Source organism: Malania oleifera, chromosome 2 (genome assembly GCF_029873635.1).
Source record: "Malania oleifera isolate guangnan ecotype guangnan chromosome 2, ASM2987363v1, whole genome shotgun sequence".
NCBI classification, from domain to species: Eukaryota; Viridiplantae; Streptophyta; class Magnoliopsida; order Santalales; family Ximeniaceae; genus Malania; species Malania oleifera.
Window position 1 is genome coordinate 134,117,979 of NC_080418.1, and position 72,089 is coordinate 134,190,067.

A 72,089-nucleotide genomic window follows, 5' to 3' on the forward strand; every position below is an offset into this window, starting at 1 on the left:
AATTTAAATTGCTTGAAGCAAAACCTAGAAATTTATATTCAATTAAACTCCAACGTTCTTCATATGGATTAAAGCAATCTGGACACACGTGGTACAATCGATTAAGTGAGTACCTTGTGGAAGAATGATTCATAAATGATCCAATTTTTCGATGCATTTTTATTAAAAGATCAGAATCTGGATTTGTTATAATTGTTGTTTACGTTGATGACTTGAATTTAGTTGGGACTTCTGAAGAGCTCACTAAAGTTGCTAATTATTTAATGGTAGAATTTGAGAAGAAAGATTTAGGAAATACAAAATATTGTCTTGGCCTATAGATTGAACATATAAATGGCAAAATTCTTGTTCATCAATCTGAATATACCAAAAAGATATTAAGACAATTCTATATGGACAAAGTTCGTCTTTTGGGATCTCTAATGATAGTGTGATCACTTGATGTTAATAAGAATCCATTTCGATCTCATAATGAGGGGAAGGAATTACTTGATCCTAAAGTACCATATTTAAGTGCTATTGGCTCTTTGATGTATTTAGAAAATTATACAAGACCTGACATTGCATTTACTGTAAATCTACTAGTAAGATATTGCTATGCTCCTACTCGAGGACACTAGAATGGAATTAAGCATATTCTATGTTATTTAAGAGATACATATGATTTGCGTCTATTTTACTCATTTGATTCCAAGTATCAACTAGTAGGATATGCAGATGTTGGATATCTATCTGATCCTCACAATGTTAAATCTCAAATTGGATATGTATTTTTTTTATTATGGAAAAATGGTTGTATCTTAGAAATCAATAAAGTAGATGGTTATAGCAACATCCTCTAATCATTCTGAAATACTAGCTATCCATGAAGCTAGTAGAAAATGTGTTTGTCTCAGATCAATAATTTCTCATATCCAAACAAATTGTGGTCTTCAATCAATCAAGGGTATTCCAACAATTTTATATGAAGACACCACTGCATGTATAGTTCAACTAAGAGGAGGATACATAAAGGGTGACAGAACAAAATATATCTCTCCAAAATTCTTCTATACACATGAACTCTAGAAAAATAGTGATATAGATGTTCAGCAAATTTGATCAAGTGATAATCTAGCTAATTTTTTCACCAAAATGTTGCCTACTACAACATTCAAGAAATTGGTTCATCTCATCGGAATAAGACATTTTAAAGATCTTAGTAAAATGAGTTCATATATAGGTGACATCCAAGGGGGAGTGTTATGAAAAGTATAAAAATTAATTGTTGTCGCCCCTTCATTTTCCACTACCATAAATTATGTGCTATCCTTATTACCCTATAAAAGGGTTCTCTCTCCCTCTCATTTTGATATGTGCACAAAAAGCTTAAAATATGCAGACAAATAAAAATGATGAGAGAAGAGGAGAGATATAAAAAAAAAAGATATTTTGTGCAAAAGTTGATTCGAAATCATCTTATAATTCCTCTTAAGATAGTGAAATTTTTTATCCCATTCGCCCATGGAGTAGGCAAGTTGAATCACGTAAAAATTATGTCTCATCTCTATTTATTTTTCGGTATCTTTTACAACATTTTTATTTTTTATGGAAGAAGTTTCATTAATCACATATACCCCATTAATGACCATTGTAGACATTGGTAACTGCAATTAATAATGTCACTAAATAATATTACACCTGTATATTTTCATGTGTGTGACTTTAATTGTATTACTCAACAAATATAATAAATGTATATGACTTTTTACATCATATTAAGTCACATTAAATCTCTATAGGAGGCCATTAAGTTTCCATTGAGAGAAGTGTCTATTTATAAAATTAAAAAAAAAAAAGCTTTAAGTAGAATGATTGCAGAGAATCCTACATAAGCAATGCATACATGTTTTTTTTTTTTTTTTCTCAAGAAACGAAACTCATAACACCATGTTTGGTTTTGTGAAATAAAATAAAAATTTGAATAAATTATATAATAATATCAAGTTATAAATTCAATTCCATTTCTCATGATCATGTGTGTTAAGTGTACGCCACATTGTAGCATACAAAGACTTTAAATTTCATCAACCTACTATACACACACACACACACACACATATATATATATATATGTTAGATTATTCAGGATTCCTTTGATATAAGTAATTATATGCAAAACTATATATCATCAAAGTTGCAAATAATTTTCTTTTTCGGAAATTAGTAAGTATCTTAATTTACATTAACATGGTTACACAAAAGTTTCAAATTTTAACTACAGAAATGTTTCATGAGAAACCTCTCATTGAAACCTTTACCAGGTATAAAATTTGAACCTTATTTAATTATGTAAAAAAAATTTAAATATTTTTTTGTATTTTTTATGGAATAAGTTTCATTAATGAGATATGTAGACATTGGTGAGTGCAATTAATTATATCACTAAATAATATTACACGTGTGACATTAATTGTACTATTGCTAAACAAATATCATAAATGTGTATGACTTTTTGCATATATTGAATCACATTAAGTCTTTATGGGAGGACATTACGTTTCCATTAAGAGAAGTATCTAATTCTGAAAAAAAAAAAAAAATATCTATAGGTAGAATGAATGCGTACAGTCCTGCATAACAAATGCACACATTTCATTCTTTTCTCTAAGGAAAAAAAGCTTATAATATCATGTTTGGTTTGTGAAATAAAATAAAAATTTGAATGAATTATATGATAACATCAAGTTAAAATTTGATTCCATTTCTCATGTTATCACCCAACACATGGCAACACGCGGCTCGCTCAAGGAGTTTGACACAGATTGCTGACGCGGCAGCGATCTAGCTGTCTAGAGAAAACACACATTGGATGACAAGGATTGCACCACACCGCTCCCTAAATGCGTGGTCCTAGACACACTACAGGCCACCGTCCGTATAGTGACACGTGTCCCATTTGCATATATATATATATAACCTCCCTTTTTTCCTCTCTCTTTTCTTTTCTTCATCGCACTACATGTCACCGTCTGTATAGTGACATGTGTCTCATATGTATATATATATATAACCTCCCTTTTTTTCCTCTTTGTTGGCCTTACAAGACTTAAAATCTTGTTATCTTGTTTTGATACTAACAAACAAGTGAAATTTAATGTATTTTTGTGAGTAATGATATTTCAGGGCTCATATATGAGAAAGCGAAGTCAAAGTGCTCACAAGGATCAAATGACGCTTAAATGAGTCAAAGCATGAATTTAAAGATGATATATGAAACCTTGAAGAATATAAGGGCATAAATGAGTTGTTGAAAGCCAAGGCATATTAAAGTCTAAAGAGCCAAAGAAAAGTAAAGTGAGAAAGCTCAAAGAATATGAAAGCTTGAAGAAAAGATGGAACTTAGAATGAGAAAAGTTTTAGAAGTTTTCATGTAAGTACTTTCAATGTTTAAAATATCGTTTGAAATATTTTTAAGCTCTTAGGCTAACTTAGACCTAGATACTTTTTAAAATACCTGGAAAATATTTTTATAAGGTCAAAAATTATTTTAAAAGGGTTAGAATCATTTTGGAATAAAAAGCACTAAAATTGTATTTCCAAATGCTGTTAGTTTTTATATAGCCATATTCAGGTGCATTTTTCACTATCAAAACCTCATTATTTTGAAAAGTTATCAACACAAAAGTTGTAGAATTTTATCTTAGCTTTCATTTGACACCAAGAAAACCTAATTTGGAGTTATACAGAAAAATTTATGTCCAAAACATTGAAGCAGGGTCACTATTGACAGAAGAACAAAACAGAATAGGCAGAGAGTTACAGCAGCAAGTTCAGACGACTAAACTTGCGACTTCAGTCGACTGAACTTGCAACATCAGATGACTGAACCCTGATTTCAATCAACTGGTCCTGTATCTAGTTCTATTTTTTTTAAGGGGTTAAGAAACTTCAGTCGACTGACCTCGACACTTCAGATGACTAAACACTGTTCAACGGGCAAAAATTTTAAAACTCTTATTTTTAAAATATAGCCGTTTGAGCTCTAAACTTTCTAAAATTTTGGAAAATTCTCAAAGGAAACTTTGCAACATGAAAACAAGTTTGAAAGCCTATAAATACATGTTTTTGCAAATCAAAATACATCCAAGAATTGAAAAATCTGCTTGTAAAGCTGAAAGTATTCTTGTTCTTCCAAAGCTCTCTTGTTCACTCATTGAAAAATTATTTTTCTGAGAATTCTGAAGTGCTGATCCTTCTTTCTCTAAGTTCTTACTGTTAATCCTCTTCTAAGAAGGATATTGGTGAATTCTACACTTGAATTTCATTGTATTTCATATTGATATTTTACATTCAAGTATATAGTGCTGAAATTGTACTAACTTGCTCTTTGAGGGAATATACTTATACGCAGATTATATCTTGTTTCTTATAGTTCTTTGATGTTTCAAGGTTTGTTTGAATCGTTGTCTAAGCAAGGGGACATTGCTTAGAGAGGCGGGCTCTAGCCTATGTAAGGAGTGATCGAACGAGGGGATATCGTTTGGAGAAGGCAGGCTTTAGCCTTAACCAAGGAGTGTTGTAATCAGTATTGTTCCACCCGTCAACGGAACTGAACTAGTGAATCCTTTGGTGGTTTGCCAAAGGCGAGGACGTAGGCTGGATATAAGCCGAACCTTGTAAAAATCTCCGTCTCATTCTCTCTTTCCCTTACTCTTTATTTTCAGCATATTTAAATTGCGTGGATGGTTTAAAATTTGAAAATCATATAAACTACATATATTTGGAAATCAAACAAACTTAAGGTTTAATTTTGATTTGGGTTGCGGAAACCGAAATGGAGTACGTTGGTTACACCATATCTTGTGGAAACCTTACGGGAGTACGTTACTTGGTTAACATCCCAAAAATAAATTTACCAAGAGTTTATTTAAGTTCTAAATATTTGGAAAGAGTGATTTGATTCATCTATACAAGGCTTTACATTAGTAAGCATAAATTCTCATTCACTACAGGGCTTGGTTCAAATTTGGCAAATATAAACAAACAACCATCTTGAGTTGTTATATTACCAAAGTGCTGAATACTTTATATCTTGGTTTGATTGTTTGTTATTTAACTTGTACTTGACAAATAAATTGATTGTTTGGCTTGAAAATATTGTTTAATTAATTAATTTTTTAATTGTGTTATTGATTGGATAAAAGAACTAAGTTCTCGATTGATTAAAGAATTAAACAAACAAGTCAAAAATTGGTTAAAAGAAATAAAGGAAGTTTAAGGTATCTCAAAAGGAATTAAAAGAAATTTTTAAAAGCCAATTCACCCCCCCCTCTTGGGAAGTTATTCCTAATTTCACTCTCTCTTTTCTTTTCTTTCTTCGCTCTCTCTCTCTCTCTCTCTCTCTCTCTTCCCTGCACTCTCTCTATTTTCTCTTCCTTTCTCTCTCCGATCTCTTCTTCTCCCTCTATTCCTTCTCTTTCTTTCTCTCTCTGATTTTTCCTCTCAAAAACGTGCTTTGTCTCTCTTTTTATTCCTTGTTCTCTCTCTTTGTTTGTGCTCCCCGATTCTTTCTCTCCTTTAATCCCTCTCAATTCTTTTCTCTCATCTCTTGAAGAATCTCACTCTCACATCTCTCTCTCTCTCTCTCTCTCTCTCTCCCTCCTCCCCCTCCTCTTCCTCCTCCTCCTCATCCTCCTCCTCCTTGTTCTCTTTCTTTCTCTGCTCTCTAATTTATTTTGATCTTTCTAACTCTTTTCTTTGATTTTTTTTCCAAGACTCAATTTAAGACAGGAGTGGAGAGTTTTTGTTGATTTTTTGAGTCCTATCTAGTTTTGATAATGACAAATACAAAGTATTTAATGTTTGCCAAGTTTGTGTGTAGGATCAATCTTGCATTTTTGGGAAAATCATATGGCGTCACATGAAGACTTGAAGGGAAATGAAGACACAAAATGTTTAAAACTTGTATTTTTTATTCATTTTTATTTGGGTCTATAATATCTATTTAAGCCTTGGTCTGTAATAATTAATGCATGGTATGCATAATAGGACTATAAGCTCAGTAAGGACCATAGAAAAAATCAATGACCATAGTTTGACCATAAAACCTTAGGGATCACCCTTTGGTTGGCCTTTGGTCGAGCGACACTAGGTTTTTGGGACTAATTGAAAAGCTCAAAAGACCATAGACTAACTTTAGGTCCCAAAATATTGCATGAAAAAGTCCCCATTTCCTTAGAATTAATTATCATATGAATAAAGACAATTTTATAAGGAGAATAGGAATGAAATGCACAAAGTCAGTGTGTTCAGTCAACTAAACCCTGATACACAGATATACTTTGGTCAACTGAACTCCCTTAGGGTTGACTGTTGACCACTTGGTTGATCGAACTAGAACACGCATAGACCTTTGGTAAACAGAACCTTCCCGAAGTCAAAAGTTTGACCACTTAGTCGACCATCTTTAAATTGAACATCAACGCCTTGGTTGACTGAATTGGCACGTGGGAAAATCCCAAAGCCCTGGTCGACTGAACTTACAGAAGGAAATTTACCTGGTCGACCAAACACCCAAGTTCGGTCAACTAAACTCAGTCTGGTCAACCGAACCTTAGAGTTTTGGAAATTTCCTTAAGATTGATCAACTATCTTTTCAGTTCAAAATTGTCCTGATCGACTGAACTGAGCGCCCCGGTCCTCCAAACCATAAAAATGGTTGACTGACCCTCTCGGGTTGCTCGGATTTTACCGAGGTTAAAATGCTGTTAATTTTATTAACTCTCATTAAACATTTTCCAAAATTCCTCCTATGTTCCTAACAGTAATATTTTTTAGTATATCTATATATAGCTCCTTCATTGGCTTGATTAGTGGGGGATTAGCATTTTGATTAAGAAAAAAATTCTCTGGAATTCTCAAACCGTATTTTTCCAAAAACAAAGCCTACACACTCCCCATTGTTATTCCTTTTCCTAATCTTGCTTAATGAGAGTGCCTTGAGTGATTATACATAGATTCATATTTACTTAAACTCTCATTGATTTATTGCTTGATTGATTTTGTATTGAGAGTTTTAGCCAAAGTTTTTCCCCCCGGTTTATTGAATAACTTCATTGTGTGGGGAGAACTTTGAAGCTTGTGAGTCTTGGTATTTGCATTACAAGACTCCGAGGCTTGTATTTTGATTATGTTGAAATTATTTTTGAGAGTCTTAGTTTACAAAATATCTCTTGAGCTTAAAGTTTTTGAAAATCATTTTGAGATATTTAATTACATTTACGAAATCTTTGAAACCCTATTTGTGATTGATATATTGATATATATTGTTTCAAAGATAGTTTAATAATACACTTTTGCACTAAATTGCTTATTGACAGTACATTGAGTGTTATATCACATAGTTGCACTGATCTTATAGTTCTCATCCATTTGAAGTGCATTAGTTATTGCATGTGCGTATCGGTACATAATATGCTTGTTGAGAAGCATTTGAGTTGTACACAAACTTTATATTTGATGTTGTATTCCAAGCGTGGCCTAAGAGGGTATTGATCTAGCTCGTAAGGATCAATAGGGCCTTCTCCGCCTCGCAAGGAGAGTCTGTAAATGTTAAGGTCAGCCCTGCTTTAATTTGACCTAGTTGTAACCGGTGCCGCTCCACTCGTTAAGTGTGCATTAATGGAATCCTTGGGCTTGCGAGCTGAGGTGGGAATGTAGGCACTGTTGGCTAAACTCTGATAAACATCATGTGTGTACTTTATATTTCTGCAATTTACATTCCTGCATATGTATGTTATTATGTGAATGTTGTGCATGATTTAATTTCTGCACATTTTATTTATCTGCGCATTTGAGATTCCATAAAGAAACCCTAGGCTATGTATTACTGTTTGTGAAATTGAAATCAACCTAGGAAGTTTTTAAATACCCAATTCCGTAAGAACTCGACCCAAGATATATAGATTGAATAAATAACAAAAGGGTAAAAAGGTAAATTTTGCAGGCTTCGTCGACGAAACCATTGTTCTCGTCGATGAAGGCCCTCATACTCTTTGTCGCCGAAGTTTAGAGCCTCGTCAACGAAGAGGTACCGAACGTGTTGTAAAATATCAGAGTAGGGTTCGTCGCCGAAGGAGCCGATTCGTCGACAAAACGTGTGGATGATTTGTCAACAAAGGCGCTGTTTCGTCGATGAGGTTGGCCGAGTCAAAGGGGCTATAAATATTTTTTGGCATTTCTTAAAGGTTAAGAAACCAAAATCTCTCTCTCTCTAGAACTCGGATACTCTCTCTGTAGGATTTTGGGCCATCTGCTGCCGATATCAAAGATCTGACATTACCATATGGATTAGAAGGAGAATCTCTACGTTTATAACAGAATTTCATTTCGAGGATTTTCGGGTTTTGACCTAAAACCAAGGTAAGGGTCCGATTTTAGTTTCGTTTCAAAATATATGTAGTAGTAAGAATTGTAGTGAAGTATAGTTCTTGGATGTTTAGGTTTTAGGGACTCGGTTCATAGTTTTGGAGTCATAGAGTTTGTATTTTGGTATTCAGGAAAAGGTAAGGGAATTCTACTTATAGAAGTTATTTTTAGGTATCATCTCTATTTCTATTTGAAAAATTGTATGTTGTATAAAACTGTAGTATTGAGATGATCGTACCTATATTTGTATTAAACTGTATTTCTCGAATTGAAAATGATATGATTTGTTGTATACTCAAATAAGTGTGGAATGAAATGCTCTATGTAAAATGTTCCAGGGTTTTGTAAAACAGTTAGAGGTAGCTAAATACCATACGTTGATGAGTATAGGGACATGAGTTCTAAAACTGTTTCAGGTTTTGTAAATCAGCCAGGGGCGGCTAATTATTGTACACTGAATTAGTTAGGGGCGGCTAATTACCGTGGGCAAGAGTGTTTGGCTCTATATCCGAGGGTGTGAAATATCGCCTGTTTATTCCGGCTAGTCACCGACTCACTGATGGGTGTGAGTAGACACTATATTAGCATGATATCGCTATGAGATTTCGGTTATTGTAGGGTATCGTTTGCTTGAGTGTAACAACATTGACCGTATGTTTGGTATCGTATATACTGGAACTGAGTTATGGAAATACTGGAACTGTATTGTGTTATGTTTTATGTTGAAATAACACTTGTATGCCACACACTGATATAACGTGCTTTCTTCCTTACTGAGAGGTGTCTCACCCTAACTATACAAATATTTTTTAGGTCCTTCAGGTAGTCGAAACTAGCATCCTAACATCTAGAAACGTGGGTGTCAGTTAGCTACGTTGAGTACTTGTGTAAGTGCGACTTTTGTAACTGGGTTATCATTGTTAGATTTTGTAGACACCTGGAGTATGTATTGTATTTTGGGAACGTATATTCTAGTTATGTATAGACTCTGGTATGGTATGATGTATGTATAGAAAGAACATTTTTGCTACGTATTTGATGAGTATGATATGTATGTGAATGTGTATAGGGTGTACGTGTACCCCACGGGGGTCAGACCCTCATTTAGTGTAGTATCATGTATGTTTTAAATGATACAGGGACGGGTTAGGTTACTAAATTCACACCTGGGGCCCATTTGCGGGTTCGGGGCTTGATAGCTTGGTATCAGAACAAAATCAGGTTGTTAGGTCTTGTAGACTTGGTTAGGCGGAGTTATGTGTACATACTAGAGTATAGGATGTAGGAAATAGGTAAAGTAGGTCGAGGGTTATTTTGTTGCTAGATGGGGATTCATTGGCGATGTTCTGTGTTTTTCCTAGAATGACTATTTTAGAAAAATCGCGGCAAACCATTGATGGTTTCATGTATACCTGGACTTGTGAGAGTTGTCGTTAACATGATTAGATTTCAATGATTGTGTTAACTATGTACGATATAGGAATTCTAACAAATTCCTATCCTATTTTTAGAATGGAGCCCAAGGATAACAACTTGGACAGTGGTTCCGAGGGGACTGCGAGTGATGAGTCTCATTCCATGCCTCGGGGGTTTGACGAGGTAGGTTATGCGGGAGATCAGGCAAAGTGTTAGGAGACGTGAGCACTCTCCTACTGCTATGGGTTGTACCATAGAGAGTTTCACTCGTATGCACCCTTTAACGTTCACGGGAGGACCCGATCCGATAGTAGTGGAGAACTAAGTGCAGAAGACCAAGAAGATATTGGAAGTTCTACACTGCGCTGACCAGCAGAAGGTTCTCTATTCTACCTTTCAGCTGGTAGGAGAAGTGGAAAGATGGAGGATGGCGGTGAGTCTGCTTGAGAAGTAGAGGGCTGGTCCATCTGGTATGACTTGGAGCCATTTCAAGAAGGTATTTTTCAAGAGATACTTCTTGGCTTTTACTCGCGATGCGAAGGCTAACGAGCTCTAGAGCCTGACTCAGGGAACCCTGAAGGTGCAGAGATATGCTGCTAAATATATTGAGCTATCTCGTTTCATGCCGAACTTGATCTCGAACGAGTATGAGAAGACTCGGAGGTTCGAGAAGGGTCTAAGAAAGGACATTCGCAGGCTTGTGGGGATGCTGTAGATTCAAGAGTTTTTTGTTCTGGTGGATAAAGCCACCATAGTTGAGGTTGACCTTTAGGGGGATGAAGTGGTTTAGGAACAGAGGAAGAGGCCAGTATCTTATGGTTCTCAGACTGGTCCTCGACAGGGACAGTGGAAAAAGAAGAAAAACTATAGTTCGGGTTATCGCCAGAATACCGAACAACAGAGTTCTTAGGGGGATCCATCCTCCGCACAATATGCCAAGTGCTGTAAATGGCACGATGGTGAATGCCAGGCGTTTTGGGGTAACTATTACAACTGTTGCAAACTGGGCCACATATCCCAAAACTGCTAGGCACAGAGGAGCAATATGCCTACACAGAGCCAGAACCGTGGAAGTAATCAAATGCCTTGGGGGAACTATCAAGCGAACGCGGCTCTGGAGAGGGCGTACTCCCTTACTCCAGCAAATTCGAAACACGCTAGGAAGGTGGTGACAAGTACCATGTTATTGCTTTCAAATAGAGCTGTTACTTTATTTGATTTGAGAGCAACCTATTCGTTTATAACTGCTAGTTTTGTGAAACCGTGTGGGGTTAAAACCCAAGTGATGGATGAATGGTTGTCTATGGCTACATCAATGGGGAGTATAACGATCTATAGTAAAATGTTAGGAAACTGCCTAGTGGTTATTTAAGGAAGACTGCTACCGAGGAACCTAGTAGTATATGACATATGTGGATTGACGTCATACTGGGGATGGATTGACTATTCTCTAGTTATGCGGTGATTGATTATTACAGGAAGGTAGTAGTGTTCAGACCTCCTGAGGAGCAGGAGTATAAGTTCGTGGGATCGTGTGTGCATTCGATGCTATAGATTCTGTCAGCTATTCAGGCAAGAGGGTTACTCTTGGAGGGTTGTCAGGGGTACCTAGCTTGCGTGAAGGAACCACCTCAAGATGATCTGAAACTTGAAGATATCTGAGTAGTTAATGAATTCTCGGATGTATTTCCGAAAGCCTTACCCGGTTTACCTCTTGATCGAGAGGTGGAGTTTGCTATCGAGTTGCTACTAAGTAAGGTGTCGATCTCTAAAGCTCCATACCGGATGGCTCCAGCTGAACTTAAAGAGTTAAAGGAGTAGTTGCAGGAACTACTAGACAAGGGCTTTATCAGACCTAGTGTTTCAGCATAGGGAGCTCCAGTATTGTTTGTGAAGAAGAAGGACAGGTCGATGCGAATGTGCATTGATTGCCGCAAGATCAACAAGGTAACAGTGAAGAACCGATACCCGTTGCCTTGTATAGATGATCTATTTGACCAGCTGCAGGGAACGCAGGTCTTTTCAAAGATTAATCTACGATCAGGGTATTGACAGGTGAGAGTTAGGACTGAAGATGTTGCGAAGACTGCTTTCCAAACCAAATATGGTCACTACGAGTTTCTAGTCATGCCTTTTGGGTTGACTAACACTCCGAAGGTGTTTATGGACCTAAAGAATAGGATTTTCCAAGAATACCTGGATTAGTTTATATTGGTATTCATCGATGGTATTCTGGTATACTCTAGGAGTTCGGAAGAGGATGAAAACCATTCGAGGTTGGTACTTTAGGTTCTATAGGAAAAGAAGTTGTATACTAAGCTGAAGAAATGCAAGTTCTAGCTGAATCAAGTCGTGTTTCTAGGCCATATCGTGTCGAATGGTGGTATCTCAGTTAATCCTGGTAAGATTGAAGTAGTGGTTGATTGGGTGACATCGAAGAGCGTATAGGATGTTTGGAGTTTCCTAGGACTGACTGGGTATTATCGGTGGTTCGTGAAAGGATTCTCTAAGTTATTTGGCCCTTTGACATGGTTAACGAGTAAGGGTTCGAGACTTGATTGGACAAACGAGTGCGAACAGATTTTCCAGGAGTTGAAACACTAACTGGTCACTGCTCCGGTTTTAACCATCCTATCTAGGGACGGTGGTTTTGTGATTCACAACGATGCATCGCTAAAGGGTTTGAGATGTGTGCTGATGTAATAGGGGGAAAGTAATTGTTTATGCTTCTCGGCAACTCAAGGAGTACGAGAAGAATTACCCTACGCATGATCTAGAATTGGCGGCAGTAGTATATGCGTTGAAGATATGGAGACCCTACTTGTACGGTGAACAATGTGAGATTTTCACAGACCACAAGAGCCCCAAATACTTTTTCACACAGAAGGACTTGAACATGAGGCAAAAGAGGTGACTTGAACTGATCAAGGACTATGATTGCACCATTAGTTATCATTTAGGGAGAGCTAATGTGGTAGTTGATGCGTTGAGTTGGAAGTCAGAGCACGCGTCAATATCTGCAGTAGTAGGTCAACATCATATCAAACGGGATCTGAAAAGTCTTGGCATGGAGTTGGTGGATGGTAACCATCAGGCTTTCATTGCTAGCTTGGTGATCCAGCCGACGTTATTTGAGAGGATTAAAACCGCGCAGGCTAGTGATGTGGAGTTAGTTGAGACTGTGGAGAAAGTGCAACAAGGGTTGGCTACAGATTTTAACACTTCCAAGGGAGGTGTGCTGAGGTTTGGAAACAGACTATGCATTCCAAATGATGAGGGTATAAAAAGGACGATCATGGAGGAAGCACATCGTTCTCTGTATACGGTACTTTCGAGTAGTACGGAGATGTATCGGGATTTGCATGAATCTTTTTGGTGGAGTGGCATAAAATGGGAGATTACTCGATTTGTAGAGCAATGTTTGACATGTCAGTAGGTAAAGGTTGAACATCAGAGGCTGGCAAGATCGTTGCAGCCATTGAGTATTCCAAAGTGGAAATGGGAGCATATTTCCATGGACTTTGTCACTAGATTGCCACCAGCACTACATGAGCAGAATGTCATCTGGGTAATCGTGGACAGGTTGACCAAATTTGCTCACTTTGTACTGATTAAGGTTAGCTACTATTTGAGTAGGCTAGCAGATTTGTATGTGCAGGAGATAGTCAGAATGCACGGAGTACCGGTGTTCATTGTTTCAGATCGAGACCCGAAGTTCACTTCTCGATTCTGGAAGAGCTTACAAGAAGTACTGTGGATGAAGCTTGCATTCAGTACAACGTTCCACCCCCAGACCAATCGACAGTTAAAGAGGACGATACAGATCTTGGAGGATATGTTATGGGCTTGTATATTAGACTTCAACGATAGTTGGATTCAGTTTCTACCATTAGTGGAGTTTGCCTATAACAATAGCTTCCAGGCTAGTATCGGGATGGCACCGTTCGATGCATTGTATGGTCAGAGGTGTCGGTCTCCTTTGTATTGGGATGAGGTCGGTGAATGGAAAATATTGAGTCCCGAACTCGTACAATAGGCTTCTGAGAAGGTTGATTTGAGTAGGGATAGGATTAAATCGGATTAGAGTTGGCAGAAGAGTTACGTGGATGTTCACCATCGTGAGTTGGAATTCGAGGTAGGGGGTAAGATATTTCTGAGAATCGCTCCAATGAAAGGGATGATGAGATTTGGGAAGAAGGGCAAGCTGAGTCTGAGGTATATCGGACCATTCGAGGTACTGGAACGAGTGGGTCCAATAGCCTACCGGATTGCACTACCCCCAGTGCTCTTAAGGATCCATGATGTATTTCATGTATCCATGTTGAGGAGGTACGTGCCAGATCCATTGCATGTGATTAGTTATGAGTCCTAAGAGATTAGGGATGCTTTGGCATATGAAGAGATACCCGTTCAAATTTTTGATCGTAAAGTTCAGAAGTTGTGTACTAAGGAGATACTGTTAGTGAAGGTACTATGGTGGAATTACGCGGTTGAGGAAGCTTCTTGGGAGTTAGAGATGGAAATACGCTAGAAATATCCGCAGTTGTTCTAAGTAGTAGTTTCGATAACAGGATCGTTATAGGTATGTATGTATGTATGTAATATTCTGCTATTGAAATAATGATGTGTGGTTAGTCTCAAGGAGAGAGTTTTGTAATATTGCGAGCTCCCGAGACAGTGTATATATATAACCACGGTATTCCTCCACCATAAGTGAGGGTATGTATGTATTTTAGATGGGGCTGCTATGTGGGTGGTCGTCAGCTCTTCTTAGAGTCGGGTATGCGTTTGGGTATCTAGGTGAGTTGGTAAATGGGAGATTAAAAATTTCGAGGATGAAATTTTTGTAAAGAGGGGAGGTTGTAAGAACCTGACCCGAGATATGTAGATTAAATAAATAACAAAAGGGAAAAAAGGTAAATTTTGCAGGCTTCATCGACGAGGCCATTGTTCTCGTCGACAAAGGCCCTCATACTCTTCGTTATCGAAATTCAGAGCCTCGTCGATGAAGAGATACTGAACGTGTTATAAAATATCAGAATAGGGTTCATCGCCAAAGAAGCCAGTTCATCGACAAAACGTGTGGATGCGTTGACGAATGCATCGTTTCATCAATAAGGTTGGCCGAGTCAAAGGGGCTATAAATATCCTTGGCTTTGCTTAAAGGTTAAGAAACCAAAATCTCTCTCTCTCTCTCTCTCTCTCTCTCTCTCTCTCTCTCTCTCTATTGGATTTCGGGCCGAAATCAATGATCCGACTTTACCACGTGGATCAGGAGGAGAATCTCTACATTTATAGTGGATTAGAAATTAGTTTCGAGGATTTTTGGATTTTGACCCAAAATCGAGGTAAGGGTCTGATTTCAGTTTCGTTTCTAAATATATGTAGTAGTAGAAATTGTAGTGAAGTATAGTTCTTGGATGTTTAGCTTTCGGGGACTCAATTTGTAGTTTTGGATTCGTAGAGTTCGTATTTTGGTATTTGAGAAAAGGTAAGAGGATTTTGTTTATATCAGTTATTTTTTGGAAATCAGAATGTATAAACATGTAGTTTACGATTGTATGTATGTTTTGGTTATTTATTTGTGAAAATCTATCGGGTAAAAATGCGGGATTTTTAAGTTACAGTTTTTGGGAAAATTGGGGGTTCAGGCATCATCTCTATTTTTGTTGGAAAAACTTTATCTTGTATAAAACTATAGTATTGAGATGATCGTACCTGTATTTGTATTAAACTGTATTTCTCGAATTGAAAACAATATGATTTGTTGTATACTCAAATAAGTGTGGAATTAAATGTTGTATGTAAAATGTTCCAAGGTTTTGTAAAACAGCTAGGGGCGGCTAATTACCGTATGCTGATAAGTATGGGGACATGAGTTCCAAAATTGTTCCAGGTTTTTTAAATCAGCTATGAGCGGCTAATTATTGTACGTTGAATCAGTTAGGGGTGGCTAATTACCGTACGCTAACGCCACGTCTCGGCTAATTACCATAGGCGATAGTGTCCGGCTCTATACTCGAGGGTGAAATATCGCCTGTTTGTTTTAGTTGGTCACCGATGGGTGTGAGTGGACACTGTATTAGCATGATATCGCTGTGAGACTTTGGTTATTGCAGGGTCTCATTTGCTTGAGTGTGACGACACTGACTATATGTTTGGTATCGTATGTACTGGAATTGAATTGAGAAAAATACTAGAATTGTATTGTGTTATGTTTTATGTTGAAATAACACTTGTATGTCACACACTGATATAACTTGCTTTCTTCCTTACTGAGAGATGTCTCACCCCGAATATACAAATGTTTTTCAGGTCCTTTAGATAGTCAAAACTAGCATCCTAGCGTCCGGAAACATGGGTGTTGGTTAGCTACGTTGAGTACTTGTGTAAGTGCGGATTTTGTAACTGGGTTGTCATTATTAGATTTTGTAGACACCCGGAGTATGTATTGTATTTTGGGAATGTATATTCTAATTATGTATAGACTCTGGTATGGTATGATGTATGTATAGAAAGAACATTTCCGCTGCGTATTTGATGAGTATGGATATGTATGTGAATGTGTATAGGGTGTACATGTACCCCACGGGGGTCGGACCCTCATTCAGTGTAGTATCATGTATGCTTTAAATGATACAGGGACATGTTAGGTTACTAAATTCACACCTAGGGTCCACTTACAGGTTCGGGGCGTGACAAATTCACCCCCCTTTTGGGAATACATCAATTCCAACAGTTTTAACAAACCTAGAGACAAGTATTCTAGTTCTTTTTTTTTTTTTTTTTTGTGAATCTCCTGGTTGTTTTCTTGCATTTCCTCATGAACCAAATGAGGATTGGGTTTTTTTTTTTTTTTTTTTTATACCTAGGTTAGGTTCTAACTAACTAGGTTAGGGTAAGGGTTGGTTGGTTGGGTTAGTTTATTTGAATTTTGAGCTATGGTTAAATTAGGCCAAGAGCATGGTTGGTGGGCTTGAATTTAATTAAATGGGCCTCAGGACAATTGGGCTAGGCCCTGTTTGGGTTGTGGGGTTAATATTGAAAATGAGTAGGGCTTTATATGTATAAAATCTAGGCTAGTAAAGAGGTTAATTTGTTGGGCCTAAATTTCAGTGGGTTGGGCCAAAGGTTTGCGGTCAATGGACCCAAGTCCAAGTAGGGCTTTATATATATATAATCTAGGCTAGTAAAGAGGTTAATTTGTTGGGCCTAAATTTCAGTGGATTGGGCCAAAGGTTTGCGGTCAATGGACCCAGGTCCAAGTTGGACCTGAAGTCTTGGATTCTCAAGTCAAGTGATTAGGATCTAGGTCAAGTTGACCCGGTCCTGGATCGTGTTTCGGGTAATCAGGTATAGGTATTTGGATCTGGGTTATTAAATTCGGATGTGGATTAACATTCCTACTTAAATTCAAATCACAAAATTTTGAATTGAAAATTTTGCAATTCTAATAATCCAGGAAATTAAATAGAACTAAATAAAATTAAAGAAACTAACATTTGTCTTCTAGCCCTTTAATATTTAAGCTTGCTGTTTTGAATTTCCTCTACCAATTTCTCACTACTTTTGCCCTTAGCCTTTTACTTCTCGGTCTTTGAACCTCAAGCTTTGCAGTTCTTCTTTCTAATCCTCACATTTCCTTCTCCAACATTCTCAACAATTTTAGTCTCTATCTATATTTGTATCTCTGTGTGTTTTTCTATACCTCTCACCCTCAGAAGCCCATTATTTATAGGCTTGGGGATTTATTCAAGTTGATATTGATTAGTTCAATCAATACTAAATTTAATCAATCAAATTTATTTCAAAATTTTCACATTTCCCACATGTCTAATTGTTGGATTTTATTTTATGCTTATAGGGTAGATGATGCTAGCCCACCTTTCTTTTTTATTCCATTTTTCCCTTTTCTATTTTTTTAATGTATTTATTTATTTTTTCATGTATTCAAAAATTTTCCTTTATTTTCTCATTTATTGAATTTTTGAATTTTTCCAAATTATGTTATATAAATTCTCAGACAAAATGGCGTGTCTACAATATGTTTAAAAAATTAATACTAGTGACTTTTTTGTTTTCACGTGTGTTGTGCAAGTTTCATTATGAGTAATAAAATTATTGTCAAATATTCACAAAGATAATCCTTAAGAAAACAAAAAAGGATAGTAGTTTGCCTATGAGAAATATTTTTAGATTTTGATATATATATATATATATATATATATATATATACATACATACATATATTGTTGGAATTGGTGTATTCCCAATAGTATTACTAATCATTCAATGCATATAAACAGTATAATCAGAGAATGAAAAATATCATATACGTGTGAAAAATAAATTGCAGATAAATAAAGCTGACACTAGATATGATATTGGGGTTCGACCAATATTTGCCTACTTCCCCGCCTAAAACTTACAAGTAAGAGGATTCCACTAGTTGCTCACTTAACGGGTGGAGCGACACTATTTACAACACCTTACAGGTTGGAGCACCTAGTTCTCTTAACCAGGTCTGAATCAATCCGAGACTATTCACAATACTAGTCTCCCTCTTCCGACCACATGTCGAGAATACATCAGATAATCAAATATTTGGTACAACAATGAATGCTTCTACACCAAGCAGATGTGTACAACAATAAACAGAATACCCTCATGTATGATATGAATACAAGTTTGGTGTGAGTATGATGTTTTTCTCAATATAATCTTTAAGTAAAAAGCGTATGATAAGTGCTCAAAGATTTTATGCTCAAATAAAAAATTTCTCCAAAAAATATTTTTTTTTAATAAGGTGCTGGAGAATTTAGGGTTTATGACTCAAAAATATTTTCACAAACACAGACAAATGAGCCTTTGAATCTTGTAATGGATGTACAAGATTCACAAGAAAATAATATTAACTCCCAAGAATATTTATCAAATGAAATATATGGGAGAAACCAAAGTAATGCTCTCAACATAAGATGTGAAAATATATACAAGATGAGAGTAAAAACGATTTAGATATATAAAATTAAATGCCTAAAGGATGTTTAAAACTATGCTCTCATTGAAAGATTTATCCAAATAATAATAAAAAGAGAGTAAAAATTGAGTATAAAATTTGAGAGAATTTTTGGGCTAATCAACTTGCTAATCAGGAGTTATGAGGGTGTATATATAAAGTTGGGCAAAAATATGACCGTTAGGGATATGGAAGTCATTTTGAAAATGTTTAATTAAATTTTAATCCCAATTATTGTAGTTAAAAATGTGCCAACCCGAGAGGTTCAGTCGACCATATTAAAGGTTCGGTCAACCATATTCATAAGTTCGGTCAACCGTGGTGATTTTAAATTGTAGGTTTGGTCGATCGTCTCAGGGTGATTTCGAACCCTTCGTAGGTTTTGTTGACTATGGCCAGAGATCAGTTGACCATTTTTAAGGTTCAATCGGCTAAGAATATTTTGAACTATTTGTTTGGTTGACCAAGTTGTTAGGGGTCAGACACGTGCTAGTTTGGTCGACCATAGACGACATGTTCATTTTAGAACGACTGATCGAGCGAAGTTAATATGTTGACTTCTAGTCGGTTCGATTGACCGAGGCATTAGTAATGCTAAGGGTTTGGTCGACCGAAGCTTTGACTTTGGTTAACTTCTCAGTTTGGTCGACCAAGGTCAAATGACCTTGCGATGGTCGGTCGACCGAGGCAAGTGAAATTCCTATTTTGCCCCCGATTTTGACCTTAACAAAATTTCCCCTTAAATGTATAAGTATGGTTTTTAAGTGAAGGATTTTTCCATGAAAGATTTTGTGTCCTAAGGTCAGCTATGGTCCTTGTCTGGTTCCCTATGGTTGAAGTTTTTGAATTAAGCCAAAAAATTTCGCATTGGTCGACCGAAGTTTTTGTAAACTTCGTTTTAACCTAAATTTTTGACCCTAACCAATCAGTTAAGAAAATAGTTTCTATGAAAAGTATTGGTCCCTAGGGTCAGTTTATGGTTGTCTGGGCTTATCATCCACATCATGCATTTCATGCATTAAATTACAGACCAAATCAAAATAAAAATGCATTTACAATTTAAACAGTCTTCTTCTTCTTCTTCTTTTTTGCTCGTTTATGGAGTGCGCCAAATACATATGATCTTGATTTTTTTTCTGGCTTCCAAATACCTTGATTTTATGTGTGCTGAAATTTAAATCTATTCACATACTTAAACACACATAAGATACTGGTATTTTGTCAACATCAAAACAGAAATCAAACTCAAAAAGTCAACATACACGCACACACGCACACACACACACACACACACACACACACACACAAAAATATCTAACCATAGATTGATAAATGCAAGTAATAGATATTTTAAGATTTTTAAAAACTAGTTAAATATTATAAGGTTTTTAAGAAAGATGATATTTTTTTAGCTTTACTAGTTATTCGTTTTCCAGTTTACTCAAACGTCAAACAAATTGTAATTTTTAAACTCTGCATAGAATAAAACTTTTTATAGTGTATTTTTGTCAAGCACAAATATACAAATATCACAATATTTAGTTTGATTTCATATTTTTTAGGACAAACGGTTTCGACTTTGTTATTTACTAATGCTTGTTCATTATATTTATCTTTCGTTAGAATTTAGGTTAATTTATTGTAATCTAACTTAAGCACTTTACAATAGCTTTAGAAAATGCCAAAAAGATAAGTATTTAAATAGTTTTTGGATATATATATATCCTTTTAATTTGATATTTATTATATATACTTTGTAATTTTTGTGATGGTTACTTGAAAGTGACAAAAATGGTGATAGATATTTTTGAACCACTAATTTATCCAAAAAAAAAAAAAAAGTAATATTTACGATGAAAATATTATAAATACCATGTAATAAAGGTACGCATTCCTTTTAATTGAAATAAGGAAAATTGAAGTCACAAATAGTATTTTTTTAGTTTCAAATTTTTTTAAAATAAAATTTAAAATATATGTTTAATAAATATGTAAGCATGCACATGCCTTTTTGGTCTTTAAACCCTAAATTTAATTTAAAGTATATATGAATATCTTTATCTTGCAAGACTTTTTAAAATATATATATATACGTTGAATGAGTATATGGCCCACAAATTTTCTCAATTATTTATTTCTAAAAATTTAATATTTTTAATTTTGGAAAATAATAACTTGATAAGTGTTCAATTTAAGGAATATTCACTTGCAAAGAGAATAAGTAAGGGAAACAATAGTGCGGTTGATTTTCTCATTAAAAAAAGAGAATTAGGAAATAATATCATTTACGAAAAATAACATATTTTATTATATTCTCTGAAAGGTATCTTTCAGATTGATAGGTTGGGTTTAATTTCCTTTCGTCATTAGTTCAACTTCTCGTTTTTTGTTTGGTGGGTTTAGGTTTATTTTAAGGTTTTGATTTTTTTTTTTGTAAATCTGTTTATAGCTGTTTAGTGATTATCTATTTGTAACTTATTTTTTTGAAGTCACGGTTTTCCTCCGCCATAAATGAGAAGTTTTCTAATAAAGAAAAAAGGTGCCGCCATCTAGTTAGGGCTATGTGAATATAATGGTTTTCAAGAATAGGGTTGAATGTATGTGTCACTTGCTATTTGGATAGCCGTCCTTTATCTCCCGTGATAGCCCGTGATGAGCCTCTCTTGTGATGAATGGCATAGCAGGGTTTCACATTTGCCACATAGAATTCTTAAAATTAACAAATATGTGGATAAATACTTTTATGAAAAAAAAAAAAAAAAAAACTCCTTGTCTATAAAAGTATTTATCTAAAAGTCTATCATAAACATTTTTTTTTTCAAAAAAATACTTTTCAAGAAATAATTACTTTTATGAAAATACTTTTAAAAATAATTACTTATTTAAGTGTGAATCAAACACTACTTATGGTCGGACTTTATATTTTTCAAGCAGTCAAAGCTTTAAAATATAATATAAAAATATTAAATGCAAGAATCTATTCACAATAAATAAAAAATATTTTTTTATTTAAGAATAATTTTTTTTGTTGGAATGGGTTATTTGAATGAGTAGATAAGCATGCATGTTAGTCTTTAATTATATAAAATTATATTTAAATTTTTGTAGGTTTAAAGCTTGTGTGATGTATCTTTTTAAAGATAATGTAATAAGTGGTTTAATTAGATTTTTTTTTTATAAAAAAAGAAAAAGAAAAAGAAGGGATGTTCCATTATTAATGAATCTCTTTATTAATTAAATTTGATACAAGAGTTTGTGCTGTGATACTGCTAGCACGTATAATTAGTATTATTTTATAATTTAAACCACTTATTACATTGAATACATAAATAATTTTTTACCATACTAGAATTTCTATTGATCTGACTAATATTATTAGAAAAAAAGTTTTTTTTTCCATGCAATGCCAATTTAGCCTAAAATACAAATTTTCGGTTTAATATTTTAGTTTAATAAAAATAAGGCAACTAACTAATTGTCACATATGTCAAATTAATAAGTACAAGGCCTAAAATTAGCATACCGATAATAACCAAATTAAGAATGCAATAAGAGGAAAAATAAAAATTAAGACAAAAGACATTAACTTTTCCTAAGATTTGGCAAAAGACAATGACTTTCCCTGAGATTTCAAAAAATTTGAAAAGAGATTTTAAAAATCCCAAGAAGCTCACATGAGATTTGTCAAAACGACACAAACCTGAGATTTGTCAAAAAGACAAGTTCTTTTAGGATCCATTTAGATTGGAGGATTTTACTTGGGAAAGGAAAGGAAAATAAAATAAGAAGGAAAATCATTTCTCTTATATTTTCCTTTCTATTAAATATTATAAAAAATAAAAATTTTTTTTAATATAATTAAAAATTAAGAAAAACTACAAAGTAATGATGTGTAAAATTAAAATTCTATTTATGGATTTGGTATATATATATATATATATATATATATATATATATATATATATTTATCATTTTTCTTAATAACCAAATATAAAAATATGGATTCCTTGATATTTTTCTTTCTTTTTCAATATTTTCCAAGTTTCAAACAAAGGGTTAGATTTTGCTTAGATTAAGGATTTTCCTTAAGGAAAGGAAAGGAAAATAGGAAAGAAACTTATTTTGCATTTTATTTTCCTTTTATATTAAATTTTGTTAACAAAGAAAGTTTATTTTTATATGATTAAAAATTAAAAAACCCAAATATTAATAATGTGTAAAATCAAAACTTTATTCATGAATTTGGTATATTTTTCAGTTTCTTTCTCACTTTTCTCGATAACTACATATAAAAATATGGATTTTTTGATATTTTTATTTTTTTTTCTCTAGTATTTTTCAAGTTTTAAATGGAGCATTAGAGAAGGTTTGTGATATTTTTAAAATTTCAGGAAAAATCTTCATTTTTAATCAAACCTAAAAGTAGATGAATGTTCCCAGTCCAACACTTTTCATTTATTGGAGTTCAAAGAAACCGAAAAAAAAAACAGCAAAGAATTTTAAAAAAAATAAATATAATACATCAGCATTAAGATTTCTTAACTTGGGTTCTCTCCTACTTTGTTGTTTAGTTTCTATTTCTCTAAAAATATCCTTACAAAAGTATTTATTAATTTAAGAAAATACTATAGATCATATAATTGATCTGTAGATATAGCTAATGCATAAATATTCTAACATATTTATGGCTAATTCAGAATTTTATATATATAAATATTACTTTTTGAGATCTTAAAATAAAGTATCCTTCAACAATCAACAGGATTTAAAAATTTTAATTAAATTTCAAAAACAGGGAAAAAATTAAATTAATTTATGAACAAAATGAATGAAAACATATTACAGTTATTTTTTTTGAAAAATTAACATGCTGACAAATATTATTTTGGAAATATGTAAATAAATAAATAAATTCCTGATTACAGGCCGTTTTGGTTGGCCTGTAGAAAACTGAAATTGAGCTGGGCTGGAAGCCCATGGGCCCAACCCAAGTTCAACGTACCTAGAAAGCCAAAGCCCAAAATCTCGGCCCCCCTCAACGGCTAGAAAATGACGAAACGCAAGGGGGCGCCTTTCCCTATCTTAAGATTCATTTAAGCCGTTGGATTCTCGGCCATCCAACGGTCAGCCTTTGACAAGAGAATCAGACCGTTGCGCACTGTGACGCCCTTCAGCTTTTAAATGAAACGGCTCAACACTTCAAGTTATTGCTTATTGCCTTGCCGACGAAACAAAGATTGAAGAGAGAGAATCAGAACAAAGAATAAGAAGAAGACGCGAGAGAAAGAGAGAGAGACGAAGAGAGAAAGAGAGAAAGAAGAAGAGAGGGTAGAGAGATTGTATGCGATTCGAGGTGGCTACCACAAACGAAGAAGGAGAGACGCTCAACGGTCGTCTCCAATCGTTTCTGTCGTCACTGTTGACGAGCATTGGAGGAGTCTTTGGCCATTCTCAGGAAGAATCAGAGATGGCTTCAAGACCTGCTGCTCCCATAGGTACTAAATCTTACAGGTTTTTGGTATCTGTTCTTGGGTCTTTCAATTTTTGATTTTCCCCTTACTTTCCCTTTTCTTTCTTTTGTAATCAACTTCATTGGTGATTCGCTCGTTCTTTGTTCTCTCCTCGTTGTTGCCAGTTTTTCTTTGAGATTCTTTTGAATTTATTCAAATCTGTACCTAGGGTTTTTCTCCATTGTGTTAGATTTCTCCAAAGTGCTACTGATTTACGCGATTTGTTCACTTTTTTCTTTTTCTCAGATGATTCTTTGTATTTTTTTCTCGATTGATCGAATCTGTAACTAGGTTTTTATTTTTATTTTTTATTTTTACTTTTATGGGTTCACTCTATTGAGAACGACGGATTGAATTCTTTGTTTAGACATATTATGATTTTCCTTTTTTTGATTTTATTTCTATTCCATAAGTTTCTGTTCTTCCCTTTGTTTCTAATTTACTGGGTCAATCATGGATGATTAATGGTGGACCTGCGTGATATAATTTCCTGGTTCACAGACAACAGGATCTTTCTCGTTTTCTGATTTTTTTAAAAAAATTTTTAATTTTCTGTTCATTCCTTTGATCTTATTTTGTTGTGAATAGTAGCCATCTGAGGTCTGATTTAAATGTTCTTGTTATGGGCTTCCATTCTATTTTCTGATTTTCTTTCTGAAAAATTTTCGCTCAATTTGCTGGCATACTTTTACCTGGTTTGTTTGTTCCTTGAGAAATCTGACTAGAATTCAATTAACAGAAGACAAGCAGAAGAATGCACCAGCAGAAGGAAGAAATCGCAGAGCGCTGAGAGATATTGGAAATCTTGGGAAACATGTCGAAGGGAAGCCTCAAACTAACAACGCCACTCGCCCCGTTACAAGGTTAATCTCCTCTCTCCCTCTCCCTCTCCCTCTCTCTCTCTCTCTCTCTCTCTCTCTCTCTCGTTATTTTTATTTTTTTAAATCTTGCAGGAGCTTTTGCGCAGAATTGCTAGCAAACGCACAAGCACATGCAGAGAAGAACCGGGTATTTGGTTAATTTCCTTTTACCACTCTTTCAACTGATACAGGGAGATTGAAAACCTAACCAATTGTGCTGTATTTACAGAAACCACTTGCAGAGGTTGTCAATGGAGGGGCTGCTCTTAGAGTTGCAGCAGGAAAAGGGAAACCTGCTATGATGTTGGGGGCTCAAAACAAGACGGCAAGTCCTGAAAAAGGAGCTGAGAGCAAGGAAAGAATAACCGTTACTGGACAAAAATCAAGTGAGAGGTCATCAAAGAAGAAAGCCAAGGCGGCGGCATTCTCTTCAATCCTCACAGCTAGAAGCAAGGCTGCTTGTGAGGTTGCTAATAAACCAAAGGATCCAGTGGTGAATATTGATGCAGAGGATGCTAATGATGAATTAGCAGTAGTGGAATATGTGGATGATATCTATAAGTTCTACAAGCATACAGAGGTATTGATTTTAAGCTCTCTCTTTCTCTCTCACTTTCTTTCTCTCTCATATATTTAGATTTTGTGTTGCAGGATGAGAATCAAATTGTAGACTACATGGGTAAACAGAAAGACATGAATGGCAAAATGAGATCAATTCTTGTGGACTGGCTAATTGAAGTTCATAACAAATTTGAGCTCATGCCAGAGACCCTTTATCTTACTATAAACGTTGTTGATCGATACCTGTCAATGAATTTTGTTTCGAGGAAGGAGCTTCAGCTAGTTGGCATTGGCTCGATGCTCATTGCCTGCAAGTATGAGGAAATTTGGGCACCAGAGGTAGTTTTATTCTTCACCAGTGCAAGCTTTTGAGTTTTCCTTCTGTATATATCTTCTAAAATTTGCCCCATCATTCAAGATCAATTGACAATAAAATGTGGTTTAATTGTGGCAGGTGGATGACTTTGTCTGCATATCAGACAAGACCTATACCAAGGAGCAAATACTTGTCATGGAGAAATCAATCTTGGGAAAGTTGGAATGGCACCTAACAGTTCCTACGCCATATGTCTTCCTCGTTCGGTATATCAAGGCTTCTGTTTCGCCAGACAAGGAGGTAAAAAATTTTCTTTGTTCATTGTGTAGATATTTCGGTGTAAACTGCTGAAAACACATACTAATTTGTTTGCTGTTTTTTCTGCTAATGTAGATGGAGAACATGGTGTTTTTCCTTGCTGAACTCGGTCTGATGCACTACTCTACCGTAGTACTCTACCGCCCCTCGGTGATTGCTGCTTCTGCAGTTTATGCTGCCCGCCTTACCCTTGACAAGAACCCTTCCTGGAGTGAAACACTAAAGCACCACACAGGCTATTCTGAAGATCAACTAATGTAATCTTTTCTTTTTCCAACCTCTTCACCTATTTTCATTCATTGTAATGGAGAAAACACATCCTTGCAAATAGTTGTTACTGTAGTTGTTTAAATACTCTGCAAACTCATTTAGCACTTTTTTTTTTTTTTTTTGCATTAATGCAACTGCAGGGATTGTGCAAAGCTCTTGGTTAGCTTTCACTTGGGAGCTGCAGAAGGCAAGCTGAAGGCTGCGTACCGTAAGTTCTCGAATCCAGACCGGGGCACAGTGGCACTTCTGCCACCAGCAAAAACTCTCTTGGCTGCTGCAGAGTGAAGATTCTTCCGAGGCTCTTTTGGGGGTGATCTTAATATATAAGATGTTTGTGTTGCCACTCAGTGAGTGTGTGGGTATTTGGAGATCACTCTTTTGATGATCTAAGTTAGGGGTGATATTTGATAGTGGTGTGAGTTATTCTTTTGGTTTAGTAAGATATGTGTTAGCCCTGTGACTTGGCCTCTAATTTGATTTATGACAAGTAAAATTTATATTCGTTCATTCAGTGAAGTTGGTCGTTCAATTATTTCCATTGCAATGTTGAATGCCTGTGCTGATCTTCCAAGTTTCTGGCGAGAGAAACCAAAGAGTTGGCGTTCTCACAAATTCATATTCAAAGTGCCCTACACATGAAATTACTCTTATACTTTCTAAAACCAAGTCCCCAAATGCACAATGCTCCTTTACTAATTATATTAACTAAACACATGAAATTACTCTTATACTTTCTAAAACCAAGTCCCCAAATGCACAATACTCCTTTACTAATTATATTTACTCTAAACACAATAAATGATTTTGAGTTTATTTACTCGACCTAATGAAATGATTTTGAGATTATTTACTGAATTTATTTCATCTTCCATAGATCACAACAGTGAGGGAAAACTAAATCCTTTAAAATAATTAATTTTTATTACCATGAGATATATTTGATTGGAAGGAAAATAGGAAACATTTCATATGAATCATTTGAAAAATAAACGCAAAGAATCTCTTTAAAGATCAATTTCATATGAATCATTTGAAAAATAAACGCAAAGAATCTCTTTAAAGATCAATTTAGATTGGCTTTGGTTCTTTTTAGGGTGAGGAAAAATTAAATACTGCAAATTCTTCTGGGAAAATTGATTGTTTGGCTGTGATTGAAATTTGGGGGTCATGGCAAATTTGGCAGCAAAAATAATTTCCGAAAATTCGAGGCAATAAAGATTTCAACTAGTTGAATCTCTCTCTCTCTCCCTTCCAATTGTTTAAGTTAATCAAATCAAAGCATCGCTGATCAATCGTGGCCCTTGTTTTGCAGCAAGTTGATCAAATATTGCGTCTCTACTGCAAAAGGAAGTGCTCTCTCTCCCAATTGTTTGAGTTAATCAAATCAAAGCATTGCTGATCAATTATTATGACCCTTGTTTTGCAACAAGTTGATCAAATATTGCGTCTCTAGTATTGCTGCAAGTGGAAGTGCTCATAAGTATTTCTATAAATTGAAAGTTGAGTTTCTGCCTACTGTCCCTATTCATCGTCCTAAGGGGGTGACAATAATCCCAAACACTATGAGAGTCATTCCCAATTGTTCAAAATATGGATAAGATGTGTACACATCATCCTCTGTCTCAAAGTTTTGTGATATCTAATGTCATCCCCATATTAGGGGATGCCAATAATCTCAAAGACTATGAAAAGTCATTCCTAATTGTTCAAAATATGGATAAGATGTAACGACCTGCTTATAAACTCATATAATATAATTAAAACAAATAAAACTGTCAACCCGAACACGTGGGTAACGGGGACACCTGTCATTCACAGCGAAAACTTAAGCAGCAATAAATATAAATCACATTCTCATAACCATAAAATATATAATACCAGAGTTAATTATAAACCATCACGTTCTGTATTATATACAATCACCCAAAATACCCAAAACCACCAAAAAGTATTTCCTAGGATCCTACAACAAAAACCATTGATCCTAACACAACACTTACCCCCTCCTAGTGGGGTAACTCACTAAACTCAACGGCGGCCACAACCCGCCGATCCTTTTGGGTTTCTTGAAAATCATTTAATGTTTCGGGGTGAAACACTTCTCAGTAAGGAAAAATAAACTAAATACAACTGTGTGACAACATAAATATTTAATGCAGTTATACACACTCAGTGCATTTCATATATCTAAAAACATATATCATAACATGTTGAATAATCATATACTTTCATATTTTCTAATAATTCATACTAATCATGAAATGTCTGTTATAGCTAATAATATTGAAAACATACCTAGGATGAATAGCTAGCTGATGTCATGTATTACCCCCCCCCCCCATGACGAGTTGTGCAGCCCAAAGGCGAGATCCGACAATGGCTGGCCGACTACTGCCTAGTCAAAAAATGTCTGTAAGTACGATGGACCCGCTCCACTTTGGTTCGGACTACTAGGTGGACGTCTACACTCTACACTGAAAGTCACATCGACTATCCATCTCCCACCCCCTCGTGGGGTGGTTAACACCAATCTGATCATAGATATCTGATTTATAAGTTATGGTACCGTGCTCCTGAACTGAACTAAACTAACATCCGGACTCTAATAACATATAATACATAATAATATAGAGTTTAACATAAATAGATTGATGGCATTTCTATAATTTCATAAATACGGCCTCGCGCTGAACATTTCATAAATACAGCCTCGTGCCGAACATTTAATAAATACGGTCTCGCGTCGAAATCATAAGTAAAACACGGCCTCGTGCCGGCTATCAATCACGACCTTGCGCCGAATTTTTTTTTTTAAGAAGGGCGGCACCTCCATTTATTTATCGATAACCCCTCACTTTTGGCGGAGGAATACCGTGGTTACAAGACAATCAATGGGATAATAAATATCATTCTGAATAATAAATCAATTATCATGTATTTTAAACATTATTTTGTACTGTAATATTTCATATTCCTAAAAACATGCTTCATTCGTAACATAGTCATATCATAATACTTCTCACATAAAGTAATATTCATGCCACACATTTGTTGTATAAAATCATACATTGTATTCTAAAAATCATAATTTGTGGCATCTCATACATATATATACATTTCAACATAATAGCAGTATTTTCCCAAATATGCATTTCTTTCATAATATACAGATATAATACAGGCTTTCCTGAAAATTAATTTACTAATAAATAATAATAATTTGCATGGAAAAATCACTACTTTAGTTTATTCCCTTACCTGACATTGAAAGAAACCCCCTAAAATTTCTAGTCCTGCACTCGCAAGGTTCTCCGTTCAATTCCTTGAAAACAATAACTCGCAAAACTAAACTTCGGTATTTTCACGTAAATATCATTTCCTATAACTACAGTAAGACCAAATTTGACATAAAAAATCTTACCTCAACTCATGGATGAATTTCAACTAGCTTCTACCAACAATCCGCTCCGGAAAATTTGGAGAGAACTTCCCCAAGAGTGTCGTGGTGGCCTCAGATCGTCGATCCGGTGAGTGACGGAGCCGAAATCGAGGAGAGAAGGGAGGGAAACCGAAGGGAGAGAGAGTGAGATTTCTTAATTTTTAAATTTAAATCCGGATTTTGGGTTATTTATAGGGCTAGATTCGTCGACAAGACACGTCACCTCGTCGACGAGTCCTGTAGAAAGTTCGTTGACGAACCTGCACCTTCGTCGATGAGTTTCAGACTTCCCAAAATCCTCTCTTAGTATCTTCTCATCTGCAAAATTAGTCTTCGTCGACGAGGCTCTCTTGTACTCTCGTCGACGAATCCCCTGTGTTCGTCGACGAGGACCTGATAAATTTCCTCAGTTTATTTCTCCCAAAGTGCAATGTCGTCGACGAACGCTCGACTTTCTCCTTTTGTTACTGTTTCCATTTCCCTTCCTCTTTATTATTTAAATATCATTATCATTCAGGTCGTCACATAAGATGTGTATACATCATCCTCTATCTTAAAGTTTTGTCATATCTAATGTCATCCCCAATAAGATCTGGGGATCCTGCAAGTTGGTCTTCTCTCTCTCTCTCTCTCTCTCTCCCCCACCCCCCCAAAAATTGTTTGAGTTAATCAAAATGAAAGCATTGCTGATCAATCATGGCCTTTGTTTTGTAGCAAGTTGATCAAATATTGCGTCTTTCATATTGCTGCAAATGGAAGTGCTCGCAAGTATTTCTACAAATTGAAAGGTGAGAGAAGCCTATTGTCCCTACTTATCATGCTAAAAACACATAATAGGGGATGACAATAATCCCAAACACTATGAGAAGTCATTCCAAATTGTTCAAAATATGGATAAGATGTGTACACATCATTCTCTATCTCAAAGTTTTGTGATATCTAATGCCATCCTCGATAGACCTAGGAATCTTGCAAGTTGGGTTGTTTTTATAGTAGTTGCCCATTATGCTTTAGGGGGGTTAGAGATTCTAAAAATCCTTAACAAACAATGCTATCATTATTAATTGTGTTTGTGGCTTTTATACTTGGTGGGACTCATAAACAAAAGAAGAAAAGCATATGTGTTGAAGTTTTGGTATTGCGCAGCAGGCACTCGTCGACAAGTGTGCCTCATTTGTTGTCGAGTGGACCCCTATAGTTGACGCATGCGCTTGGGGCTGCGAGAAAATTTTTCAAATTTTGAATTGGAACGTTGGGACGATTGGTATTGTGCAGCAGGCACTCGTCGAAGAGTGTGCCTCGTTCGTCGAAAAGTGGACCCCTTTAGTTGACGCATGCTCTCGACGCTGCGACAAAATTTTCAAAAATCCCGTACCCAATCCAAGAAGAAAAAGGATATCTGGTGTTATAAGTGCAGTAAAAAGGGGCACGTTAAACAGGAGTGTCCGGATTGGAAGAGAGGAAATGTTAAAAAGCATGAAGGGACTTCAAAAACAGCGAATGTGGTTCAAGAAGAAAATTCAGTTTGCAATGATGGTGATGTACTTTCAGTTTTGGACTCCGAACAAGGAGTGGTTCAACACTTATAGGTTGGTAAATTCAGGTTCAATTCTTAGGGGCAATGATGTTTCTTGTAAGATCATTGACATTGGAAATGTTAAAATTAAAATGTTTGATGGTGCTATGAGAACCTTGAGTAATGTAAGACACATACCGGAGTTAAGGAAGAGTCTTATTTCACTTGGCATTTTGGATTGTAATGGTTTCAATTCCAAGTCCGAAGGTGGGGTTATGAAAGTATGGAAAGGTAATCTGATGGTGATGAAAGGGCAAAAACTAGATGGGAATATCTACACACTGCAAGGAAATACTATTGTAGGTGAAGTTGCAACCGTAGATGCTAAATTTAATGAAATCGTCTTGTAGCATATGTGTCTTGGGCATATGGGGGAAGATGGAATGAAAAAACTTCACAAAAGGAAATTCTTGAAAGGTATGAAAACATGTAAGCTTAATTTTTGCAAGATTTGTGTTCTTGGAAAACAAAACAGGGCAAAGTTAAATTAGCTATACACAAGTCGAAAGGCATTCTTGATTATGTACATTTCGATGTTTGAGGCCCAGTTCGAGTAGCATCAAGAGGTGGACATGTTTACTATGTGAGTTTTGTTGATGATTATTCATGGAATGTCTGGGTATACTTCATGCGGCACAAGTCTGATACGTTTTCCAGGTTCAAGATGTGGAAAGTTGAAGTGGAAAATTAGACAGGGAAGAGAATCAAACGTCTAAGGTCAGACAATGGGACCAAGTACACTGATTTGAAGTTCATGGAGTTTTGTGAGCAGCAGAGCATTAAGAGACACTTCACTATTCACTAGACACTTTAGCAAAACGGTGTGGCTAAAAGGATGAATCGAACTCTAACTAAAATAGCTCAGTGTCTCGTGCTTAGTGCAGGGCTACCGAAGAACTTATAGGCCAACACAGTTAGTACGACTTCTTTCTTGATAAATAGATCACCAAGGGTATCACTAGAGGGAAAAGTGGCAGAAGAGGTATGGACGGGAAATGTAGCATACTATTCTGAATTGAAGGTATTTGGTTGTCCAGCCTTATTCACGTGTCTAATTAGGAGAGATCGTAACTTGACCCAAAGTCTCGATGTTGCATCTTTTTGGGATATCAAAAGGGTGTGGAGAGGTTCAAGCTATGAGATTTAGTGGAAAACAAGGTGGTGATCAGTAGAGATGTAGTTTTTTGATGAGAAGACTATGGTGAAGCATACTCAAGATTGTGATGAATAGAAACAGGGACCAAAAAAATGGGACAGAGATGAACATGTTGTGCAGGTAGAGTTGGAAGCTCAAGGCAACGACAATAATCTTGGTCCTTTGGTTGCAGGGAGTTCTAACTTGGGAAACCAACAAGTCGACAATGTTCCTATACGGAGATCCAAACGCACTATCAGACCTCCGCTAAGGTATAGATTTGAAGAGTTAGTATCTTATGCTTTCCTTACTAATTGTAATGATCTAACTACATTCCAAGAGGTAGTGCACGGTTAGGAGAAAGGTAGGTGGATGGGTGCAATGATTGAGGAAATGAAATCACTGCATAAGAACCAAACTTGAGAGTTGGTGGAGCTTCCAAATAAGAAGAGAGCGATAGGTTGCAAATGGGTATATAGGAAGATGAAAGCAATTTCAGAAAAGGAATGAGAAAAATTTGAGGCACGGTTAGTAGCAAAAGGGTACTTACAGAAAAATCAAATAGATTATGATGAAATCTTTTCACCTGTGGTCCGACACACTTCTATCAAAATAGTGTTGGGGTTGGTAGCTCATTATTATCTGCATTTGGAACAAATGGATGTGAAGACGGCGTTTCTTCATGGTGACTAGGAGGAACATATTTATATGGTACAACCAGAGGGATTCAGTGAATCAGGAAAAGAAAACTTAGTTTGCAAGTTGAAGAAATCCCTTAACGGATTGAAATAGTCTCCAAAGCAATGGTTCAAAAGATTTGATTCTTATATTATCAAACTTGGCTATAAAATATGTGAGTATGACTGCTGCGTGTATGTGAATAAACTTGATGATGGTTCTCTTATTTTCTTGTTGTTGTATGTCGATGACATATTGATAGCTACTAAATATTTAACTAAAGTAAATCAGTTAAAGAAACTGTTGCATAAAGAGTTTGACATAAAAGATCTTGGTTCAGCCAAGAAGATACTTGGTATGGAGATTCGCGGGGACAGAACTGCAGGGAGGTTATGGTTATCTCAGAGTGATTATGTGAAGAAGGTGTTGGATAGGTTTAGCATGACTAATGTAAAACCGGTATGTACACCTTTATCAAGTCATTTTAAATTGTCTACTACATATTGCCCAAGTACAAATGATGATATCCGAGACATGTCAAAGGTCCCCTATGCTAGCGTCATAGGGAGTTTAATGTATGTTATGGTATGTACAAGGCCAGACTTAACACATGCAGTGAGTGTGGTCAGTAAGTTTCTCTCTAATTTGAGAAGACAGCATTAGGAAGTCGTCAAATGGATATTCAGATACTTACGGGGTACATCGGGTTATGGCATTATGTTTGACAAGTAACATGATAGTCCCATCAATTGTGGGGTTTGTAGATGCTGATTATGCAGGAGATATGGATGACGGAAGGTCTACAACGGGTTATGTCTTTACCCATGTAGGAGGACCTATATGTTGGAGATCCATGGTACAATCTTTAGTGGCATTGTCCACAACTAAAGATGAATATATGGCAGTTGTCAAAACTGCAAAGGAAGCCTTATGGCTGACCAATTTGGTTAAAGAGTTGGGCTTACAATAAAATGGGGTTGTGCTGTGTTGTGACAATTAGAGTGTTATTTACTTAGCGAAAAATCAAGTGTACCATGCTAAAACCAAACATATTGATGTAAGGTTCCACAGTGTTCGGGAGTTGATTGCTTTAGGTAAACTTGTATTGGAGAAGGTTCACACGTCTGAAGACGCAGTGAATATTTTGACAAAATCGGTCACTACTGAAAAGTTCAAGCATTACTTGAACTTACTTCATGCCTTCAAGTGCTATAAGGGAGACAAACCCCACCGAACATTCTAAGGTCAAGGTGGAGCAATCAAATATGTTTTTTAGGTTCTCCTAAGGGGGGGTATAATCGTCAAGGTGGAAATTATTGTGTTCGTGGCTCTTATACTTGGTGGGACTCATAAACAAAAGAAGAAAAATATATGTGTTGAAGTTTTGATGTTGTGCAGAAGACACTCGTCGACGAGTGTGCCTCATTCGTCAACGAGTGGAGATACCGAGAGCAAAAAATCTCAGATATACAAGACTCATCAACGAAATTGTCTCATTAGTCGACGAGTGGACCCCTTTAGTTGACAAGTGCTCTCGAAACTGCGAGAAAGAATTCAAATTTTGAATTGAAACGTTGGAATGGTTAGGTATTTGGAGGGAAACCTCTAAAAGGTTGTTAAATATGTCTTTTTGGGCATATTTTGCATGAAGGAAACCTTTGCCGATTGCTAGTGTGAAATATAGGTTTTGCCGAATCACATATATTTGTGTATTGATTCTGGTTGTTTTCAAATATACTGAGTGTTTGAATTATACTTTGATACTTCATTGTTAGCTGTGTTTATAATTTCCGCTGTGTAATCTCATACTCGTTTTCACATCATCATTCCTATCCCACAAGATCAAAAACTTCAAAACGAGAAAATATTGCCAACAAGTAAAGCATTAAATTTTATTTGCATTTCGAAGAAGCTGCTGGCACAAGCCTTATTTCCCTTGCAGCTGTCACTAAATTACACAATTATTGTGGAGGATCTACACAAAATACACAACTTTTAAACCGTTGAATACGAATATTCTCCAAATACTGTTCACTATGTGGCAATGTCCGAGCCATCATCCACCTTTACCTTAGCTCCGCAGCAGCTCTTCCCATTATGCGCCTCCACCTCAAATTCTCTCATAGAAGATGCCTTACCCTCATCCCGTCTACCCTCTACAAGCCCCAATCTCCTTTCTAGGAACTCTGAATTTTCCTTCCAAATCTCTCCATTGGCATACACCTCTTTTTTCCATATTGGAACTGATGCCTTAACCTCATCAATCACAAACTTGCATGCTTCCAGTGCATCAGCCCTATGAACAGAGGAGATAGCTATGAATACACTTGTTTCCCCTACTGGAACTGCGCCAAGGCGGTGGGCAACTGCAATGGAGCTCAGATTCCATGACGATCGAGCAGACGAGCAGATGGATTTCATGCGGCGTATTGCCATAGGCACATAAGCTTCGTACCTTAGCTCCATGACAGTTTTGCCTTCAAATGTGTCGCGTGTTGTGCCAGAGAAAGTTGCAATTGCGCCACAATGTGGGGCATGGACAAAATTTATATACTTTGAGAGGTCTATGGGACAATGTTCTTCCAGTATTTCTACCAGATTTTTCTCCTCCCCCGCCATTGTTTTTTGGGACCCTTGGCAACTCAGTGAAGAAGTGCCTTCTGGCAGCTCAAGCAATTAAATGAGAGGGATGCTGCATTATCTGTGAAGAAAGACCAACAAAAATCAGGAAAATCGCAGATAAGCAACAAAAATTACAGCTCAGTGATGTACAGCAATCAAAAATAAGATCCCTTCACTCTTCAAAATTGGGAGAGGCAATTTCAAGGCTGATTTCCACAAAGAACACAATTACAGTGCGTTGAGTTCCCAATAGAATCTCACCTTACCCACTTCTAAAAATTGGGCAAGGAATTTAAAAGCCACTATCAGATTTATGTTCAGCAGTAAATAACAACACATAACGTACTTTTTCTTTATAAACATGTGAATTCTATCATACAAGCCAAACATCCAAAAGATTCAACTGCCAGTTGGTACTGGTTGAAACTAAACAGCATAAAAATTTTCTTTTAAATTTACTCATCTGTGGCCTCTGCTGAATTATACTCTAAGATGTGCCATCAACTGAAGTGTTAGCGTGGAATGACAGCATAATTGAACAGTTCAAACAAACAGAAAAAACCCAACGAGCAATAACTCAGTTATAGAAAGTAATGCATTTGTCAGTCTAATACTTGGTGGAATACAGTACCAAACTTATGATTCAAGTTAGGATCTTTGCTTTAACAATACCGGCTATAGTCAAATTAAATTCTAATTAAATCTGTAACCATAATTACAGTCTTAAGGTTAGCTAAATTAACTTCTCTGTGAGTGTTCTGTAATGATAGTTAAATTCTTAGCAAAAGAAAAATAGTCAAACAAAATTCTAGGACTTCATTGCATATCAGCCATGCTAACCATCCAAACCCATACATATATCTATTTGCCAAAGCTGCAAAGGTTAAATACTAAATATATTGCAAATAAAACACACAGTCCACTTCAATTTCCAAACATCCCAAACATTTCATCAGTACAAGGCCACAGAGCACAACGAAACAGTGGTCTTGGGGTTTAGATTTACTCATTTTACCATTCCGGAAGGTGATAAATAGATGAAGCCGGCAGGCCGTCAGAGGTTTACTGGCCGGGAGAGGCCGCTGGCCTGTGCCACCGATGGAGGAGTGAAGGTCGGCTGGTCGTGGGTGGAGAGTGGAGGAGGCTAGGAGCCAAGAGGAAGAAGAGTAGAGGACTGCGTGCGCATTAAGCGTGGAGCCTAGGGCTTCAGCCTTCACCATTTTTTTTTTTTTTTTTTTTTTTCTTTTCTCAAATTTTGTTTTTCGCTTTTACTATTTTACCCCCTGGTCGACTGGGTCCCCAGATTCCCTTCAGGTTGGTTATTCGACTTTAACTCAATTTTTTAAAAAAAAATAATAATAAAATAACTAAGACTTGATTTACATAAGAAAATGTTGTACAAATAAAATATAATAAAAATTAAAATAAAGAGCATAATTAAATTAAATGATAAATTTAATTTTATTTCATCTTCATATTTCAAACATATAGAATTTGACATGTATTGCTCATGGTCTTTCTTCCTCTCTTACCCAATTCTTTATAATAATTAATTATTAAAAAATAAAATTGTATTGATCAATATAAATAAAAAAAATTACCGAAAATTATCAAACAAAATATTAGATTATCACTCTATCTAAAAGGTTAAACTTTAACACTCCACCGCACATGCAGCCTTACGACACGAATAAATACGAGCAACAAGATAATGACATAAGACCTTCTGATAACTAGCTTGGATACTATGTTAGATTACCACTTTACCTAAAAATTTAAGCTTTAACATCATATTTTGAAATTGATATGGAGCTTTTATTGTGCCCATTAGTTAATAGAGAATCTATATGTTAATGCTAATCTAAACAATACAAAATTGCAGTATATTATTTCAAACTTTCAGCACGAAATTTAGATGCAAATGTGTTCGGTCAAAGATGTGTGCAAATGGGCATTTAAATAAAAAAATTTATATACATTATATTCATTAATAAAAGTGCTTTTAAAAATATGTAACACACTATATTTTTTAAAAAAGTTTCAATGTTTTTTTTAATGAATTGATCACTAACTAAATTATTTCAACAATAAATCATATCAACTGCTATGATCATATTTAATTTGTAGTTAATTTGAAAATATAATTAATATTTAATAAAAAGTTTATTGAGTTGTCACCTTCACCACTCATCTTTCTTAAAAAAGATTGAGTTACACGATCGAAAAACTCAAACAATTAAATTGAACTCTAAAATCGTCAAAAATCATTGAGAGAAAGAGTTGATGCCTCTTTTAAATTATCTTAACTAAAGGCCACTACTTTTTTGTGGTCACACTTCTCAACAAAATTAACATTAACAAATAAGAACTAAGGAATATGAAATAATGGACCATAAGAACAAAAAAACAAACAAATATAATGGCTTCACATAAAATACTAAAAACTTTTATTTATTCTTATCCCTCTTTCTTCTATACAAATTCTTACAAAATGGCTGAATATGTAAGTGTAATGACTTCAAAATTCATACCATTTTTTATATATATATTTATAATCTGAAAACTATATGCTGTAAATTAATATCACTCTGATACCAAACTATTAAGGACCTATTATAACATCTTGGTACGTAAATGGGTACCGAGGAATCCCTGTTCATGATAACACACCTATGCAGCGGAAAACATAAATTCATACATCCATAATTAGAATACCAGAAATTAGTATCTTCCCAAACCATATATACATATACATCTATCCAAAAATTCTCCACTAGACTTCTTAGATGCTATTAATAAACACACTCCCCAAAATACTTACCCTCCTAATAGGGTAGTATAAATATCCTCTCTATCTCCGAACTTGATCTGCTTATCTAACCGGTTCACCTGAATAATGTTAAATTACTGAGATGAGACACCGCCCAGTAAGACAAAATATGCTATTACCAGTGTGTGGCAGTTAAGTTTGCATGAATAATATACTGTTAAACAACTGAAACTGAGATAGCATGTAAAATAACATACAATATAACTCACACCTATGTGGCTTAAAATACAACTATAATTTCTGAACTTTCTATTTAATCATACTTTTAGTACTATAAATATGTCTACTGTTTTTCTGTAAATCTATATATATATATATATATATATATATATATGTGTGTGTGTGTGTGTGTGTGTGTGTGTGTGTGTGTGTGTGTGTGTGTGTGTGTGTAACTGTAAAAACTTCCCTAGATGGTTGTATGTCATGATTTAACCCTCTTATGACAGAGTTGTGCAGTTCGTAAGTTGGACTTAACACTAGTTGACCTACCAGGATAAGTCAACTGAATCTCCCTAGTCAGATCGGCCGCCTCAACCCGAACTACTAGGGAGTCTGCAGTACTTCCCAAGACACGATCGACTGCTGATAAATCCACACACTATCTGAGATATGTGGTTGCACTCTGATCTGAAACAGTTATGGTACCGTACTCTAAAAACTGATCTGATCCATCAAGGTCTGATGCTGTATAATACTATTCTATATATATCTTACTGTTTTACCATGGTTTTGTTCCAACTGTAATAACCATAACATTGAAATAACTAATTTAAATAATTGAAATATCTGAATGTTATGGTTCTGAAATTTGTATATCATATCATTATGTAAATGCTGAAAAATATATTTCTTTGTATTGACTGTAAATCATGATATTCTGAAATCTATATAAATTCTGTGCTGATCTAACATTAACTCATGCCACACAATTATATGATAAAGAAATCCTTATACTGTAATCTATATTTTCCTGATATTAAAATTAATTTATAATCTGTAAAATATTCCCTGCAAAAACATAATTTCATATAGAGTTCATATCCCAAAATACATACATTTTACTGATAAAATTTCTAGCATAACATATTTCCCTTACCTGGCTGACTAGAAGGCCTAACTCCAACTCTATCCTCACGCCTACAATGCATCAAGCACAAAATCTTGAAATAATATATATTCCCAAATTCAATCAATCCAAACATAGATAATAACTATATTTGGCTTTTCTCCATGCTCACATATTTCTTTATCCATAAAATTCTAAACTACTAATTATTTATCAATATTACCTGAGTTTTTGGGGAAACACCTGCCAAGATCTTCAACTCATGCTTGTGGTGTTTGGAAACCTAAACCCTAAAATTACAACACCCCAGTTTAATAAATTCAAACGCCAATATATTCCCATCTTATACAAAATCTGAGTTCAGAAAAGCCTGATAACTACAAAAACCCTAAAATAACCTACTTATCCTGATTTTGGGATGGTGCCTAAAGTTCTCAAACCAAAATTTTTCTTCATTTAAGTTATAGAGAATCTCCGCAGGATCATCATGGTAACCTCTGATCGTCGAACCGAGGAAAAACAGAGCTGGAATCTTAGAGAGAATTGAGAGAAACCGTAGGTAGAGAGAGAGTAGAGAGAGAAGTGATTTTCCTCGCTGAAAATGTGATTTTTGCGCTTATATAGACGGATGGCCATGTGGCTTTGTCGACGAGGCACGTCGACTCATCGAGGAACCGAAGAAGAGAGTTCGTTGATGAAGGTGATGAGCTCATTGACAAACCAAAGGTTCTGAATTTCCTCCTCTCAGTATCTTTTTGTCGATGAAACACTGAGACTCATCCACGAGCCATATAAGGGAGTTCATCGATGAAACCAGGGCGTTCGTCGACGAACCCCGCTTTGCCCCTTTTGAATTTCTTTTTTTTTTTAATTTTATTTTCTGGATCTCTACATAAGAGAGTTTATTCATTATTATTAATGGGTAATAATACATTAAGATAGTGTTTGAGACCATAGATCTTGGATAAAGAAATTATACTAGCTTCTAGATCCACCTTATATGAATATCTATATTTTCAAATAAAACCTAAAAGTAAGACTTATTTTGCAAGACTTTTTTGGTAGCTCCGAAATGTTTCTTAGATGTAGAACATTGTGGACATACTATATGGAATGAGTAATATCCTACTACACCTATTCATAATTGTACAACCATACGAGTTTGTATAATATGTGTAAATGTTATTCTATGTTGTGATAGTAAATATTAGTGGTAATTTTATTCTAGTACTGATACCTTGACTTATTAGTGAACGTTTTATATACATCATTAATAATAACTAGTAGTGATGATTTGTCATCGGTAACATTTTATACAATTAAAGATAAAGTCGCTTACAACTTATTTCACTTATGTGAAGAATGGTTTATAAACTCATGTTAACTTTCTTTAAGATAAGAGAAAATTTTTTCAAGATTTGAAACAATGTACAGTAGGGTGAGGATGAGGTGTCCTCAAAGAACAACGCTCAACGACCAAAAAGATTGTCGCAATGTCCTCGAGAAGGATCCGAAAATGGCGAGAAATAATAATGTTGATATTTTGATGGAGTCAAGTTTAAAAAAAAAAATCATTTCAAATTTGATGACAACTAAATCTCTCCATTTTTTAGGACAAACCAATTTTTTGAAATCCAATCATCTTTGAATTCATCGATTACAATTAATCAAACTTTTTCATCCATTTTCATCTTTCTCTATTTTTTTTTTCAAAACCTAGGGTTTTCTAAGGCCAAGCCTTTTTAAAAATAAGGGCAAATCAAGGTTTCTAATATTGTTGTTTGAGGTTCTTGTACAATGACATTATATCGGATGATCGAAAAAAAAAAAAAGAACTTTTCCTTCTTATTCTTTTTTTTTTCTTTTATTTAAGACGCATGCACACATACATTCTCAGCTGTACCATTCTTAGAACTGATGTCAATAGGGATGTTGGTTGACTGATCTCCCTTAGAACGGTTGGTTAACCACCTTCCCTATATAGAAGTGCACTCTCGAACCCTTTCCTCAAATTCGTAGTTCTTTTAGGATTTTTGCCTTCGCTTTTTTTTTTTAAAAAAAATGATGACTCCGCTTTTTCAATCAATCTTATCTTGTAAATAGAGTCTTTCCTTCTCCTTCAAGTTTTCTTGCTTGGGCCGGGGATTGCTTTGTTGTTGGGCCACACATGTGGTTGCAAGAAATGAGAAGATAGCATCTCCATAATCAAGGATTTGCAGCTTGCAAATCTTGGCTCAATAAATGCTACGCATACTCTCGGCTCAATAAATGCTATGCATGACTCTCAAACCCTTTCCTCAAATTCGTAGTTCTTTTAGGATTTTTTCCTTCGCTTTTAAAAAAAAAAAAATGACGACTCCGCTTTTTCAATCAATCTTATCTTGTAAATAGAGTCTTTCCTTCTCCTTCAAGTTTTCTTGCTTGGGCCGGGGATTGCTTTGTTGTTGGGCCACAATGTGGTTGCAAGAAATGAGAAGATAGCATCTCCATAATCAAGGATTTGTAGCTTGCAAATCTTGGCTCAATAAATGCTATGCATGCTCTTGGCTCAATAAATGCTACGCATGCTATGATATTTCCATGTCTCTTCATCCCCCCTATAAAATGGGTTGTGTGTTGTAGAGAATAGAAACAAGTGTAATCGGTGGTGTAAGCAAGTGAGCTATGTGTTGTAAACTATGATTGAGAGGCAGAGAGGTTGAGCTAAGAGTTGAGTTTGAGTGTGTTACTCCTATTCCACTTTATTTCCTATTAATATAGTGAAACTCCCTCTCTCCCATGGACATAGGTCGAGTTTGGTTTAACTACGTAACTCTGATGTTCCTTGTGATTGCTTGTTTGTGCTTGTGTTATGGACTATCCTCAATCCCTAACAACTGGTATCATAGCATTTGGAGAGGGTAAGGAGTATTTAGAGTGGTTTTTTTGTACAAAACCCCAACACTGCCAGTTGAGGTCCAAATTTTCAAAGTGCTCTGATTGTAAATATGATCATACCATTAGATCAGGGATGATAAGACAAAGCTGGGACAGCAAACTACATCGCAAAACTCATCTTGAGAAGTCTACATGTGCCTCGCAGAGGCTGAATGTTGCTGTCACATGCTGCCCTATTAATTCTTCTCACTTGCCAACTTGCTCTCACATACCCAAAGGTTGAAGAAATGCAAGTTTTTTTACATGTCTTTGATCCTTTCAAATCAAACATAAATTTGACTTTTCTGCACCAATAATTACATTAAACAAAACAAAATGTTTATATATAAAAAAAAGAGGCGGGGATGTAGAAGAGTGTAGAAGGAGGTGTCACATGTCTCCTTGTCTAATGTGCCACATCATTTAACATGTGGCGAGATCTGATTTGTCCACGTTGTCAGTGGGGCCCATCTGCCACATCATCAGTGGGGTCAACATTTGCCAAGTCAGCATTAACGACATGATAACGCTGCCATTCCGAAGGAGTACTCTATTACTGAGTTGACTCATTCCAGAACAGATTTTGTAGAGATCCGGAAAATAATAATAATAATAAATAAATAAAAGGAGAATTTGGTTTGGCACAGGACAAACCATCGACGATTTTGGATGAGCTTAGAAAATCATTGATGGTTTTGAATTGCCGCAGCCAGGTAAGGGTAAAATAGTAAAAATTGGTTTGGTTAAAAATCAAACCGTCAACGATTTCAGGAAACTATCGACGGTTTTGCTCTGAGATAGAACCCTATAAATAGGGCAGTAGCTCGTTTTATTTAGAAATTAAACACACACACACACACACACACTCTCTCTCTCTCTCTCTCTCTCTCTCTCTCTCTCTTTCTCTCTCTCTCTCTCTCTCTCTCTCTCTCTCTCTCTCTCTTCGATTTCTCATCCGGTTTAAGCCAAATCAAAGGAGAAACATCATTTCGAGATCCTGGCGATGTTTCTCTGTGGTTTAATTAGAGCATATTAGTTGTTTAGGGGTCCTAGGCACCACTCCAAGGTTGAGGTAAGGAAATGAATTATAACTGCTGTTTTTAGGATTTAATTGGTTAATGGGAGTGTGTGGGCCTAGGAATGTTAAATGGTATTTATCCTGGGGTTGACCTGATTAAATAAGGGTATATGGATACAGGGTGTTATGCGAACGCTGCAAGCATCGTTCAAGGATCCCTGTAGGCATATCTTTAGGAAATAGGCAAGTGGAATAAATTATGTTAGACATTTTGGGAATCAGTTCATTAATTTAAAGCATGAGAAAATGGTAATATTGTAAAGGATTTTTTAACATACTCGATGTTTGAAAATACTAGTTTTGGAATATCATATATTTATCTGAGCAATTACTAATTTATAAAATATTACTTAAAATTTGTGTGGCATGAGCATTGGTTTTGTTACTATATATTTAACATATGGGAATATTTTATGATGAAATGTGATTTATACTGGCAGATATTGTGAAATGATATAATATGATTTTATATTTAACATGTGTGTAAGGACCCAAAAATTATAATAATTAAATAAAAGAGAAGAACAAAATTTAAAGGGGTCAAACAAGGTTCGTCGACGAATGCCCTGATTTCGTCAACGAACTCCCTGAAGGATTCGTGGATGAATTTAAGTGTTCATCGATGAAGAGAAACCGAGAGGGGATGTTTTTAGACCCATTGGTTTGTCGACGAGATCCTTATCTTCATTGACAAACTCCCTTCTTTGCCTCATCAACGAAGCCACCTATAAATATGCAAAGATCCAGTTTTGGACGAAAATATCAGTTCCTCTTCTTTCTCTCTCTCTCTCTCTAGAATTCTAGAGCTCTAACTTCTCTCTAGATTTTCGACTCTGTTTCTCCCTAGTTCGAGAATCAGAAGTTACCACGGTGATTTTGCGAAGATTCTCTACAACTTAGCTAGAGCAGAATTTCAATTTGAGAAGTTTGGGCACCATCCCAAAATCAGGGTAAGTAGATTATTTAGGTATTTCCAATATTACTAGATTTATCTAAGCCTAGAATTTTGTGTTGTATGAGAATATACTGGTGTTTTGTGGAATAAAATTAGGATGTCATGATTTCAGAGTCAGGGTGTTTTTGAAACCTTGCAGGCATGGGTTGAGGACCCCAGCAGATATTTTTCCAGGAGTCCAGGTAAATTATAGTTTAGAAAATTACGAGTGGGCAAGTTCAAGAAATATGAGTGTGATGATTTTCTGGGAAATTCAGTATTTTATTGGGAATTTTGTATATATGTAATTGCAGGATTTTGAGGTTGGTACGCCGAGGGCGTGAGGGTTGAATTGGAGGCAAGTCTCCCAGTCAGATAGGTAAGAGAAATATGCTATGCCAATTGATTTAGAAATACTTACCAGTAAAATATGATATATGATTATGAGTGTTTTTAGAGTAAGTAAATTATACAGTTCTACAAATTTCAGTACATGTGTTTTGTTCAATTAATTGTGTGGCATGAGAAATTATCAGTATAGTACAAAATTTATATAGGTTTCATGTTATCAGAATTCATGTAATTTTACATAGTTAAAATATTCAGTTTTCTCAGTACCATGATTATATAGTTTATACAGAAAGCACGATATGCAGTATTAGCCAAAATTATGATTTATACAGATTATGATTTTTACAACTTATACAGAAATATGAATTTCAGTTTTAGAAAACCATGATATTCAGATTATAGAACCATAACATTCAGATATATCAGTTATTTCAGTTAAACATAATTTGTATAAATTTTTAGAGTTGAGGTGGCCGATCTGACTATCGGAGTTCAGTTGACTTATCCTGGTCCGCTAACCAGTGTTAAGTCCCTCTTACGAGCTGCGCAACCCTATCATGAGAGGTTAATTCATGACTTTCAGTTATCCATCCAGGGAAATTTTTTTAGTTATTATTACTATATATCTAGACTTACAGAAACAACAGTTATACCTATAGATATTAAAAGTATGTTTGAATAGAATATTCAGAAATAGTTTATGTTAAGCAACATAGGTGTGAGTTATACAGTGTTTTATTTATATGTATTTTTTCAGACTCAGTTGTTTACCACATACAATACTTTAAATCAGATATTATAGTTATGCAAACTCATCTACCACACACTAGTAATAACATATTTCGTCTTACTGAGAGTTGTCTCATCCTAGTAATTTATCACTTTTCAAGTGAACCACATAGATAAGCAAATTAGGCTTGGAGGTAGGGGAACTGCAGTACTGCCCTGTTTGTAAGGTGAGTATTTTAGGAAAGATGCATTTTTGAATGGTCCCTAGGAGATCAGATAGAAGATTTTTGGGAATTTTCTTGTTGTATGTATATTTTGGGAATATTAAAACTTTGGTATTGTAAATGTGGATGTATGCCTTTTTGTTTACCGCTGCATAGGAAATTTTATGGATGTTCAGGCTCTCCGGTCCTCACTTGGATTGGGATGACGTTATAGATAGAATGTGGGAATATTTTATGACAGGATGTGATTTATACTGGCTTATGGGAATTATTGAAAATATAGACATAATATTTTGATGCTGAGAAATGTAATTTATACAGACAAGATATTTTTGATATTGAGATTACTGTGAAAATTGTGGAAATGAGAATCCTGATGGACTAGTGATGTAATTGAGAGTATGGTACCATTGCTAGGAAATGAGTCAGTGCAACCACACTTCTCGAGGAGAGTGTTGGTATTGGAAGTCGATTGGGCTTGCAGAGAAATGTTGACCACCCCTTAGTCCGAACTAGGCTGCGGTGGGCTAATCGTACTACAGAAGAGAATTGTTTTGACTTAGCGTGGTAGGCCAACCATGGCTAAGTCCTGCCCTCGGGCCGCACAACCCAGTCATGTGGGGTGATTACATAACGGTGGTATATGGATGTCCACTCAGGTTGGTTCCTCATTACATACATGATGAAACTACGTTTACAGACATGTTGGGTTTCGAACCCACGAACACGTATTGAGCACATACATATTTTTGAGAAAATATATGGTTACAAATGTTTATATATGGATATGAGTACATATTTCATGATTATTGAGTTAAATTATTTATTAAATGAACGTGTTTTGATTCATTTAAACTCATGTTGCCACACACTGACAATAATTTATTCCATCTTACTAGGAGGTGTCTCACTCCTTAATATTTTAACGTTTCAGGAAATCCAGAAAGACAAGCTTAGAGAGCTCCGGGCAGGATTAATGGTTATAGGGATTAAAGTTAGTGCCGGTGAGACACTGCTATTTTATCTGTGTATAGATATGTTTATGTACCTTGGGTTATATAGGACGTATTGGGAGAGAGATACTTATGTCTTATGATGGTATTAGTACTCTGGTATGTATTGTATAAGGGATGTATGTATATTTTTCTTCCGATGTATTGTAATATAGCTTATGGACAGTCGTACCCGGTAACCCAGTTGGGGGTTAGGCGGTTTATACATATGGTATCTGAAAACCAAGGTGTAGTCCTAAGAGGGGGGTGAATTGGTTTTAAAAGTTTCTTTTAATTCTTTTCAAGAATCCTTAACCTCTTTTAATTCTTTTTAATGAATTCTTGATTTCTTGTTAATTTATCAAATACACAATAAATACTTAAAACAATATTCAATCCACAACCACATACCAACAAAGTACTTAACCAATCAATCAACCAAACCAATCAATTTTCCAATCAACCACAATATCCAAATTAACTAAGATATACGATTCAGTTTTTGTTTGTTTGTAGCCATGTATATATGAAAGTTTGATTAAGCCTTGTGGTTAATGCAAGCCCTGTGATAATAAATTTGCTTTCTCAAAATGAAGTGCAATATAAAATCCAATACTCTTTCTAAAAGTTTAGACATTAAATAAACTTTCAGTTAAAGAGTCTTTGGGTGTTTCACCAATCAACGTACTCCCTTACGGTTTCCGTAAAGTATGGATCAACCAACGTACTCCCTTTCGGTTTCCGCAATCCCAAAAACAAATTAAGCTTAAGTTTATTTAATATCTAATCCATGTAGTGTATATGATTAAGGAATTTAAAACATCCACATAGTTTATATACACTAAAAATAAAGAGCAAGGGAAAGAGAGAGTGAGACCATGATTTTTACGAGATTTGGCTTATCCCCAGCTTACGTCCTCGCCTTTGGCAAACCACCAAAGGATTCCACTAAATCAATTCTTTTTCCGGGCAGAATAAAACTGTTTACACACTCCTTTAGTAGGCTAGAGCCCGCCTCTCCAAGTGATATCCCCTCACTCGGTCACTCCTTTAATTTGGCTAAAGCCCACCTCTCCAAGCCATGCCCCATGCTTGGGCAATGATCCAAACAATCCTTGAATCCTAAAATCTACAAGAACAAGATCAATAATCTGTGTACAAAGAATTATGCTCAGATAGGGTGGATTAGTACAATTTCAAATACTATATACTTCAATCAAAATATCAATATGAAATACAATTGAAGCTCAAAAGAGATTTCACCAAGTTTTCCTTCTAGATGAGAATCAACAATTCAAAAACATAGAGAAAGATTGATCAGTTGCTTCCAGAATAATCTGTGTACAAAGAATTATCCTCAGATAGGGTGGATTAGTACAATTTCAAATACTATATACTTCAATCAAAATATCAATATGAAATACAATTGAAGCTCAAAAGAGATTTCACCAAGTTTTCCTTCTAGATGAGAATCAACAATTCAAAAACATAGAGAAGGATTGATCAGTTGCTTCCAGAAAATCTGAGCAATTCATATGTGCAAAGATGAGAGCATGAGAGCTTTGAGAGTATGAGAGTTTCAGCTTTGAGAATTGATTTTCAAGTGCTTGGTATAATTTGATTTGCAAAACCATGTATTTATAGAGTGAGTTTCCTTGTATCCCAGGTTGCTTGGAGTGTCCCCCAAGTTTTATAATGTTTAGATTTTAAAAAACTAATTTTTAGAATTTTTCCTTTGAAGTTCAAAATTTAAATTTTCGTAGGGTCAGTTGACTGAACAGGCGACTGGGTAGGTATTTATACAGGGTCAGCTGGCTGGACAGGCGATTAAGACCTTTCTTTCTGCCAAAAATTGATTCCATTAGATGGTCAGTCAGCTGACTGAACACAGGTCAAAATGGTCAGTCAGCTGACCTATCAGTTGGCTGACAAAACCAGTTCATTCTGGTTAGTTGGCTGACTAGTCAGTTTCCTGAGGAGCTGACATCTTCGACCACCATTTAATATTTTGGTTATAACTTTTTCTATATAACCCTAAATTGAACATTCTTAGTATCAAAAGAAATATAAGAGAAAATCCCATAACTTTCATATTGAACACTTTTTAAGAAAATGATTTTTTGATAGAGAAAAATGCTCATCAATACATATATAGAAAAAAATAACAGAATTAAAAATATCCTATTTTGCTGCTTTTCATTCCAAAAATAATTTTACCCTTTTTAAAATAATTTTTGACCTTATAAAAATATTTTTCAGGTATTTTAAAAGGTATCTAGGTCCAAGTAGTTAATCTAAGAGTTTCATGTATCTATATTGAAATTGAATGAAATACTTACATAAAGACTTCTTAAGACTTTGACATTCCAATCACTTAAGTCTTCATGCTTGTCTTTCTTTGACTCCATCTTGTCTTCGAGCTTCAATATACTTTAAGCTTTCTCTTTAATATTCATGCTCTCATAATCTTCAAGCTTTATTAGATCATCTTTGAATTCATGCCTTTTAAGCTTCATTTGATCATCTTTCTTTGAAATATAAGCTTGCATTTTCATGCTTGATCCTTGTGAGTCCTGAAATATCATTACTCAACAAATATGTTAAGTTTCACTTATTTGTTAGTATCAAAATAGGATGTTAAGCCTTGTAAGGCCAACAATCTCCTCCTTTTTTATGATAACAAATAAGGAGCAAAAATTTGAGTAAGCCTTAAAAAACTCCCCCTTACAATAAGCAACATCTGAACAATATTTGTAATTTTCAAGATCAATATCAACACGAATTTCAATATCATACAATATCATGCTCATCACATCATGTTAAGTTTAAGATCATTCACTGTCAAATACTTCTCCCCCTTTTGTTACAAAAATTTCAAAATTTTACAATCAAAATTTTTCAATACCAAGCCAAATTTTCAATTTTTGAATTTTTGCTCAAAATTTCTCCCCCTTTTGATATTAATCAAAAAGAGTTGGATATCAAAAAATAAATCATATTTTGAATATGCATATCAAGCATATGATACCATTTGAGATTTTCATTAATTCTAATTCCAATTGAACTTTTGAATTTTGAATACCAATTGAAACATTAGGATTACAATTAAAAATAATAATTCATGATACCCACCTAAAAATTAGGGAAAAATCAAGCAATGAGTCATAATACTCCCCCTGAATTTAATACATTCAAATTTGATACCAATTATGCTTTCTAAATTTATCGTCAATGTTTCAAACATTTGATTCATATCATGTATATGCTCAAATATCTATATTATATCAATGTCACAATATACTCATAGATATCATTATACTTGACATGCTTAAATATCAATTTATATATTCATGGATACTAATGCACTTTATAGATACCAATGCTAATGTCACATTATGCACAACTCAATTTATCCATGTTGATCCATCATAAGCATTAATTTCACATTCATATATCAATATCACAATTCATGCTTCAAAATCATACTCAATAACTTCGTGCTCAGATTTTCAACATATAATGAGCCATAAATCATCAATATTTTTATTTTCTTTAAAGATTTCAAGATACCAAATTCAAGATATACACATGTAGCATATCATATAAGCATAGAGTATATTATTATCATGTGCAATTTATTATACTTTTAATTGATTTGTTCTTATGTTGCTTAAGTAGTCGGCTGACCTATCCTTTCTCTTTAAAGCTGTTGTTCAGTCAGTCGACTGATTTTATGGTTAGTTGGCTGACAATTTTCTTGCCAAGCTTTCTTCTTTATCAAAATACTTATGCAACAAGTTCTATTTGCTTTAGGTATTCTTTTCTTTTAATTTCATATAAACATCCATATATCTTAATACTTTCTAATTTAAGGCTTGTATGAATTATTCATTAATTGAGCCCAACAATTTTCATTTTTGTTTTTATTTGTTTTAATAAGATAAGCTCTTAAACTCTTCTTTGAGATTTTCCATACAAGGTTTTTTATCTAGGTACCCATACTTTCTTGGGTCTCAATGGTTTAATAAATGATGTTTCTTTAATTCTCAAAACTTGTTTTGTTTTCACACATTTTCTTTTTAATAGACATTCAAACTTTATATGTCCCTTCTTTTTACATAGGTAGCATGCGGTGTGAGTGTAAGCATTTGAAGAAGTGCTTGCATAGTCCTTGGAGGCTTTTGCAAAGTACCCTATATAGAGGTTCTTCTTCCTTGTATTTTCAACTCCATTGAACCCTATGCCTTCTTTATTTAGAGACATTCTTTGTGAGCCAATCATTTTATCAAAAAAAAAATTTCCTTTAGTAAAATTGTAAATGATTTTGGCTTGATCCTCAATTTTTTTCTTAAGATTATAAATTTCTGAATTTTCTATATTTTTACCCTTTTCTTGGTTTTTAGACATCTTAATAATTTTATCCTCTAATTCAGAAATATATAAGTCTTTCTTATTTTCCATAGAGGATTGGGATCTCAAGTCTTCTACTTTCTTCATCAATTTTTCATTCATGCTCTCTAATTTCTTGATTTTCAATTCTTTTTCTTTTTCAGCAAGATGTTTAGACTCTAATTCATTCATCATAGCTTCATATTGATTTTCTATTTTCTTGATTTTTGAATCTTTATCATTTTTAGCAAGCTTAATTGATTCTACCTCTTTCATCACTCCATCATTCTTGTTTTTCAATGATATGTTTTGTTTAGTCGCTTTGATTAGCATCTTATCCACTTTGAATAAATCATTTTGTAATTCTTCCTAAGATGACATGCTTTCATCATTGGATTCATCACTACTATAACCATTAACCGATTTGGATGAGGAGTTTCCCTCATCGTCCCAAGCCATAAAGCAAGTATAAGCAACCTCTTGGTCACTTGATTCATTATCGGAACTACTTGTACTCAAACTATACCAAGTACTGGCTTTCATGGCCTTTTTTTTCTTTTTTTCTTTTTCGAGTCTTTCTTAAGTAGTGGACATTCCGATTTTATATGTCCAACTTTGTTACAATTATAACATATAAGAATTTTATTCTTTGATTTCTTTATATTGGTTTCTTCTTCGTCTGATTCGGAGTTTTGGATTCTTCTTTTGAATTTATTCTTCCTTCTTAGTATTCTTGCAAGTTTCTTAGAGATGAAGGCTAATTCATCTTCATCCATTTCATATTTATCCTCATCACTAGAGTTTTTATTTGAAGTTTTAAAGGCTATAGATTTTTAGGCTTTAGCTTTTCCACTCCTTTCATTTAATGACATTGCATATGTGAGTAGAGAACCTAGTAATTCATTTAAGGAGGTGTTTTTCAAATTTCTTCCTTTGGTTATGGCAGTGGCTTTTAAGTCCCATATTGGTGGCAGCCCTCTAAGAATTTTTCTAATCATTTCATAAGTAGTGTATGTTTTTCCAAAGGCATTGAGTAAGTTAATTATATGGGAAAAACCTAGTATACATACCAATGATTGATTCATCAGGATTCATTTTGAAAGCTTCATGTTCACTAGTTAGCATGTCAATCCTATTGTCTCTAATATCGACTGCTCCTTCATAGGTTAGCTCTAACTTATCCCAAATTTCTTTGACTATTTTGCAGGCCATGACTTTATTGAATTCATTAATGAGTACAATACAAGGCATTGATAGCACTTGAATTAACTTGCAGCATTTTGTGATCTATTTCAGTCATGTCCTTTTTCTCCTTAGAGACTTGATTTCCATTTACTAGTTTGAGGGGAATTATGTCACCATCCGTGACAACCTCCCAAGTTTTCCAATTCATAGTTTGAAAATATATTCTCATCATTTGTTTTCAAAATGTATAATTTAAATCACAAAAGATAGGTGGCCTAGTTGAGGAATGTCCTTCTCCAAAGGGAGCTACGCCTAAGTGTGCCATTATGATCTTTGTATAGCTACTAATTAAGATTTGCTATAACCCCTTTCTAATACCAATTGAAAACCAAGGTGTAGTCCCAAAAGGAGGGGGGTGAATTGGTTTTAAAAATTTCTTTTAATTCTTTTGAAGAATCTTTTACCTTTTTTAATTCTTTTTAATGAATTCTTTATTTCTTGTTGATTTATCAAATACACAATAAATACTTAAAACAATATTCAATCCACAACCATATACCAACAAAGTACTTAACCAATCAATCAACCAAACCAATCAATTTTTCAATCAACCACAATATCCAAACTAAGATATATGATTCAGCTTTTGTTTGTTTGCAGCCCTGTATATATGAAAGTTTGATTTAAGCCTTATGGTTAATGCAAGCCCTCTGATAATAAATTTGCTTTCTCAAAATGAAGTGCAACATAAAATCCAATACTCTTTCCAAAAACTTAGACGTTAAATAAACTTTCAGTTAAAGAGTCTTTGGGTGTTTCACCAATCAATGTACTCCCTTACGATTTTCGCAAAGTATGGATCAACCAACGTACTCCCTTTCGATTTTCGCAATCCCAAAAACAAATTAAGCTTAAGTTTATTTAATATCTAATCTATGTAGTGTATACGATTAAGGAATTTAAAACATCCACGCAATTTATATACACTGAAAATAAAGAGCAAGGGAAAGAGAGGGTGAGACCATAATTTTTACAAGGTTTGGCTTATCCCCAGCCTATGTCCTCGCCTTTGGAAAACCACCAAAGGATTCCACTAAATCAGTTCCTTTTTCAGGAGGAACAACACTGTTTACACACTCCTTTCGTAGGCTAGAGCCCACCTCTCCAAGTGATATCCCCTTGTTAGACGTCCCAGCCCGAGAGTATATAGTCCAGAGGGGGGGGTGAATGGACTCTTTTGCGGAATTACAATCTTTCTCTAAAAAATAAAACACTTGACAAGATGCAAGCAATTATATCACAATATATGAAATTTAAATCATACACAAGACAAATAATAAAGAGTATAGGGAGAGAAAATCAATACCGGTATTTTTATCTGGTTCGGCACCAAGCCTACATCCACATCTTGAGACCAACTCAAGGATTCCACTATACGATCTCCTTCACCAGTGGAGAATCCTTATAACTCGGGAACAAGTCCGTACCTGCTCACCAAGAGCCTCTTCGGTTCACAAAGAACCTTCACCAAATGGTCCACAAAGAACCTTACAAGAAGATGATGGAAATACAATAAGATGCTCCTCAAATGAGTAAATATTAAATACAAAGCAAACCTCACACTATCTCTCAAGTAATGAATCAAACACAATTAAAGAGAAAAGGAGAATGAGCACTTGTGAATGAAGAACAACAATGCAAAGTGCTAGATGCTTAGGTTTTGGTGTAAAAAATATTTTTCACTAAGAATGATCAAAAGCCTTCAAAACCATGTTAATACAAGTCTAATAGCTTGTATTTATAGCCCAAGAGCCTTAGGAGTCATTAACTAGCTGTTGGGAGGAAGAAAAGATATTTTATTTGGTAAACTAACCGTTTTTTGCCCGTTAGTGTCATTCTACCCGGTGGACTTGTCGACTAGGCCCCTGCACTCGTCGACTAATCATATACTACACCTCGTCAACGAATCCCTTGTGTTCGTTGATGATGTCCCTGAATTAGAAAAAATCATCAACATGAAAGTTGTGGTATTTTGTCTTCGGTTTCTAGGGACACTAAGATCATCGCATTTGAACTTTTTTAGAAAAAGTTATACCCAAAATACCGAAATGTGTTCAAGACTCAAGGTTGCACTACTGTAGTGACAATTGCTTTGTTTTTCTTTATCAAAAAGCGTTTTAATGACTCAAAACATTCTTGGACAAAAGTATATGAAATGTATTAAGTCTAATGAAGATTAAAACTCATCCAAATGAGTTTTGTTTTGAATATAAGATATCTTGATTAATAAAACACGTTTGAAAACCCATTTTGATATCTTATATGCTTAGTATGTCTTTTTATAAATATACTTGACTTTCTTTAAACCTTTAGGACATAAAACTTGTTTTAACACAATCAAAAATAAGTATAAGCATGTTCTTAAAACAAGGATGTTAAAAAATTGTCTCTTTGAAAACATATTTGAGTTTTAGGATTCATTTGACAAACTCTTATTTTAACTTAGAAAACTATGAATTGTGAGTTTGTTACTTTTGTGCAGATCCTATATGCTCATATGTCCTAGTATGCTTATGCAATGACTCAACTCTTACTTAGAAATCATGCAAGACACACACCGCAAGAGTTACAATACGCACTCACTCACACAACCCTTATTACAATTAATTTATACACAATAAAAACTTCAGGATATGCTTTGGTGCTTCTGAGTCAGCGTCCTTCCGATCTTTCCTATTTGATATCTACTCGGTTTGATCTTTGCTTCTAATTTCGTACCTATGTGTATCTGACACTTTATACCTGTACTAGATAAGATCTGCAAGGATGAAAAATATTAGGAACAACAAATAGGTTAATATCATCAAAACATACAAACCAAGATAGTGTAGCTGTCAGGGCTAACATTCTCCCCCTTTTTGATGATGTCTAACCTATTAAGAATCTACTTAATCTTTACATTTGTGTTTGTTCTTACTAAGGCTTATTGTGCAAAGATAAGCTTACTTAGAACCACTACTGAGTTGTTATCATCAAAACAAGACAATTAAGCTTACGTAGCCTCTAAGGCTAACATTCTCTCCCTTTTTGATGATAGCAAACCATTGGTGTTCTCCTATTGGGTATATTTTTAAGCTCCCCCTCAATTTGTGCATATTCTTAGATAAGACTAACATTTGCTCCCCCTTACTATATGCATATAAGGTAAAAATATTTATATTTTTCATATCTATTAGAGCTTTAAACATGCATACCATAAAATAGTTCATTTAAGATAAAGCTACAAGCAAAATGAACTTATCATATCACCATATGCATTTTACCCCCACATGCATTTCACTTCAACCCCACACATAACATCAAATATCTTATTCCTAGCATATAGGACACCAAAAATCTTCTCCCCCTTTGATCATCATCAAAAAGAGAGATGCAATTCATTTTAACTAAAAATGATTTCTCCCCCTTATATTAATATAAGATTCCATGATGGTGAGGTGAGTATGTGCTACACACATAAGCCAATTGTTGGTGCTAAACTATAACATGTGAAATGCCCAGATTGGCTTCCTTACTTACTCATGAATGATGATTTCTAAGGTTTATTTCCACTTGATGTTGAATCAATCATTCAATGATCATTCAAAAATGGACATTTTCAAAATAAGCACAAAATATTTATGCTTGTAATTTAAGCATGGTAAATATGTCCTAACAACTTGGCAAAGAGCATGTAGATGTAAACTTGACTTTATTTGACAATGCTCTTTAGAAAATAGGAGACATGTTCTCCTAATGGGAAAGTATTCTTCAAACATAAGATATTACAAATAAATGCTTCATTTTATAATACCACTTGTTGTCAAGATTATTTTTACTAAAATTCAATTTTTAAGAATGTTATGTTTTAGATAACCAAACTAAAGCATATATCATCAAAACAATTCACATGAGAAAAACAAGGTTTTTCCATTTATCACCCATAAAATTTATTTCTAACTAACAAGCTTTGCATGTTATTTCATCCCATAAATAATAGCCAATAAAACGAAATAAACCAATTTTGAATATGAATACAATTCAAGAAATCATATTGGTTTTAGTATTTTCATTCATCAACATTGGCTTGATCATCAAGAATTCCCAATAAAGTAATTTAACAATTTAGAATGCATAAATTGGGATTTTATCCTTTAAGCACATCTTAGTCATCATATTCTTTTTGCCTAGGTAAAGTAAAGTCTACCTAAAACTAATTCCCAATCATAGGTTCTAAGAAAACAAGAATTCAAAGATCATGTGTTTCCTTTGGGTACCCATTCTTCCTTGGGTGCCAATGGGTTATTCTTCACTACCCATTCTAACTTCTTTTGTTTGCCTCTATTTTCTCTATAAGGGCAAAAATATCTTATGTGACCTTTTCTTTCACAATATAAACAAATTTTATTTTCATGTGAGGGTCTTGACTTATTTGTATTATTTTTGCTTGTTGAGGCATGACCATGTGGTTTAAAATTTTTTTTGCAAAAGTTATTTTTCTTAACTCCCAAAAATGCTTTGGATTTTTCTTTTCCTTTAATGGTTTTGCTATGATCTTCCTTTTTCTTTTTCAAGAGAGTCTTTTCTTTCATAATATTTCCAATTTGATTTTTCAAATTTTTAACTTGCTCTTGAAAAATTTTATGGTCTTTTTGAGCTTTTTCATTAAACTCCTCATTTTCTTTTCTAAGGGAAGCATTTTCATCTTTCAAGGAGGAACAAAGATAAGGTTCTTTTCCTTTGTATTTTGACAATTTTTCCTCCAAGTTTTCTATCTTTACTTGCTCCTTTTGAGAATTTAAAACAAGCTCCTCATTCTTCTTTTTAAAAGCTTCTATCAATGAGGATTCCCTATGTTTTGACAAAGCAAATTCTTTCTCCATATTTTTTTTCCTTCTTTTTACTAAAACTAATTCATCATATAATTTAACACAATTTTCTATTACTTCATCATAAGAAGGTGCATAATCCTCCTCATTCGAGCTTATATCATCTTCTTGTTCGTTAGCCAATAAGCATGGATGTGCTTTTTTTTTTTTCTCATTTTTTCTTATTTCTTCTTTCCTAAAGTGTTGTTTTTCTTCAAGGAATTTTCTAAAGTCTTTTATGAGTGATTCCATATCATCCTTATTATCCTCATCATCTTCTAGCATTTCTTTGAATTTTGGACTAGATGATTTAAGAGCAACACATTTATCCTTCCTAGGCTTTTGAGGATCCAAAGTCATATTTTTCTTAAGTTCATAAGTCATAAGTGATCCAATAAACTCATCAAGTGTGACTTTGGTTAAATCCTTTACCTCCTCTGCTAGCTTTGGTGTATTCCCAATAGGGGGGTGAATTGGAATTTAAAATTTATTCCTAGGTTTAGCTAGTTCAACAACAGTACATTCATAACCTAGGGTCAGTGTATGCAGTTCCAAATGCACAGATAAATATAACGTGCGAAAATTAAAATCATGTGTAGCATTCACCCACTATAACATACATATGCAAGAATGTAAATTGCAGAAAGATAAACAGTGCACACAAGAGATGTTATCGGGGTTCGGCCAACTGTGCCTACATCCCCGCCTCTAACTCACAAGCTCGAGGATTCCACTAATGGCTCACTTAACGGGTGGAGCGACACCTAATACAACCAGGTTAATTAGCCCAGGGCCGACCTCAACCTTTACAAACTCTCCTTGCAAGGTGGAGAAGGCCCTAATTCAAATTCACAGGGCTGACCCCAACCTGATCCTTTGGGCTAGATCAAACCCCCTCAGGCTACGCCTGGAAATACAACAGTATTTTTCACAAAGTAACCGGTACAGTGATTATGCTTTCATGTAAAGCAGATATGTACCCAATATGCGCAAATCGATAATGTAGGTAAATTTAAGCTCATTGATGTGTATCTTTGTGCAAGCAACACTCAACAAGATATGATAACAAGTATGCTCAAGAGTGCTCTAAGACAAGCTATATCTTTGAAACAATTTATATCAAATCTCAATAACAAACTAGGGTTTCAAAGATGCTAATTAGATAATCAAACTATCTTTAAAAGATTTCCTTCAATGAAATGAGCACAAGAATAGTTTGAAAAAGTATTATAGCTTGTAGAAAATATTTTGCACAACAAAATCAAAACTATAGGACATTTGCAATAACAATGCAAATATCCTAAGCTTACTAGTTTATTCCAACACAAGATTTATTGTATTCAAATCTGTGGGACAAACTTAAGCTAAAACTCCCCAAGAAAAGTATTACAATTAATCAATCAAACGGGAGTATTAGCAACCTAATATACACTAGCACGATCAATATACTCTCACAATACTAAGATGTATCAAGGGAATAGAAATTTAAGAGTATTTGGACAAAAGGAGTATTTTCAAGAGAGAGGATTTTTGGCTAATGAATTTTCTTAATCTCCTCTTAATCCACACAAATGAACCCATATTTATAAGTTGGAGTAAAATTATAACCGTTTGAGACTTGTTGGGAATTATTAGAAAAGATTCAAAATGTTTAAACACACTTAACCCAGTTTTACCACGGCTAAATCAATTTTAACCCGCCGAGGTTCGAGTGGATGAACCGAGGTTCGATCGTCCGAATAGACACAGTAATTGAAGATCCTTAAATGGGTTCGACAGCCCGAGTTTAAGTTCGGTGGCCCGAACAAAGTCAGAAGTTTGCTTCGTAACTTCGGGTGCTCGGTCCTTCAGTCGGTGGCTCAAACTCATGTGTTCGGTCGCCCGGGGCCAATTTGAACTAAAAGTTTGGTCGCCCGAGTTGGTGGAATGTCTCTTTCAAAGGGTTCGGGCGCCCATGGCCGGTACGCACAAAATAGTTTGATCGCCTGAGAGCCCAAGTCAACTGTTGACTTTTCAATAGTTCGGGCGCCCGAGGAGTTTTGAACTCTAAGGGTTCGGTCGCCCGACCTCTCATATATTTTTGCAATTTTGCCCAATTTTTACTTCAATTAATTCCCCAGATAAAATATGTGACTGTGGGGACAATATGCACTAAGTGTAGGGACCTAGGGTCTTTTTAAGTACGCCCAAAAATCTGGCTTGGTCGACCGAAGCCCTACGGTCATTCGGTCTTTATGGCATTTTTGAGCTTACAAATCCTACATGCATGACATGCAGAGATTATTACAGAACTTTGAAATGAAATTATTATCGACCGAAAATATAACATGAATTACAATATAAAATAGATCTTCTGGGTCTTTAGTCTTCAAGCTTTTACGTGCCATCAAATGATCAAGCTAATATGAACCTGCACACAAACTTGATAGACATCAAATACCTGAGTATTTGTCATTATCAAAACCGGGGGTGACCTATAAGGTTAACATCCTCAATGGCGGTAGATTTAGCATGCCATGACTCGGGTAAAGATCGTAAAACTTTTTGAACATTATCCTCCATAGAATAAGTTCTACCGAGTGCTTTTAATTCATTTATGATGTGTGTGAACCGAGTGAACATGGACGTGATGGATTCTCCCTCATCCATTTTAAACATTTCATATTCATTGACTAACATGTAAATTTTGGATTTCTTAACTTGTGAAGTACCTTCATATGTGACTTCAAGTTTTTCCCATATTTCTTTACTGGTATCACAACCACAAACACGATTGTATTCATTATCACTTAAAGCACAATAAAGAAATTTTTTGGTTTGAAAGTTAAGCTCAACTAACCTTATTTTGGTGTCCGACATCTCCTCAAGATTTTTTGGTTCACCCTTGGTATTTTTGAATTCATAATTTTCCTTTGAGATGACATGCCACATTTTGAGATTGTGTGCCTGGATGAAGATGGTCATTCGGTTTGTCCAAATCGGGTAGTTTGAACCATTGAACAATGGCGGTCTTGCCACGGATTGTCCTTAGGAGGAGGTACTCGCCAAATACTCCATTTGATCTTTACGCTATGGATTTTAATCCAAAAATACAAGCGCCTCGCTCTGATACCAACGTCCCATCCCGAGAGTATGTAGTCCAGAGGGGGGGTGAATGGACTCTTTTGTGGAATTACAAACTTTCTCTACAAAATAAAACACTTGGCAAGATGCAAGCAATTATATCACAATATATGAAATTTAAATCATACACAAGACAAATAATAAAGAGTATAGAGAGAGAAAATCAACACTGGTATTTTTACGTGGTTCGGCACCAAGCCTACATCCACGTCTTGAGACCAACTCAAGGATTCCACTATACGATCTCCTTCACCAGTGGAGAAGCCTTACAACTCAGGAACAAATCCCTACCTACTCACTAAGAGCCTCTTCGGTTCACAAAGAACCTTCACCAAATGGTCCACAAAAAACCTTACAAGAAGATGATTGAAATATAATATGATGCTCCTCAAATGAGCAAATATTAAATACAAAGCAAACCTCACACTATCTCTCAAGTAACGAATCAAACACAATTAAAGAGTAAGAGAGAATGAGTACTTGTGAATGAAGAACAACAATGCAAAGTGTTAGGTGCTTAGGTTTTGGTGTAAAAAGATATTTTTTACTAGGAATGATCAAAAGCCTTCAAAATCATGTTAATACAAGTCTAATAACTTGTATTTATAGCTCAAGAATCTTAGGAGCCGTTAACTAGTCATTGAGGGGAAGAAAAGATAATTTATTTGGTAAACTAGTCGTTTTCCGCCCGTTAGCGTCATTCTGCCCATTGGACTAGTCGACTAGGCCCCTACACTCATCGACTAATCATATACTGCACCTCATCGACAAATCCCCTATGTTTGTTAATGAGATCCCTGAATTAGAAAAAGTTATCAACATGAAAGTTGTGGCATTTTGTCTTAGATTTCCAAGGACACTAAAATCATCCCATTTGGACTTTTCTAGGAAAATTTATGGCTAAAATACCAAAAATTGTTTAGGACTCTAGGCTACACTACGGTAGTGATGATTGCTTTGCTTTTCTTTATCAAAAAGCGTTTTAATGACTCAAAATATTCTTGGACAAAAGTATATGAAATGTATTAAGTCTAATGAAGATTAAAACTTATCCAAATGAGTTTTATGTTGAATATAAGATATCTTGATCAATAAAACATGTTTGAAAACCCATTTTGATATCTTATATGCTTAGTATGTCCTTTTATAAATATACTTGACTTTCTTTAAACCTTTAGGACATAAAACTTGTTTTAACACAATCGGAACTAAGTATAAAAATGTTCTTAAAACTAGGATGTTAAAAACTTGTCCCTTTGAAAACATATTTGAGTTTTAGGATTCATTTGACAAACTCTTGTTCTAACTTAGAAAACTATAAATTGTGAGTTTGTTACTTTTGTGCATATCCTATATGCTTATGTGTCCTAGTATGCTTATGCAATGGCTCAACTCTTACTTAGAAATCATGCAAGACACACACCACAAGACTTACAATACGCACTCACTCACACAACCCTTATTACAATTAATTTATACATAATAAAAACTTCAGGATGTGCTTTGGTGCCTCCGAGTCAGCATCCTTTTGATCTTTCCTATTAGATGCCTACTCGGTCTGATCTTTGCTTCTAATTTCGTACCTCCGTGTATCCAACACTTTGTACCTGTACTAGATAAGATCTGCAAGGATGAAAAATACTAGGAACAACAAATAGGTTAATATCATCAAAACATATAAACCAAGATAGTGTAGCTGTCAGAGCTAACACCCCTCACTCGGTCACTCCTTCAATTAGGCTAGAGCCCGCCTCTCTAAGCAATGCCCCACGCTTGGGCAACGATCCAAACAATCTTTGAATCATCAAATTTACTAGAACAAGATCAATAATCTATGTACAAAGAATTTCCCTCAGATAGGGTGGATTAGTACAACTTCAAATACTATATACTTCAATCAAAATATCAATATGAAATACAATTGAAGCTCAAAAGAGATTTCACCAAGTTTTCCTTCTAGATGAGAATCAACAATTCAGAAACACAGAGAAGGATTGATCAGTTGCTTCTAGAAAATATGAACTGTTCAGATGTGCAAAGGTGAGAGCATGAGAGCTTTAAGAGTATGAGAGTTTCAGCTTTGAAAATTGATTTTCAAGTGCTTGGTATAATTTGATTTGCAAAACCATGTATTTATAGAGTGAGTTTCCTTGTCTCCCAAGTTTCTTGAAGTGTCCCCCAAGTTTTTATAAAGTTTAGATTTAAAAAAAAAAAACTAATTTTTAGAATTTTCTTGCTAAAGTTCAAAATTTAAATTCTCGTAGGGTCAGTTGGCTGGACAAGCGACTGGGTAGGTGTTTATACAAGGTCAGTTGGTTGGACAAGCAACTGAGACCTTTCTGTCTGCCAAAAATTGATTCAGTTTGATGATCAATTGGCTGACTGAAAACAGGTCAAAAGGGTCAGTTGGCTAACCTGTTAGTCGGCTGACAAAACCAATTCATTTTGGTCAATTGGCTGACTAGTCAGTTTGCTGAGGTGGTAATAGCTTCGACCACCATTCATTATTAATATTTTGGTTATAATTTTTTTCTATATAACTCCAAATTGGACGTTCTTAGTATCAAAAGAAAGTTAAGAGAAAATCTCATAACTTTTATGTTGAACACTTTTTAAGATGAGTTTTTGATAGAGAAAAAGGCTCATTAATATAGATATAGAAAAAAATAACCGAATTTGAAAAATCCTATTTTGGTGCTTTTCATTTCAAAAATAATTTTACCCTTTTTAAAATAATTTTTGATCTTATAAAAATATTTTCCAGGTATTTTAAAAGGTATTTAGGTCCAAGTAGTTAACCTAAGAGTTTCATGTATCCATATTGAAATCGAATGAAGTACTTACATAAAGACTTCTTAAGACTTCGACATTCTAAGTACTTAAGTCTTCATGCTTGTCTTTCTTTGACTCCATCTTGTCTTTGAGCTTCAATATACTTTGAGCTTTCTCTTTAATATTCATGCTCTCATAATCTTCAAGCTTTATTAGATCATCTTTGAATCCATGCCTCTTAAGCTTCATTTGATCATCTTTCTTTGAAGTATAAGCTTGCATTTTCATGCTTGATCCTTGTGAGTCTTGAAATATCATTACTCAACAAATATGTTAAGTTTCACTTGTTTGTTAGCATCAAAATAGGATGTTAAGCCTTATAAGGCCAACAGTATCAGAGTTTCACATAAAAATTTTGGGTCGTCACAAATTTTGATCGAGTTAGAGCCATTCCTAGCTATTTTGGCCATTCCAGATGCACTAGTGTGATCGATTTTTCCAAAATTAGTCTCCAAGTTGTTGTTTTATAATGGATAATAATTTATCCAAGTTTGGCGTGGAGAAATTTTACGGTTGAAATAATTTCAGTTTATGGAAAAGCATAGTCAATGATATCTTGATTCAGCGTGACTTGATCAAGCCGCTAATCAGAAAGAAGCCAACTAATATTGAAGATGGTGCTTGGAAAGAAATGAAAATGAAAATGGTTAGAACCCTTCGTTTATGCTTGTAAAATGAAGTTATATATTCTGTGTTAGATGAATCATCACTTGTTGAGTTATGGAAGAAACTAGAATAGAGTACATGCCAAAATCACTGACAAACAAGCTATTTCTGAAGAAAAAACTCTATTAGCTAAGAATGGAGGAAGGGGTCAATATAACATAAATAACTACTACAAGATCATGACCTAGTTAATAAGTCTTGGTGTAAAAGTTGAAGAAGAAGATAAAACGTTTCTTGTCCTAGCATCTCTACCACCTTCTTATGATAGTCTTGTCATGATGTTGCTTGTTGGGAAGGAACCTTAAAATTAGAAGAAGTGATGGCTTCACTACAGGATATTGACACCTTGAGAATCATTAACTCCCGAGGACGCGCCTTGGTCACACAAGGTAAGAAACAGACCAGGGGTGGAAACAAAAATAAAAATTTTCCTCACAACCGTGGAAGATCAAGAAGCAGAAAGTCCAAATCAAGAGCTCTAGGAAATTCCAACAAATCTCAGAGAAAAAGGTAGATCGAATGTTAGAATTGTGGCAAGACTGGATACTACAAAGATCAATGTCAATCCTAGAAAAAGAAGCTAACAAATAAGATTGAAACAAATGTCGTCTCTTCTTTAGGAGAAAGAGATGTATTGCTATGCTCTTTAGAAAGGAAGGGAGAGTCGTAGGTATTAGTGTGACAACCCAAATAATAATGGGATTTAAATAATGATTAAGAGGGTGGAAAATGGAAACAGTAACAGAAGGAGGAAGTCGACTTCGTCGACGACATTGGACTTTGGAAGGAATAAACGAGGGAAATTATCAGGGCCTCGTCGACGAACACAGGGGATTCGTTGACGAGGGTATAAGAGGACCTCATCGACGAAGACAGGATTCGTCGACGAGGAATTACAGAGAGAGGTTTTGAGCAGTCTGAATTTTTTCGACGAGGAGTGGGTTTCGTCGACGAAATTATTAAAGAACTCGTCGATGAGGTGACGTGTCTCATCAATGAATCCAGTCCTATAAATATCAAAAACCCGGATTTTAACTTCAAAATTAAGAAATCTCTCTCTCTCTCTCTCTCTCTCTCTCTCTCTCTCTCTCTCTCTCTCTCTCTCTCTCTCTCTCTCTCTCTCTCTCTCTCTCCATTCGGTTTCTCTCCATTCTCTCTTTGATTCAGGCTCCGTCATTCGCCAGATCGATGATCTAAAGCCACCACGACACTCCTAGGGAAGTTCTCTGCATATCTGCCGGAGCGGATTGTTGGTGGAACTCCGTTATCATCCCTAAATTGAGGTAAGGCTTTTTAAGCCAAATTTGGTCTTGCGGTAGTTATAGGAAATGATATACACGTGAAAATATTAAAGTTTAGTACTGAGAGTTTTAATTTTCAAGGTATTGATCAGGAAATCCTAAGGGTGTGAGTCCAGAATTTATAGGGGCTTTTCTCAGTAGCCAGTTAAGGGAATAAACTAAAACAGTTATTTTTCATGCAAATTATTATTATTTATAATAAAAGTTATTTTCAGGAAAGCACGTATTATATCTGTATATTACGAGGGAAATGCACATTTGAGAAAATATTGCTATTATGTTGAAATGCATATGTATGTATGAGATGTTAGAAATTATGATTTTAGAATACAATGTATGGTTTTATACAGCAAATGTGTGGCATGAATATTATTTTACGTGGAAAAATATCATGATATGACAATGATATGAATGAAGTATGTTTTGAGAAATTATGAAAGAATACAATACATTATGATGTTGAAAATACATGATAAATTAATTATTTTCAGAATGATATACATATATGAAATGATTTCGGCACGAGGTCGTATTTATATATGATTTCAGCGCGAGGCCGTATTTATGTATGATTTTGGCACGAGGCCATATTTATGAAATGTTCGGCTCGATGCCATATTTATGAAACAATCGGCACGAGACCGTATTTATGAAATGTTCAGCCCGAGACCGTATTTATGAAATTATAAAATATGTTATATTATCATGTATTATATGTTATCAAAATCCGGATGTTAGTTTAGTTCAGTTCAGGAGCACGGTACCGTAGCGTATAGATCAGATATCTATGATCAGAATGATGCTAACCACCCCACGAGGGGGTGGGAGATGGATAGTCGATGTGGTTTTCAGTAGAGTGTGGATGTCCACCTGGTAGTCCGGATCAGGGTGTTTCAGGCCCATCGTACTTATGGACATTTTTGACTTGGCAATGGTCTGCCAGCCATTGTCAGGTCCCACCTTCGGGTTGCACAATCCGTCATAGGGGGTAATATATGACATCAGTTAGTTATTCATCCTGGGTATGTTTTTAGTATTATCAGATATAACAAACAATTTATGAATGATATGAGTTACTTGAAAAATATAAAAGTATATGATGATTCAGTATGTTATGATGAATGTTTACAGATATATGAAATGTATTGTATATGTATAACTGGATTATATATTCATGTTACCACACAGCTGTATTTAGTTTATTTTCCCTTACTGAGAAGTGTCTCATCCCGAACTTTAAAATGATTTTCAAGAAACCCAGAGGGACCGGCGGGTCAAGGCTGTCGTTGAGTGAGTTGAGCTTCCTTACTAGAAGGGTAAGCGTTGATCTAGGATCAGGAAATTTTTGTTGTATGATCCTAAGGTTATTTTGATGTTTTGGAGATTGTATATAAATACAGTATTTTGGTGATGTAGTAAACTCTAGTATTATGTATATTACGGTTTTGAGAATATGATTTATATTTACTGCTGCTTAGGTTTTCGCTATGATTGACAGTTGTCCCTGATACCCACGGGTTCAAGTTGACTTTTCTATTTATTATGTTTCATTTTATATTAAGATTTTGAGGTCGTTACAGTTAGACTCTAGAGCCCCATTTCACGTGATAGGCAATAAAGAAATGCTTGGAAAGTATATACTCGGTAATCTTAGCAATGTTTATCTTGGTGATGACAAACCTTGTGAAATTGCAGGAAAAGGAGAAGCAAAAATAAATTTGACAGGTATCACTTGGAGTTTGACTAATGTCAGATATATCCCAAATCTCAAGAATAATTTAATCTCTATTAGACAGCTTGCAAGTGAAGGTTACACTAGAACCTTCTGTGGCGATAGTTGGAAAATTTCCAAAGGCACAATGACATACTTGCAAGGTAAGAAAATATGCACTATTTATATGACCACAGATACTTGCATGTCAATTTCAATTGTCGTAAGAAAAGAAGATTCAAACCTATGGCACTAAAGACTCGGTCACATGAGTGAAAAAGGCTTGAAAATCATGAACTCAAAGGGAAAGATACCAGATCTCCAGTAAGCTAATATCAACCAATGCAAAAGCTACATCCTTGGCAAACAAAAAAGAGTCAGCTTTCAGAAGAGGGGCAGAATCCCAAAGAAAGAAAAATTGGAGTTAGTGCAAACCAACATTTGGGGACCGAGCCTCATCTCATCCATTGGCTGAAAACCCTATTTCGTCACCATCATTGATGACCATTCCATGAAGGTATGAGTTTAATTTAGTTCTTAAGATATAAATCTGAAGTGAATGGTATTTTCAGGGAATGGAAGGTCATGGTGAAAAATGAAACAAGCTTGAAAATTTAAAAGTTGAGATCAGAAAATGGTGTTGAATATGAAGACAAAGAATTCAAGAAGTTTTGCTATGAGCATGGGATTAGACTAGAAAAAATTTTGTCAAGTACACCCCTGCACAATGGCATAGCAGAACGAATGAACAGAACCTTGATTGAGAGAGCCAGAAGCATGCAATTACATGCAAATTTACCAAAGTAGTTTTGGGCAAAAGCGGTCAGCACAAGTGCTTGTCTAATCAACTGAAGTCTATCAGTACCATTGTAGTTCGAGTTAATAGAGGAGGTATGGGGTAAAAAAGAGGTAAAACTTTCATATTTAAAAGTTTTCGGTTGTGTTTCTTATGTGCATATTAGTGAGTATGCTAGGGGCAAGCTTAACCGAAAATCTCAAAAACAGACACTCATTGGATATGGTGAAGATAAGTTTGGTTACCACATCTAGGATGACCAAAACAAGAAAATAATCAAAAGTTGAGATGTTGTATTTAATGAAAAGGTTATGTACAAAGATGCAACATCATCAAGTAATCTTGCGCAAATTGACCTCGATGTTGTAGAGTTGGATGATACCACTGATAGCAACATGACACAACAAACAGTTGATAATTCCTAAATAAAGGAGTTTATCACAAAGGAGTGCACTAAAGTACCACAGATCCCAACTCTGACCCTGACTCCGGTGCTGAGGAGGTCTTCCTGATTTCATACCGAATAGGAGATATTTGGATTACTTGTTACTAACTGATGCGGGTGAACTAGAGTGCTATGATGAAGCATGTCAGGTGGATGAGGCTAGCAAGTAGGAACTTGCCATGAAAGATGAGATGAAGTCTCTCATTGACAATAGGACTTGGGAGCTAGCTAGGTTACCCAAGGGAAAAGAAGCTATTCAAAACAAATGGCTATACCACATAAAAGAAAAGCATGATGGTTCGAGAAGATACAAAGCAATACTCGTGGTCAAAGGCTTCCAATAGATAAAAGACATTAACTACTTAGAAATCTTCTCATTGGTTGTGAAACACATAACCATTCAGTCGATTTTAAGCATTGTTGTAGCAGAGAATTTACATCTCAAGCAGTTAGATGTAAAAATTGCTTTCCTACATGGTGATCCAAAAGAGGAGATATACATGCACCAACGTGAAGGTTTTGTTGAGAAAGGAAAAGAAAAACTTGTTTGCAAGCTGAATAAAAGTTTGTATGATTTGAAACAAGCTCCAAGGTAATGTATAAGAAATTTGACGGCTTCATGCAAAAGAATGACTATCGCAAGTGCAATGCTGATCATTGTTGCTATTTTAAGAGGTATAAATCAAGTTACATAATTCTTTTGTTTTATATTGATGACATGTGATGACCCAAAATATATATATATATATATATATAATTAAAGTACAATAATAATAAAATAATAAAAATGGTCATTAAGTTAATATCAATACAGAAGTGTTTTTCTGTAGGATCCTTGATTCCATGTTTGATGCCTAAAAAAGACCTTGTCTTAGCGAGTGCTCAGAGGCCATTGCGACTCAGTCGCTCCCTGGAGGTCGGTCTGGTCAAAATGGAATTTCATAGGATAAACAGGATAGACACTGTTGTACACGTAAATAAGTATATATACATAAAATAGTGTTTTGACAGACATAATTTGTAGAAATACATAATAAGATGATAATAATATAGGTATCATATGTGGGGCCCACAAGACTATGTAGGGTCCACATGAGTCCCGGAACCACAAGACACTGTTTATATACGTAACTAAGTACATAAAATAATATTTTGACTAATATAATTTATAGAAATATATGATAAAATAATAATAATATAGGTATCCTATGCGGACCCACAAGACTGTGTGGGGCCCACATGAGTCCCGAAACTGTATGGAGATTTACACCAGTCTCAAAGCTATGTAGGATGCATAAAATCGTATAAGAGTTATTCGAGTTACGTAGGATCCATTCGGGTCTCGAAGTTGTGTGGGGCCCACATGAGTTTTCAAAATTCAAATTTAATTCTTGTTCAAAAATAAATAATAAAATAAATAAATACTAAAAATAGTTTAAAAGTAAAAACAATGATAATAATAATGATAATAATGATTAAGAAAAATAATAAAATAATTAATTGACTAATTGACTAATTAATTAGGTAAGTAATTAATTAAAAATTTATTTAATGGGAATGGTGGCAAGCACTCCCACATGACCTCCATCCCCATCCCATACTCAACCTATACCTTGCCCATCCCTTGCCCATTCTTTAATTTTTAAAAAAATTATAATTTCACCCATCTCCCCATACTTTTATAAATTTCATTTCTTCCCCAAAATTTTCTTATAAATAGGGAGCTCTCAACCTTCATTTTTCACAACAATTTTCCAAGGAAGAGAAGGATTAGTGAGTGAAAGAATTTGTGGTGGAGAGAGAATTTTTGAATAAGTTCTTAATCATCCACTCTTTCCGATCTCATTTCTTAAAGATAGTTACAGTGTTCGTAAGGAAGAAGGTAAGTAAATTTTGATTATGTTAGTTTTTTTTTTGTTTAAAATTTATACCCGAGTTTATTTTATAAGTAAATTTCAATTATGTTAATTAGTTCCACAAAATTTTCATGAGTTTATTTTTACGCATATTTAATTATACCAGTTCTATCTTTAATATACTTGCATCTATTTTTGGGTTAAGAAATGTTTTAATCCCCTCGGGTAAATTTTCAGCATTTCTTTCTATTCAAAAATAAAATTATATATATTTTTAACACAAAAATTGTGTGGCATGAGTTTATTTGTATGTTGTATTTTTTTATGAAAATATGAGTAAAGATGATATTTTTATGATATTATTTTAAATTGCATAAATTATAATAAGATGATTTTAAAACCCCTTATGGCAACGAAAGTTCAAACTTACAGATGCTCAGTACCGCAACTTAAAGTTTATACGGATCAGAGTGCACCCACACTGTTTATAGAGTGGTTATTTATGTTAGTGGATTTCTCCTGAGTGCACACCTGGTTCCGAACCAGGACATAATAAGGAAAATCTCACTTAAAGTTTACGTACATTGAATTAGCTTGGTCGGCCAGCCAGCTAAGTTCAGTCTTCGGACCGCACAACCCAGTCATGGGGGTAAACATGACTTACGACAAACAAGCCTAAGGGTGGTTTTTATAATATATGTTTATACATATTTAATTACGTGTACAAAGTTACTAATGATTTGAAGGAAAAGTGTAAGTTTACGTGAAAAAGATTATTCTGGTGCTTAAATGACGATATAAGGAAAACGTATAAGGAAAAGTATATGTATGTTTATCATTAAATATTTTTATAGTTTTAAAGTTAAAAGTTTAATTTAACAGTTATAGTATATGATTATAAAATTTTACTATTGAAATTGATGATAAAAGTTTTATGCAGAAATTTTTAAATTTATATTTATTCTAAAAGCAGTCTTGAAGTTATAGTATTAAATATTGTTTTACAAAATTTTTAAAAAGCTCATTTTGGCCACGCACTAATAATAATCTTATTTGCTTACTGAGCGTCGTCTCACCCCAATCATATTTTATTTCAGATAACTCTGAAGGACATGTCTGAAATCAGGCTTAGCAAGCATGCGGGTGGGGATTAGAAAAATAAAAATTGATTAGAAATATTAGTATGGTTTCAGATATTAATGTTTGTATAATTTTTCTTCTTTTGAAATAAATGATTGTAATATGGATCATTAACGCTCTGGTTTAAATAATAATAATTGAGTTTATTTATTTCCGCTGTAAATCAATAGTAAAAAGTTAATATCCCAGGCCCCTCGGGGTTGGGGTGTTACATGACATGCTAGTTGTAGTACCAGATATGGACAAGATCAGAAAATTGAAAAAAACAGTTGTCCACAAAATTTGAGATGAAAGACTTAGGTCTAGTAAAGTAGATGCTTACGATGAGAATCACTAAAGACTGAAAAAAGGGAACCATGCAGTTATCTTAGCCCAAGTACATTAGGTGGATTCTCAGAAGGTTCAACATGAGTGATGTGAAGGCAGTTAGCACACCATTAGCCGACCATTTAAAATTATCAAAGACTTAGTCTCCAAAGTCAGAGGAAG

At 34.8% G+C, this 72,089-nt stretch overlaps 2 protein-coding genes across 2 annotated transcripts; one reads left to right on the plus strand and one right to left on the minus strand.

Moving 5' to 3' along the window:
• Positions 1-24,143: 24,143 nt before the first annotated feature.
• LOC131149612 (G2/mitotic-specific cyclin S13-7-like) lies at positions 24,144-27,190 on the plus strand. The gene is made up of 8 exons (XM_058100221.1): positions 24,144-24,339; positions 25,094-25,217; positions 25,308-25,362; positions 25,444-25,794; positions 25,866-26,114; positions 26,230-26,391; positions 26,485-26,666; positions 26,820-27,190. The coding sequence occupies exons 1-8, from the start codon at positions 24,186-24,188 to the stop codon at positions 26,962-26,964; spliced, it is 1,422 nt and encodes a 473-aa protein (XP_057956204.1). The 5' UTR covers positions 24,144-24,185; the 3' UTR covers positions 26,965-27,190.
• An 8,184-nt stretch (positions 27,191-35,374) lies between these two features.
• On the minus strand, positions 35,375-37,373 carry LOC131149234 (molybdopterin synthase catalytic subunit). Its single transcript, XM_058099498.1, has 2 exons — positions 37,145-37,373; positions 35,375-36,208 (listed from the first exon to the last, which is right to left on the minus strand). Exon 2 carries the CDS (start codon positions 36,124-36,126, stop codon positions 35,542-35,544), a length of 585 nt encoding a protein of 194 aa, XP_057955481.1. The 5' UTR covers positions 36,127-36,208; positions 37,145-37,373; the 3' UTR covers positions 35,375-35,541.
• Between the last annotated feature and the right edge of the window lie 34,716 nt (positions 37,374-72,089).

Bases quoted from the DNA above. Each gene is read 5' to 3' on its own strand.
- LOC131149612 (XM_058100221.1), top strand. From the start codon at position 24,186: ATGCGATTCGAGGTGGCTACCACAAACGAAGAAGGAGAGACGCTCAAC. The intron at 24,340-25,093 runs GTACTAAATCTT...TTCAATTAACAG, and splicing joins AAGACCTGCTGCTCCCATAG to AAGACAAGCAGAAGAATGCA. The intron at 25,218-25,307 runs GTTAATCTCCTC...TAAATCTTGCAG, and splicing joins GCCACTCGCCCCGTTACAAG to GAGCTTTTGCGCAGAATTGC.
- LOC131149234 (XM_058099498.1), bottom strand. From the start codon at position 36,126: ATGGCGGGGGAGGAGAAAAATCTGGTAGAAATACTGGAAGAACATTGT.